This window comes from Zalophus californianus, chromosome 3 (assembly GCF_009762305.2).
Source record: "Zalophus californianus isolate mZalCal1 chromosome 3, mZalCal1.pri.v2, whole genome shotgun sequence".
In the NCBI taxonomy this organism is placed as follows: Eukaryota; Metazoa; Chordata; class Mammalia; order Carnivora; family Otariidae; genus Zalophus; species Zalophus californianus.
In genome coordinates this window covers 163572350-163644438 of record NC_045597.1, presented here as the reverse complement: position 1 = coordinate 163644438, position 72089 = coordinate 163572350, and the positions used below count along the sequence as shown (strand labels likewise).

At 38.4% G+C, this 72089-nt stretch overlaps 1 protein-coding gene across 2 annotated transcripts; it reads right to left on the bottom strand.

Moving 5' to 3' along the window:
• Nucleotides 1–36140: 36140 nt before the first annotated feature.
• ICOS (inducible T cell costimulator) lies at nucleotides 36141–59045 on the bottom strand. 2 transcript variants are annotated; one of them, XM_027588009.2, is made up of 5 exons: nucleotides 58908–59045; nucleotides 42142–42480; nucleotides 41353–41459; nucleotides 40124–40208; nucleotides 36141–38172 (listed from the first exon to the last, which is right to left on the bottom strand). In XM_027588009.2, the coding sequence occupies exons 1-5, from the start codon at nucleotides 58963–58965 to the stop codon at nucleotides 38132–38134; spliced, it is 630 nt and encodes a 209-aa protein (XP_027443810.1). In that variant the 5' UTR covers nucleotides 58966–59045; the 3' UTR covers nucleotides 36141–38131. The 2 variants fall into 2 exon arrangements, with proteins under 2 accessions (XP_027443810.1, XP_027443811.1); XM_027588010.2 differs by having other exon boundaries at nucleotides 41353–41417.
• Nucleotides 59046–72089: the final 13044 nt, after the last annotated feature.

The window sequence follows — 72089 nt, the reverse complement described above, 5'->3', positions numbered from 1 at the left end:
AAATATTGAAAGGGGTCCTCTAAGTAAAGAGAGAGCCTAAAAGCAGCATAGATCAGAAAGCAACACAGACAATATACAGTAACAGTCACCTTACAGGCAATACAATGGCACTAAATTCATATCTTTCAATAGTTACCCCGAATGTAAATGGGCTAAATGCCCCAATCAAAAGACACAGGCTATCAGATTGGATTAAGAAACAAGACCCATGGATATGCTGTCTGCAAGAGACTCATTTTAGACCCAAAGTCACCCCCAGATTGAAAGTGAGGGGGTGGAAAACCATTTCCCATGCTAATGGACACCAAAAGAAAGCTGGGGTGGCAATCCTTATATCAGACAAATTAGATTTTAAACCAAAGACTGTAATAAGAGATGAGGAAGAACAATATATCCTACTTAAAGGATCTATCCAACAAGAAGATCTAACAATTGTAAATATCTATGCCCCTAACATGGGAGCAGCTGATTATATAAGGCAATTAATAACAAAAGCAAAGAAACACATTGACAACAATACAATAATAGTGGGGGACTTTAACACCCCCCTGACTGAAATGGACAGATCATCTAAGCAAAAGATCAACAAGGAAATAAAGACTTTAAATGACACCCTGGACCAAATGGACTTCACAGACATATTCAGAACATTCCATCCCAAAGCAACGGAACACACATTCTTCTCTAGTGCCCATGGAACATTCTCCAGAATAGATCACATCCTAGGTCACAAATCAGGTCTCAACTGGTACCAAAAGATTGGGATTATTCCCTGCATATTTTCAGACCACAATGCTTTGAAACTAGAACTCAATCACAAGAGGAGAGTCGGAAAGAACTCAAATACATGGAGGCTAAAGAGCATCCTACTAAAGAATGAATGGGTCAACCAGGAAATTAAAGAAGAGTTAAAAAATTTCATGGAAACCAATGAAAATGAAAACACAACTGTTCAAAATCTTTGGGATGCAGCAAAGGCAGTCCTAAGAGGAAAGTATATAACAATACAAGCCTTTCCCAAGAAACAAGAAAGGTCTCAAATACACAACCTAACCCTACACCTAAAGGAGCTACAGAAAAAAACAGCAAAGAAAGCCTAAACCCAGCAGGAGAAGAGAAATAATAAAGATCAGAGCAGAAATCAATGAAATAGAAACCAAAAGAACAGTAGAACAGATCAACGAAACTAGGAGCTGGTTCTTTGAAAGAATTAACAAGATTGATAAACCCAGACTTATCAAAAAGAAAAGAGAAATGACCCAAATCAACAAAATCATGAATGAAAGAGGAGAGATCACAACCAACACCAAAGAAATACAAACAATTATAAGAACATATTATGAACAACTATATGCCAGCAAATTAGATAACCTGGAAGAAATGGATGCATTCCTAGAGATGTATCAACTACCAGGACTGAACCAGGAAGAAATAGAAAACCTGAACAGACCTATAACCACTAAGGAAATTGAAGCAGTCATCCAAAATCTCCCAAAAAACAAAAGCCCAGGGCCAGACGGCTTCCCGGGGGAATTCTACCAAACATTTAAAGAAGAATTAATGCCTATTCTCCTGACACTGTTCCAAAAAATAGAAATGGAAGGAAAACTTCCAAATTTGTTTTATGGAGCCACCATTACCTTGATCCCCAAACCAGACAAAGACCCCAACAAGAAGGAGAATTACAGACCGATGTCCTTGATGAACATGGATGTAAAAATTCTCACCAAAATACTAGCCAATAGGATCCAACAGTACACCAAACGGATTATTCCCCATGACCAAGTGGGATTTATCCCTGGGCTGCCAGGTTGGTTCAACATCCGCAAATCAATCAACGTGATACAATACATTAACAAAAGAAAGAACAAGAATCATATGATCCTCTCAATAGATGCAGTAAAAGCATTTGGCAAAGTATAGCATCCTTTCTTGATCCAAACTCTTCAGAGTATAGAGATAGAGGGTACATACCTCAATATCATAAAAAGCCATCTATGAAAAACCTACAGCGAATATCATTCTCAATGGGGAAAAACTGAGAGCTTTCCCCCTGAGGTCAGGAATGCGGCAGAGATGTCCACTATCACCACTGCTATTCAACATAGTATTAAAAGTCCTAGCCACAGCAATCAGACAACAAAAAAAAATCAAAGTCATCCAAATTGGCAAAGAAGTCAAACTCTCACTGTTTGCAGATGATACAATACTTTATGTGGAAAACCCAAAAGACTCCACCCCAAAACTGCCAGAACTCATACAGGAATTCAGTAAAGTGGCAGGATATAAAATCAATGCACAGAAAGCAGTGGCATTCCTATACACCAACAACAAGACAGAAGAGAGAAATTAGGGAGTTGATCCCATTTACAATTGCACTCAAAACCATAAGATACCTAGGAATAAATCTAACCAAAGAGGCAAAGGATCTGTACTCAGAAAACTATAAAATACTCATGAAAGAAATTGAGGAAGACACAAAGAAATGGAAAAACATTCCATGCTCATGAATTGGAAGAACAAATATTGTGAAGATGTCAATGCTACCTAGAGCAATCTACACATTCAATGCAATCCCCATCAAAATACCATCCACTTTTTTCAAAGAAATGGAACAAATAATCCTAAAATTTGTATGGAACCAGAAAAGACCCCGAATAGCCAGAGGAATGTTGAAAAAGAAAAGCAAAGCTGATGGCATCACAATTCCGGACTTCCAGCTCTATTACAAAGCTGTCATCATCAAGACAGTATGGTACTGGCACAAAAGCAGACACATAGATCAATGGAACAGAATAGGGAGCCCAGAAATGGACCCTCAACTCTATGGTCAACTAATCTTTGACAAAGCAGGAAAGAATGTCCAATGGAAAAAAGACAGTTTCTTCAAGAAATGGTGTTGGGAAAATTGGACAGCCACATGCAGAAGAATGAAACTGGACCATTTCCTTATACCACACACAAAAATAGACTCAAAAATAGACTCAATAGTCTTAGGTTGAAAGACCTAAATGTGAGACAGGAGTCCATCAAAATCCTAAAGATTTAAAGAACACAGGCAGCAACCTCTTCAACCTCAGCTGCAGCAACTTCTTCCTAGAAACATTGCCAAAGGCAAGGGAAACAAGGGCAAAAATGAACTATTGGGATTTCATCAAGATAAAAAGCTTTTGCACAGCAAAAGAAACAGTCCACAAAACCAAAAGACAACCGACAGAATGGGAGAAAATATTTGCAAATGACATATCACATAAAGGGCTAGTATCCAAAATCTATAAAGAACTTACAAACTCAACACCCAAAGAACAAATAATCCAATCAAGAAATAGGCAGAAGACATGAACAGACATTTTTCCAAAGAAGACATCCAAATGGCCAACAGACACATGAAAAAGTGCTCAACATCGCTCGGCATCAGGGAAATCCAAATCAAAACCTCAATGAGATACCACCTCACACCCGTCAGAATGGCTAAAATGAACAAGTCAGGAAACGACAGATGTTGGCGGGGATGCGGAGAAAGGGGAACCCTCCTACACTGTTGGTGGGAATGCAAGTTGGTGCAACCCCTCTGGAAAACAGTATGGAGGTTCCTCAAACAGTTGAAAATAGAGCTACCATACGATCCAGCAATTGCGCTACTGGGTATTTACCCCAAAGATACAAATGTAGGGATCCGAAGGGGTATGTGCACCCCGATGTTTATAGCAGCAATGTCCACAATAGCCAAACTGTGGAAAGAGCCAAGATGTCTATCAACAGATGAATGGATAAAGAAGATGTGGTATATATACACACACAATGGAATATTATGCAACCATCAAAAGGAATGAGATTTTGCCATTTGCAACGACGTGGATGGAACTGGAGGGTGTTATGCTGAGTGAAATAAGTCAATCAGAGAAAGACATGTATCATATGACCTCACTGATATGAGGAATTCTTAATCTCAGGAAACAAACTGAGGGTTGCTGGAGTGGTGGGGGTGGGAGGGATGGGGTGGCTGGGTGATAGACATTGGGTAGGGTATGTGCTATGGTGAGCGCTATGAATTGTGCAAGACTGTTGAATCACAGATCTGTACTTCTGAAACAAATAATGCAATATATGTTAAGAAAAAAGAAGAAGAAGAGGATAGCAGGAGGGGAAGAATGAAGAGGGGTACGTCGGAGGGAGAGATGAACCATGAGAGACGATGGACTCTGAAAAACAAACAGGGTTCTAGAGGGGAGGGGGGTGGGAGGATTTGTTAGCCTGGCGATGGGTATTAAAGAGGGCACGTTCTGCGTGGAGCACTGGGTGTTATGCACAAACAATGAATCAGGGAGCACTACATCACAAACTAATGATGTAATGTATGGTGATTAACATAACAATAAAAAATTTAAAGAAAATAGAGCTTGAATCTCCCCAGAATCCCACCGGAGATTAAAAGTCTCCTTCAAAAGTCAGTACTAGGACATTCTCTGGCATCTGGGTCAAGATCATCACATAAAGGGAGCCCCTGGGAGAAAATTCAGGGATTGGGACAGCAAGGAGCAGGCAAACATGGACAGTGGGATTTTATTAAAATAAAACTTCTCTATGTCTTTGCCATTTTAAAAAAAGAAATGATGTCAATAAACCAAACTTGGGCAGTTGAGACATATATCAAAACTGAAGAGAAGAGGAGGAACAGGCATGAAGGGAAAGACAAAGGCAGCTGGCCCAAAGAGGCATTGAACTAGACTCCTAAATTTTTTTTGTTTTGTTTTTATTCCTGCTAAGAATTGTCTTCTCTCCCCTCTCTAGGAAGCCAGGGAGGCACAATTTCCTGTACTACCAGAATTCGGTGCTTGTGCTCAGAAGCTGCCGCTGGCTCTGGGCCAGGGAGTCCTCAGCATGCCAAGTTCCCAGCAAGCTACATTCTCATTTCTGCACCATACAGCCATTCTCTCAGACCCTTTGTCTTGATCCCAGTATTTGGCTGCCCAGATTCTCTATCTAGGGTTTTCTTGATCCCATGTTATATGGACTCTGCCTTTTTACTTTCATTTTCAAGTTCCCCATTCTGGTTTTTGTTTGTTTACTTCCTCTAGCTTGACTTCTCAAGCTCCTTGCCTTTTTTTGTCTCACTTGCCAAAATCTGACCTCTTTACACCCTTGGGACCTGTCAGTACCCATGGATTTTTCAATGCCCTCTCCACTACTTTCCCTGCCAATTTCCCAATTTGGTTCTTCTTAGTCAATTTTCCCTTTTGCCACAGGGACCCTGCCATAATGGTGCCATGGTAGAACCTACGTAAAATAAGAGTCATCTCCGCTTCTTATGACTTTCTAGAAATTCCACTGCTACCCTATTCTGTCCTATATTAACCCATTCAACTCTGCTCTTTAGACAATCCAAGGGAATGTAGCCCCTGAAACATTTCAAACATGAATTGCCACCATGTAGCAGTCTCCTCAGCACCCAGTCTAATGACTAAATCAAACAGAAAACTGACACTGGCCTATATTTCTCTGCACCAGCTTCATGATTCTGGGAAACTGAGTTAAGTTGAATACTTTCTTCTTAAAATAAAATGGGGCCCTGTTAGAATTTAATGAGGTTAAGTAACATGCTTAGCTTAATGACTAACACACAGCAAGTGCTCATTGAGAGATTGCTACTTTTAAATATTTTGGCAGTAAAAATACATATTCACATAACTTTTATTTCATATTTTCCTGGAATTAGATTGTATGGCAACTGGCTAATAAGCCAAACAAGAAGTAGAAAATGGAGATTAGAAGTCAGCAAACTTTTGTCATGGGCCAGATAGTATCTTAGGCTGTGCAGGCAACATGCTTTCTGTCACAACTACTCAACACTGCCTTTGTAAAGTAAAATCAGCCATAGTAAATAGTAAACAGGTGTGCCTGTGTTCTAATAAACTGTTACTTATGAAAGCAGGTGACAGGGCAGTGGACCACAGTTTGCTGACCTCTGATGTACAAATAAAAGTTAGAAATGTGATTAGAGCTATGAAGTAAAGATATGGTGGTATTAGACTATTTGACAAAGAAACCTTTTGTTGTTTGCTCATATATTTGGTGGGGATTGGTTAGAAAATTTCTCTTAAAGAAATGTTCCTTGAGCTGAGATCTGAAAGATGAAATAAGTTAAGCCCTTCCAAACTTCCTCAATCTAGTTACCAGGCAGAGTATCCAATGCGTGTAAAGCCCTGTGATGGGAAGAAACATGGACTATCCAAAAGATTGAGACAAGACCGGTCTGATCAAAGCACATGTAACATTAGGGATACATGGCATAAGATGTGACTGGGGAGCCTTGATGAGGATTGTGGGTTTTAGCCTGAAAGCAAGGGCAAGCCAATGACCAGCTCTAAAAAGTGATTGAATTTGCATACTGAAAAGAAATATCCCTTCAGCTAAGGTGTCAAGAATGGAGTCAGCAGGGGTGGGGGTGGGGGGTGACATACAACATTATAATGTGAGAAATTTCCAGTTATGGCTAGATTATTCTCTTGAAACAGGGAGCATGGGTGGTTTGATGATTTGCAAGTAAGATTTGCTTTTCTGCATCATGGAAAACTCATTTGAACTCTTTCTGGTCTATGGAAAATGAAGACAAAAAATGAGTGTTTGTATTTCACCAAATGCTTTTTATCTTAATGTTTCTCTTTCAGCAGCAAAATGCAGATGAATTTGCATAAAAGTTTACTCACACACAGTTCTGGTGACCTACTGACTCAACTTGTTTTTCAGCTTGACTTATTTTCCACACATGAAACATTTTAGCTCAGATAACAGACAGGTTGTAATAAAACATCTTGTTGTTTGAACTACAAGATCGTTAATTAAAATGATTTGGAAGTAAATTAAGTATTTTCAGAGATTAAAAACTGATAATCCAGCTGTTGGCTTGGTTACCCATAAAATGAGGTTAAAAATAATAATTAAAAATAATAATTTTTTAGGCTCCTTAAATTATCCATCTTCCTTCTAACGGAACCGAAAACTTATAAGGTTTAAAACAGTAGTTCTCAACTGGGAATGTTTTGCCCTCCAGGGGCCACTTGACAATGTCTGGAAGCATTTTTGGTTGCCACAGATAGGAAGTGGGGAGGTTGCTACTGGCATCTAGTGTGGACGGGCCAGGGATGCTGTTAAACATCCCACAACACACACAACAGACCTCCACCCAGGAAAAAGCTATCCAAACCAAAATGTTAATAGTGTTCATGGGGTAGAGAAATCCTGGTCTGAAATAATGTTAATTCACAAATTTCCTTCAACTCTGCTTGTTGTGGGTAATGCTATGAAGTCCTTCTTTCTTTTCTATTTGTTGTTCTTGTCTTTCTTTCCTTTCTTACTTTTTTCTCCTCCCCTTCCTTCCTTTCCTCCTCCCCCTTCTTCCTCTTCCTCCTCTCTTTGCTGACTCACCTAGTTTCCATAATCTGAATTGAGACTCTTCAGTTTTTTTGCAGAAGCCATGAAATATCTCATGGACACAGGTCACCTCTATCCTGGTGTATGTTGAAATCTACATGACTGACTCACACAGTGACTTGTGCCCTCAGCATGTCCATCATCTCTCCTTAGGACTCCCTCATCTTCCTGCATCCTGTCCCTTCTCCTCTACCAATTAGCCTTTTAAAAACATGCAATTTAGGGGCTCCTGGGTGGCTCAGTGGGTTAAGCATCTGCCTCTTAATTTCAGCTCAGGTCATGATCTCAGGGTCATGAGATCGGGCACATGTGCTGAGTGTGGAGCCTGCTTAAGATTCTCCCTGTCCCTCTCCCTCCTCCCGTTTCTCCCACCCTCCCCCACTCTCATGTGCTCATACTCTCTCTCTCTCTCTCTCAAAAAAAAGGCAATTTAATCTTGTCAATCTCCTATTTAAAAAGAAAAAAAAACTTCAATGGCTTTCCAAGAGAAAGTTGAAAAGCTTTATTGGCCTGGGAGACCATGAACAATTTCTCTTTGCTCTACCACCTCCCACATTTTCCAATTTCATCTTGTGCCTTTCCTACTCTTCACTCTGGCCATGCTGGATTCTTAGTTTTAAGTATACCCTGCTCTGATCTGTCTCACAGGCTCTTCCCTCTGTCTGGAATACTGTTCCCTTTATTTACTTACCCATCACCTGCTTCTTCTTCAGGTCCCAACTTAATCATAATTTCTCAAGCAAGCATTTCCTGACTCCAAGACGAGGTACACAGCCTCAGAACACTTGAGAATATTTAAGTATTTATGCTTTATCTTTTGCTTAATGTTAATGTTGGCCTCCACCAGACTCTAAAGCAAACCATGAGTGGGTGTTCAAAAAGAACCTTGCATTTCAGTCTGTTCCAAAGACTTTTGATCTTTTATTTGTAACCACATGTCATGGACCTAATGCTCTAAGAAAATAGTGGAGTTCGGCAAAATTTGCAAATACTCCTGGCATCTTAACAGTAGCATCACATAATCACATCTATACATTCCAATACATAGTCCTTCTGCCTCTAATATTAGCCTGGCTAACTGTACTAGACAATTTTTATGCCCCATGTTGTGTTCTTATGGACTACTTTACTCTAGCCATGGTGGCAGCAACCAGTTGGTGTAACCTCACCTTAATTACTATTATGACTCTAGCTTTAGTCCTGGGACTGTTGTATCATGGGACACCTAGGGAAACCTGCCTGGACTCATTCATGTCCAGCTTTGAAGTTCAAGGGATTTAACATTCTGTAGGGTAACTCCTGGTTATCTTTTGATGGAGCTAGTGTTCTTCCACTGGTCCCACTGTCTTGGGCAGACTATTCTGGAAATACATTCTAAGTTGTCTTCAGAAGGACCTGGCTGGATCAAGCCTTAGCTGCCTACAGTGATGGTCAAGCCAATAATGTATCCCTGAAAGAGTTTTACCTTTTACCCTCTTTCCTCAATCCATCACTAATGCTCTCTGAGATGACTTCCAAAAGAAACTACCTGTACATAAGCCCTTGTCCTGTATTTTCATTCCATGGAGAACTCCGCCTAAGATAATGACATTGTATTTTGTGGGAGTCATGCGGAGGAAGCTATTTAATCACACAGCAAATGAATTCCACTTTGCTCCAGAAATCCTGGATCCATCTGTGATAAGCTAAATAATGGTTCCTCAAATCTATCCATGTTCTAATCTCCAGAACCGGTGAATATGTTACCTTAATATGACCAAAGGGACTTGTAGAGGTGACTAAAATAAGGATCTTAAAGTAGGGAGGTTATCTTGGATTATCCAGACGGTCACTAATGTAATCATGAGTCCTTATAAAAAAGAGACAGGAGAGCCAGAGTTGGAGAGGTCATGTGGTGTTGGAAACAGAAATTGGAGTAATGTACTTTAAAGATGGAGAAAGGTACCACAAACCAACGAATATAGGCAGGCACCAGAAGCTGGAAAGGGTAAGGAAATGGATATTCCCCTAAAGCCTACAGAAAGACGTTTGATTTTAGCCCGGTAAAACTGGCTTTAGACTTCTGACCTCCATTACTCAGAATAAATTTTTATTAAGGCACTAAGTTTGTGATAGTTTCCTTTTATTACTGTAAGAGTCTACCTCTTTGACCATAATACAATTGAGTACTTCTGTTAATAAAAATAATAGTAGCTGTTAATATTTATTAAGCCAAGTGCTTACTGTGAGTCAGATTCTGTGCTAAGCACTTATTTTCCATTCTTCCTTAACTTTTGCAACAACCTTATAAGTTTGATACCTTGACTATCTATCCATTATGGTGGATACCATCCTATGATAATCTAGATCCATCTCTTTCCTACTCTGCTCTGGAAGGTGGGTCCATATTGACTGCCTCAGTTGGCTCCCTTGATCTCTTGCTTCTAGGTAAGTTTGGCCAATTGGAGGCAACAGCAGGAGACATGGAGAGTGGGTGGGCAGTGAGGTTTCCAGCTCTTTCTCCCAGGTTATTACAGGTTGACTGCATCCCTCTCTGAAGATCACAGATCATGTCAGGTAACTTCTACATACAGCTTACTTTCAGGGACTTTGCTCCTGCTACCTTTGGTAATGTCCCATCACCTGTTGCTTTTCCTGAATCCTGCCACACTTCTGTAAATAACCTTTGATTAAACATTCCTTAAATCACCCAGTTCGTATGTTCTGATTTCTGCCAGGACCCTGCCCAATATTCTCCAATTTACAACTAAAGAAACTAAGGCTCAGAGTAGTAAAGTAGCTTATACATTTCATCCAAGTATAAAATAACCAAAGAATGAGATGATTAGCAGAGGTTCTATCTGCTTTTGCTGTGGTAGGAAGCATTGCTGATGCCCTCCCAAACTTAAAAATAAAATAAAATAGTTGTTAATGTTGGGTCTATTGATCACATGCACACTTAATCTGCCTGCATTTTTATCAGGTTATCTCCCTTAACTATTGTGCTCTCATTTTGTAGGTGTACCATTGGGTATTTTTTAATAATATATGCAAATTTTGTGAAAATTATTTTCTATCTTGTTTTGATCATCTTGACACCACATTTTCCTGTTACACAAACATTTTAGAGTGTGGTTTGTCCTCAAAGACCATGCCATTTGAGAGGAAATATGTCTGTGAGTCGTCTGTGAGTTATATGTGGCCATTTTTTGATGAAGTCTGCAATTTTAACAGCTGTGTCCTAAATTAAGAAGATGGGCATTTCTCCAGAGATGAACTAATTCATGAAGAACCCATCTTGCACATAATATAAAACTTTAATAATTCAGCCCCACTGAGGGGTTGGCCAGGCTGAAACATGTTGTTTAAAGAAATGCAGTTTGATGGCTTTGAAATACAAACAAGAATTTGAACTAGGTAAATAGAATGTGGCCAAGCACAGTTCTTAGGAAATCTGCTTCAGTGAATAGCTAAGGAAGATTTATAATTGGTGCATCAATTATTTCTATGGGAGTGGATGTTTTTATGATGCTTGAGGATACTTAAAAAGTTTGTTCTCATAAGTAATTTAAACATTCCTCTTGAAATACTGTTTGCACTATTAATTTATTTAGCAAATTAATCACAGAATCATAACATTTTAGAGCTGGAAGAGGCCTCAGAGAAGATCCAGTGCAACTTCCTTTTTGCAAACAGTTTCTTGGATCATTCTTTGCTCCATGCTCACAGTACAAGGGCCAAACCTCTACACCCCACCCCAATCCAGCTTTGACTCCTGCAACTCCTGCAACGCTGGCCCAAACCTGGGGGTCCTAAAGAACTGACTGCTTCTTGCCTGCAAAGAGAGATCAAAACATGGCATAAGTGAGGTTGCACAAATAGAGCCTTTTTCTGCTCTACTCTTTGCTACCTTTTTTGTCAGTTAGATACCTTCCCAGTCACTTCAACTATGGAAGGCTGAGAGGAGGACCAACTTCTGTGTCTTGCTTTGCTAACTTTCTTCCAATCTGTACTCCTTCTCTATCCCTCTGGAATCTCATCCTCCAAAATGGCATTTGCCAAGGTCATTAATAACAGAGCTCAAGACTCCTATGACTTGACCATTCCTTGGTAGCATTTGGAATGGTTGATGCCTCCTTTCTAGAAATTCTTTCCTTCTTCAGCTTCAATTATACTGGCTTCCTGCTGGTTCACCCCCACCACTCTGACCATTCCTTCCCAGGCCCTCTTGTTGGAGTTTTTGTTCCTCTTCTCATTCTACGGTTCTTCATGAGAAATCCCACCACTTTCTCGACTACCTGTAGGCTGTTTACTCTCACATTTAAGTCTCTGGCCCAGATCTTCGACCCAAGCACCTAATTGTCTTTTGGACACCTTCTGAAGTTCCACAAATTATCTAAACTCAACATATCTAAAACAGAGGTTTTCTTCCTCCCAAATGTATTCCATACTCAGGTTTTCTTCTCTGTGAATAACAATATCATGCACATAGGTGCCCAAGCCAGAAATACGGAAATTAATGAATCAGTCCATCAGTGTTTCCCCACTGTTCCAAGATAAAATCCTAACTTAGCATAACATGTAAGAAGGCCTGTGAGATCTGGTCACTGCTTGCTACAACAGCTTCATCTTATTTATAACTCTTTGTCAGTCCCCACATCCGCTCCAGATAGACTGTCCTTCCCATAACCCTCCAACAAATACTGACTCCTCGTCCAAGACTCAGTTCAAGCATTATCTCCTCTACAAAGGTTTTTCTCACCTATTTTTCCCTCTTCGGAAGACTCATTCATTCCCTTTGTGCTTCATCAATGACACTTAGCTATGCATAGTCCTAAAATAAGGTTCCAAACAAGGTTGTCATTAGGAATAGGAAGAAAATTCCAAGTCACAGAGAAGAAGCAATAGTGTTGAGGAGATTAAAATTGTCTCAGGATGAACTAGGTAACAGTTTTTAAAATGGGAGATATTTCAGAACTTTCCCTTCCCTGATACTTCTTTGTGAAAGACGTTTTCCTGAAAGTGAAATTGCTCTATGACTCTGTTACTTCTGTGGGTTGTTTTTTTCCTTCGGCTGGTGAATTCTGGAGGCCAATATCTTTGAGTACTGCTAATCACAACCCTGTTAGTGGGGAGCAGAGGGAGGAGGAATGTAAATTCCTGAGTGTTTATTTTCCCCCTGTCTGATGTCTTTAATCTTTTAAGACTAGACACAGAGGAAAAAAACAAGCTGGATGACAGAAAAGCCAAGAAATTGCAGGTAAAAAGAAACCTGGGGGATTTCACAGAGGCCAGTGAAGGATGGAGGCTGGTGTGGTAAGATGAGGAAAAGGATTTATCTCTGTTCATATTATCTACTTAGAGCTAGGATGGAGTTGTTTGTGACTCTGGTGCCCATGCTGTCCAGCCGAATATCCACAAATAAATAATATCTCCAAAGATTCTGCAAGTTACACCGGTCTTTGCTTTCTTTCTCTCAAATTCCCTCCAAGACCTCACACAACCATGGCTACTGAAACCAGAGTTCTGGCAACAATAACAAATAAACGTCCACATGTTAACCAGTCCCCATACCCTGCCATGTATATGTTTATGTTCTATACTTGAGTGTTTAAATATGTCACGTGTTTTTAATTAACTTGTCTGAACTCCCATGTAAGAATTTATGAAAGCAGGTCTCTTTCATCTAAAAGTACTTAATACATGGTTTCTGAGTTAGAAATATAAATGTAAGAAAATTCTGAAATCTAAACTTGAGAAGCAAAAGTCTTAACTACGATGTTTCCCAGATGAAATCTTTTATTGCTTTCTTCCACTATGTGTCAGGATGAGGGATCTATAATAAAATGAACAGAAATTGGTGGCTTTTTTGGGATTTTACTGAGGAAAAAGGACACTCTGCACATGATTATCTTTGTCTGACTGAGCTGGAAGTTTCTGAATGATTAAGAAACTAGAACTTGACTAAGTCAGAAACCATGTGATCTATAACAGAACACCTTCTAAAGAAAAACAACGTAAATTTCCAGATGAAGCAAACAGATGATTTCTGTAACTTCATAACCAGGACAAGCACTCCATTTGCCTTCAGTTCTGGGTAAAGTCCCTGAATTGAGGCCACACCAGGACAAGGGGGTAAAATGTGTTTTTAGCGACTTCTTGGAAAGAGAAAAATTCTCTATTGAAACTGAGCCCTTTGATTTATTTGAATAATCTCCATTTCAGATAGGAGAATGGAGGTGAGGGGAGTGAGTTTTGAATTGGCTGCCTTGAGAGTATAAATGGTTTTGACTTAATATATTTTTCTAATGAAAAGGAAAGGAACATAATTTTCACTAGTGGAAAGCCTGCCTATATTCCGTTGAGTCTGCCATGGGCTAGACACTGAGAGAGGTTCTTTTATAAACATTTTCACTTTTAGAAATAGTAATAATGATAGAATCCTATTGGCACAGCCACCATTGACTGAGAACTTCCATGTGTCTGTGAATCCTAAGTATTTTACATAGATCACCTCATTTTCAAAGTTTTCAAAGATTCATCCATGTTGTAGCACATGTCACTATATTATTCCTTTTTGTATTATCTTAAGATAAAACTAAATCAAACTTGTGAAAGATAACATTTGTGTCCATTGACTATCCTCTCCTATTGTAGTCTTATTAGCTCCTCTGTAGATAATTATCTCCACACTATCTCACCAGTCCCCATGTGAAGGCAGTCAATATTGTATTTTTTAAGAGGCACATAGCATTGTGTGCATTCTCCATTACCTTCTTTTTGAGTTCTTAGGCCATTTGGTTTGGGAATATACCGCTCATTTATAAATCAAAGGCAAAAGGACCCAAAGATCCCAGACCTATCCCAGCATTGGATCAGATTAGGAAAAATTAGGTTTTTAAGAGTCTGCTGGCTCTTGTGTGTTTATTACCAAGCTAATTATCTGTTTTACTGCTCCAGCATTTGAGCTTCCCATGAATTCCCTCTTTTGATTCTTTTGTGCCCATTGTTTGATCTTAATGGTACAAAAATGTAGGTGGAGTGACCAGAATGGGATTGGACACAGCATTTCTACCTAGCATTTGAATTTTTTCCCATACCTTCATTAGATGATATAATGAGAGAATCACAGCACTGGAAGGAACCTTGGTCAGCATCTTCTGTGTAAGAGGTCTACCAAGGTCACACAGCCAGTTAGTAGCAGAGCTAGAGTTAGAGCACAAGAAGAAGGGTCTTCGTCTTGGTGAACAAAAGATAACATGGATGTACTTCAAAAGATCTAACTGTGACCCTTCACTCTACCCCCTCTTAGCTGGGGACCTTGCATAAGTTACCTAACCTCCCCAAACCCTTTCCTCATAGAGGTGAACAATAAATGAGATGACATGTAAAGGACCATACATTGTATGTAGTCTTAAGTTATGGGTGAATGTCAATTGCTATCCTTTCCATGTTAGGGCTCTTTGGTTTTGGACTTTGAAAGGTAGCCTCCCAGGTAGTTAAGCAAAACCCGTAGTTTTCGATTGTCTCCTCCACTTCCAGGGCAAGGAGACTGTTTGGTCACCTGGCCACCTAGGGCAGTGTCCTTTAGTGAGCTGTAAACTGAGTGTCAGTTAACACAATGCCAGAACAGAGTAGGGAGACTATGCCTTTGACAGGCACAGGGCTTCCTTCACGTCCGGAAGATGCTTCATTCTAGTCCTTAAAGCCATTGGTCACCTCAGTCTCTGTTATGGTTATCCCACCCTAAGAAGATCTGTTCAATTCCTAGGAAGTATTTTGGATAGAAAGTAAAAGATTTTTGTTCCCACTTTACAGTTCCCAAGGGTGAGAATGAACCAAGAATGTATTCTGAGCTCCCTCTTAGGCCCTAAAAACATTATACTGTCCAATACAAACCACTACTTATAATTGAATTTTATTACTTACAGTCATAGTTTTCCCACTACAAAATATTGTCTTAGTTTTAAGTAGCATGCTTACTCCTCAAAATCTAAATGAAAACTTTCCATGCTACCCAAGTGTTCAATCTAAACAAACATAAGCTCTGTCTCGCAGCAATGCTTGTCCCAAACTTCCTCCTTTTCCATAGATTATTGGCCCAGAGTATTTTTACATTTTGTTACTTTCCCAGATAATGGATCTAACTGATTCTGAAACACATTTTCCTCATCGTATTTTCTACCTTTCACTGGCAGGCCTACTATGCTACTCCTAACTCCTTCTAAATCGCTTTAGGGCTTTTCCAGAGCCCACCCCGAAGCAATCCACCTTTTCAACACTTTTGCTTCAGCCACTTGGAGGGAAGAATAAAGGACACATTCCCTGACAACTACTCAACTTTAGGGGAGCCTACTGTATGTAAAAACTGAACAAAATTCTGTCACTTTATAAGTGACATAAAGCAAACTACTTAACATTTCTTTTTTAAGATTTTATTTGAGAGAGAAAGAGAGGAGAGAGCACAAGTGAGGGGAGGAGCAGAAGGAGAGGGAGAAGCAGACTCCCCACTGAGCAGGGAGCCCAACCTGGGGCTCGATCCCAGGACCCTGGGATCATGACCCGAGCCAAAAGCAGATGCTTAATTGACTGAGCCACCCAGGTGCCCTGCTACTTAACATTTCTAAGCTTCAGTTTCCCCATCTGAAGAAGGGAGATAGTGATAGAACCCATTACATAGGGTAGTTTTGAGTAGTAAGAGATAATGAATATAAAGGACTTAGTGTAGTATCTGGCACATACAAGTAACCAGTGTTGGCTAGTGTTGTTGTTGTCATTAGACAATAGAGAGCACAAAGATACAGAAGACATGTTCCTCACCCTCAAGGAGCTTACAAGTTACTTGGGATAACAAGACATAACTGTGTGACAAGACATCAGCATTAGAGATATCTTAATAAATTATGTGATGCTATTATTTGTCAGATGAGTGAAGGACAGAATACTGTGGGCTAGAATATAACTTGGAAAGACTTTAGGTTGATGGAGGAATAATGACCTGGACCTGGTTGGATGAAATGTTCTTAGGTGGGTAGTGAGAGAGGAAGGGCATTCTAAGTAGGGGAAACCCTAATAAGCAACATGCAGATAGGAATGTGCAAATATTTAGAAGACCATGAGTGACAGGTTCAGAGGAGAATCATGCCAATGTAAATTGGAGCCAGATTAAATTGAGTAAAACATTGAGTATAACTACACTGTGGGCATTTGAAGACACAAAGCTATGGAAGCTTAATGTGGTGGTATTTGGGTGAGTTTGGGAAGAACAGACCAAAGAAAGTGAACACATTGTTAAAATCACCTAAACTTAAGGTGAAGAACAGAGACACATAACAGGTGACCATACAGAGATGTAAAGTGAAGCTAGGTCTAAAATCCACTTAGAGTGAAGAACTGTGTTCTTACTTAGTATGCAAGGGCAGAGTGGAGTTGGGATGTCATGCAAGGAGGAGGGAGACACAGAGCACTCTAAGGTTTTAATCCCAGAAGGCAGATTTAATCCCAGATGAAGGTCATTTATTCAGTCATTTGTTCAATAATATGAATTCCCCACAGTCTGCATCAGACCCTGTGTCAGCTCATTGGGATCCAGAGATGAACACAGCAGTGCCTGCCTTCCAGGAAGTAACTGACTTGTCAGAAAGGGAAACTAGCCTGGGGAAGAAAGATGAATATTTACTCATAAGTTATAGATCTGGAAAAAAACTTAAATGTCATCTAGAGTACTCCTCACTTTGCACCACCTGAAACAAAATGTAAAGAAAACTGAAATCCAAAGAGAGTAAAATTCACACCTCCAGCTACTGTCAAAGCTAACCCAGAATTCTTTTGTTTTTTTTGAAGGGGAAGTGGTTGGTGAAAGGAAGTGGGAAGGTGGAGTGGTAATCCAGCAGTATACCTTCATGCTCATGTGATTCTGAAAGAGAGTTAGGCTTCAATTTGGACTTGAGATTGACCTGTGGAAGGGACAGACTTTGAACAAGGGAGTCTCACTGGAATTTGGGAGTAGAAGGGGTGGCACATAGGATCCTTTTGGCCAGCTCCAGTCTCCCAGAAACTTCCTCTGAACGATTTAGGCTCTGGAGAAGATAGGTGTTTGCAGACGTTGTGAGGCTTCCCTAGGGACAACCTCTGGCATTTTCACCGTAGACAGCTGTGGCTGCTGGGGGAGGGTTACAGGCCATCTGAGGAATAAAGAGCCAGTTTAGATGCACCACTGGTTGCAAAGAAGAGTTTGCTGGAAAAGAATAATGCAAATAGATGGCTGAGCCCAGAGGAATGAGAGACCTTAGTAGATTATCTGCCCCTACAATTGGGAAGAGCCAGGACTAGGGGTCTTTAGCCCTAAGCCCAGAGTTAGAAACCTCCTAGCCAGCCAGCAAGAGCACAGGCCTCTGCAAGCAGCTCTGAGGCCACTGAGAGTGTGGCTCAAATGTGAAACCAGGAAATGTGGAGTTTGGCCTTGGCCCTGCCACTCACCAGCTGAGTGTGTGGGGACCACGAGCTTCATTAACTGGGCTTCAGCTTACCTTCTGTAAAATGGCAACTTCAAAGTTGGCCCCTTCTAGTAATTCCCTAAAAGACCTTCGAACCAGAGGGAGGTCTACAAGTGCTTTGACTTGATCCCTACAGTTAGTGTTCTGGGATGCAGGCCTACAGAAGCAGGAAGGAGAGATAGGATTTCTTTCCTTTTTATGGATGAATAATATGCCAGTGTATATATGTATGTATATGTGTCATTCATCAATGGACACTTAGGATGTTTCCATGTCTTGGGTATTGTAAAGAATGCTACAACAAACACAGGGGTGCAGAAATCTTTTCAAGATGAAAATAATGTTTCCTTCAGATAAATACCCAGAAACGGAATTCCTGGATCCTAAGGTAGTTATGTTAATAGCTAAGTTAAATTTTTGAGGAACTTGCATGCTGTCTTCCATAGTAGCTGCACCAATTTATATTCCCACCAGTAGTACGCAAGAGTTCCTACTCTTTTCCCTACATACTTGCCAACACTTGTTAAAATGGCTATTATCAAAAAGACAAGAAATAACAAGTGTGAGGTGATATTTCATAATGGGTTTTTTTGTTTTTTTGTTTTTTTAAAGATTTTATTTATTTGACAGAGAGACAGTGAGAGAGGGAACACAAACAGGGGGAGTAAGAGAGGAAGAAGCAGGCTTCCTGTGGAGCAGAGAGCCCGATGTGGGGCTGGATCCCAGGACCTAGCGATCATGACCTGAGCCAAAGGCAGACGCTTAACTGACTGAGCCCCCCAGGTGCCCCTCATAACGGTTTTGATTCCCTTGTATTTCCTTGATGTTGAGTACCTTTTCATGTACATGTTGGCCATCTGTATATCTTCTTTGGAAAAATATCTGTTCAGGTCCTCCACCCATTTTAATTGGGTTTCCTTTTTCTTTTCTTTCTTTTTTCTTCTTTCCTTCCTTTTTTTGCTTCTTCCCTTCCTTCCTTCCTTCCTTCCTTCCTTCCTTCCTTCCTTCCTTCCTTCCTTCCTTCCTTCCTTCCTTCCACTATTGAGTTGTAGGAGTTCTTACTTATTTCAGGTATTAACCTCTTAATAGCTATATGATTTGCAAATATTTTCTCCCATTCTGTAGGCTGCCTTTTCATTTCGTTGATGGTTTTCTTTGCTGTATAGAAGGGTTTTAGTTTGAAGTGATACCACTTGTTTACTTTTGCTTTTTGTTGGCTTTGCTTTTGGTGTCAAATACAAAAACTCATTGTAAAGACCAATGTGAAGGAGGTTATCCCTTGTTTTCTTCAAGGAATTTTATGATTTCCAGTCTTAAATTTGAGTCTTTAACTCATTTTGGGGTGATTTTTGTGTATGGTGTATATGTGTGGCTGTCCAGTTTTTCCAGCACCATTTATTGAAAAGATCTTTCCCCATTGTGTATTCTTGGCTACTTTATCTTAAATTGACCATATATTCTGAGTTTATTTTGGGCTATCTATACTGTTACACTGATCTATGTGGCTGTTTTTATGCCAATACCATACTGTTTTGATTATTAGAGCTTTATAATATAGTTTGAAATCAGAAAGGATGGTCCTCTTGCTTTGTTGTTCTTTCTCAATATGGCTTTGGTTATTCAAGGTCTTTAGTGGTGCCACATAAATTTTAGGATTCTTCTATTTCTTTTTTAAGTTTTTACTTAAATTCCAGGTAGTTAACATATGGTATAATGTTAGTTTCAGGTGTACAGTTTACTGATTCAACACTTCATTCAACAACCAGTGCTCGTCACAAGTATACGCCTTAGTCCCCAAGGCCTATTTAACCCATCCCCCTACCCACCTCCCCTCTGGTAACCATCAGTTTGTTCTCTATAGTTAAGAGTCTGTTTCTTGGTTTTTCTCTTTTTCCCCCCATATTGTTTTTTTTTCCTTAAATTACACATATTAGTGAAATCATATGGTATTTGTCTGTCTGATTTGTTCTATTTCTATGAAAAAATGTCATTGGAATTATTAAAGGCATTGCATTGTAGATTGCTTTGAGTAGTATGGACATTTTAACAATATTCTTCCAATCCATGAGCATGGAGTATTTTTCAATTTGTGTCTTCTTCAATTTCTTTCATCAGTATCTTATAGTTTTCTGTGCACAAGTCTTTCATCTCCTTGGTTATATACATTCCTCAGCATTTTATTCTTTTTGATATGATTGTAAATGGGATTGTTTTCTTAATTTCTCTTTGTTTATTAGTGGATAGAAATGTATCACTTCCATATACTGATTTTGGATCCTCCAACTTTACTGAATTCATTTATTCTAAGACTTTTGTTGGAGTCTTTAGGATTTTCTATATACAATATCATGTCATCTGCAAATAAAGACATTTTATTTTTTCCTTTCCAATTTGGATGCCTTTTAATTCTTGCTTAATTGCTCTAGCTAGGACTTCCAGTACTGTATTAAAGAAAAGTGGTGAGAGTAGACATCCTTATCATGTTCCTGATTTACAGGAAAAGTTTTCAGCTTTTAGCCATTGATCATTTCTGTGAGCTTGTCACATGGCCTTATTATGTTGAGGTATGTTCCTTCTACACTCACTTTGTTAAGAGTTTTTATCATGAATGGATGTTGAGTCTTGTCAAATGCTTTTTCTGAATCTATTGAGATCCTATGATTTTTATTTTTCGTTTAGTTAATATAGTATATCACATTGATTTATTGGTGGATATTGAATCATCCTTGCATCCCTGGAATAAATCCTGCTTGATCATAGTGTATGACGTTTTTAATGTGTTGTTGAATATGGTTTGCTAATGTTTTTTTTTTGAGGATTTTTATATCTATATTCATCAGGGATTGGCCTATAATTTTCTCATAGTATCTTTATCTGGTCTTAGTATCAGAGTAAAGCTGGCCTCATAAAATGAATTTGGAAGTGCTCTTTCCTCTTCTATTTTCTGGAAGAGTTTGAGAAATATTAGTATTAATTCTTCTTTAAATGTTTAGTAAAATTACCAGTGAAGCCATGTGATCCTAGGCTTTTTTTTTTTTTGGTTCTGATTTAATCTTATTAGTAATCAGTGTGTTCAGATTTTCTATTTCTTCATGATTCACTCTTGGAAGATTGTATGTTTCTACAAATTTATCCATTTCTTCTAGGTTGCCAATTTTTTTGGTGTATATGTGTTTATAATAGTCTCATGATCCTCTGTATTTCTGTGATATCAGTTGCAACATGTCCTCTTTCATTTCTGATTTTCCTTATTTGAATCCTTTATTTTTTTTCTTGGTGAGTCTAGCTAAAATTTTGTCTATTTTGTTTATTTTTTAAAAATTCAGCTCTTAATTTCATTGATCTTTTCTATTGTCTTTTTAGTTTCTATTTCATTTATTTCACTCTGATCTTTGTTATTTCCTTCCTTTCACTAGCTTTGGGCTTAATTTGTCGTGTTGGGTTTTTTTTTTTTCCAGTTTTTTGAGGTGTAAAATTAGGTTGTTTGTTTGAGATCTTTCTTGTTTCCTTATGTCAGCATCTATCACTATGAAGCTCCCTCTTGAATTGCTTTTGCTATACCCCATAAGTTTTGGCATGTTGTATTTCTGTTTTCATTTGTCTCAATATATTTATTTCTCTTTTGATTTCTTCTTTGACCCATTGGTTATCCAGTAGTATATTGCTTAATCACATGTTTGTGAATTTTCTGGTTTTCTTCTTATAATTGATTTTTAATTTCATACTATTGTGGTCAGCAAAGATGCTTGATATTTTAATCTTCTTAAGGTTATTAAGACTTGTTTTGTAGCCTAACATATGATCTGTCCTGGAGAATGTTTCATGTGCATGTGAGAAGAATGTGTATTCCCCTGCTTTTGGATGGAATGTTCTGTAAATGTCTAAGTACATCTGGTCTAACATGTCCTTTAAGTCCAGTGTTTTACTCCTCCTCTAGACTGTAAGTTGTTAAGAACAAGAAATTCATCTTAATCAATTCTGTGCCTCCAGTGTCTCAAATAATATGTAGTATTTGCTAAGCACTCAATAAATGATTATTGGATAAATGAGTAAATGAATGTTTCAATGGATATCATACTCATCTTTATACCCCTCTCCCAGGACTGAATAATTTATATGTAATGTATGAAGTGATGGAGAGAAATATCCAAATACTTGGAAATGTGATCATCTTCTTTGGGGAAAATAGATTAATCTTTGGGAGTACATTAAATATCAAGAAAGAAAACTTGGAGATAAAAGAAATGGACAAAGGAGCCAGTGAAAGAGAATAGAGAAAGTGTTGGTTGGAAAGGAGTAGTAAGGAGGTAGGAAAGGCAGGGAGAGTTAATAGGTCAATGCTGTGAATATTCAAGAGACACAAGTTGTTCTCGAGTCTGATTTGTTTTCTATTCCTTGTGTCCTTCATGTAGTAGGTGCTAAATAAATGTAGTTGTGTCAGAAGTTGGGCAGAAAAACTTTAAAGCTCTAAGTCAGGAGCACAGCAGGGTGCATAACCTTCTTGTCTTCAGATTTAGTTCGAGCCTCCATGTGAACACATCTTCGTACTATTTGATATGCTTATGTTTCCATCAGCTTTAATTCATTTCTGGCCACCTGTTCCTCCCAACGCTAGAGCTCTCAGAAACAATTTTTTTAATCTGCATTTTTTATCTGCATTAACAACCCTGGTTGTTAACTCTTAGGAGAATAAGGATTCCTTTCAGATCCCAATTGATTTCTGCATCTGCCTGGGCATTCCTGACTTACTCATGCTCTAGGATGTAACCTGTTGAGTCTACCTGTGCAGTCGGGGTAGCCTCACCTCACTCTTCTAATGTTCATTTGTTCCCTATAGACTTACACAGCTCAGAAGCTCTCCTCTCTTTCCCCATTCCCAGCCGTGACCTCTTTGGCCCTAACAGAGTCAGAGATTAAAATGTTTTTTGTTTCTTACACTAAGTTTTTAAATTCACTCAAAAGGAAGACTATGCTGCTTTGTTTTTTATTCCAATGAAGCTTAAAATCACTATAAATTCTCAAAAGACTGACAGCTGGTGACAAAAGACAGTGATTACATTGAAATATTCTTTATAAAATCTCTACTATGTTTTGTGAGAAATCTCATCCAAATGTTTCTGATTTTGAAATTGCCACTTGTAATTGCTATTTAAGTCCAGGAAGCATTTTGACTATCATCTGTAACATTTTAAAAAGACTTTTTTCTTTTGAAATCACTTTTTCAAAGCTTGTATCACATATATTCTTGTTCTATAAACCTAAGAATTAGATGGTTGCTAATTCAAACATATTCTCCACGTAGGATTGCCACAAATAAAGCTGCTTATTTAATTTGCAAAGTCATTCCCTTCTATGCATTCTCATTGGGATAACCCCCTTCTTGCCATCTAACTTTTAAGGGGGGAAAACCCATAAGAGTCACAATATAAAAATACTAAAAATGGAAAAATGGGAACTTTCAGAATGAAGTAAAATCTAAACAGACTACCCTAAGCAAGTCAAAAAAGGGTAGAAGATGGAAGTAGAAAATATCTTATGATCTGGGTGATTTTCTCAGGGACTTTTAGGAGCCTTAGGACTTTCCCAGAAATAAAAAAAAAAAAAAGTAAATTGTAAGAAGCCTGACTATGCAGCTTTAAGAAGTATAAAATCTTATAAAAAATGTTTTTTAATGGGAATTCATCTTGCCAATGTAATTTATGGTACTTTTGCATACAAAGATCACCTTGGGAGTACAAGTTTGCAGCCCTGAACTAAATCAACACAGACTCTGATACCCCCTGAAATTATCACCAGGAAAGATTTTAAGAAACCTGAAATTCAAGTGCTGAGGTTGGAGCAAAATAATTCTAAATGCTAAAATAGTAAAATTGTAGAGATAGCAGAGACTTCAGAAACTATTTTGTAAATGAGAAAAATGAGCCCTCAAGTGTACTGGACTGGCAGTGAAATGACTGAATGTGTGAAGATAAGGGCACAGACAAAAGGCAACATGCTTTAGATAATAGGAAAAATTATGTGCAAAGGTTAGCACTAAAGGGGATTGGGTGTAATCCTAGGGATGCAATGGTCTCATCCTCAAAGACCCCAAGCTTCAGTCCAGGCTCACCCATGGCACACTCCTGACTTTCTCTAAGTACAGAGAAGTTGGTGACAATGAGGGTGGTAATACAAAGAAACTTGAAAATTCAAAGCCAGTGATAACTTGAGGAAGATGAAGAGATGCAAGGTGTGAAAGCCAAAAAGCTCATGATAATTATGAGAATAGAAAATTGATTAATTTTAGACAAATTATTAGTGAAAACTGCCTAACTACATTATGAATTTTCTTTCGAGCATGTAATTAAAAATGCGTCTTAATTTATTTTTAAGTGTCATTTTTTAATTCAGGTTTGCCATTTTTAAAGATTCATATGTTAATTTCATCTATAGCAACACTAAGTACCACTTCTTTAGAAAAGCAAATTATACTATAGAAAAGAATGCTTAGCAAAAACTTGTTTTGTTCTTTGTGGGGGTGGCAGAGTTTCTAGATTATAGGCACCAGAACCTAGTCTCATTATCTCTCTGAGTACTGTGTCCTACCTTTGCTATACCTCTATGTAAAAATGGCTCCCAGGTGGCCCCATAGCCAGCTGTGGTTCTAGATGCTTTTCACGAGCATAGCAGGCTCGCGTTTGAGTTAGGTGGGGCGCTTGAAATGGTAATATTCAGTGCCTCTAGGCACCAGAGTTTGCTGTTGATAAAGAAGATAATAGAAGGAGGGGAAAACCCAAATTACTTCAAATAAGCCTAAACTTCAAAAGTTTCAAAGCTCAGAGGCTGGTAATTTGAGTTAAGGATCTTTTGTGGGCTGAACTCGACTTAATTAATGCCCCACCCCTGCCTTTACCAATAATGCATTCAAAAAACAGAAATAGAAAACATCTTTTGGAAATCAGGTAAAGGAAAAACTAGGTCCATTTGGCCAAAAGAGAACTGGAGAAGAGGTTCACAAACCATCTTCAGGGATAGACCATGATATCATGAGAGGGCCAGTAGACTTGTCCTAGCAGGCATTCAGTAATATGAGCTATCTTCATTAATGGCAAGAAGAAATTAGTTTAAATTTCAAAAAATAAGAAGCACAGCCTAGTGGATAATTACTGAAAAATACCTATGTAAGAAGATCCAATCTCTGAGTACTTTAAGAATAGAGTAGAAAGCAAGAGAATTGATTGCACTTCCCTACATCATATCCTATTTGAACACATCAAAAGTAATTTCACATACAATCGCTTTTGTGATATCTCTGGGATTATTTGGAAGGAAAATTATTGTATTTGTCTCTGTGTTCCCAAATTCCTACTCATATATTTTATAGAAGGAAGAGAGAAAAACTTGCTCTAGCTACAAGTGTCTCTTGCTAAGCCTACAAGCAGCAGAGCACGGTGGAGGTGGGATGAGAAGCCTAGGAGAATAGAGGAAATGAAAAGTGAAAGTGCTCAGAATCAGGGCCATCCCAACGCAAGGGAAAACATGACTACTGAGTCTAAGCAGATATCAGGGACTCTACTTCCACCAGAGCCCAAGCTGCTCCATCAGAGGGATAAGAACTTCTGGGAACACCAATTATAAAGGAAGACAGCAGCTATCGACTCTAACTGTACCGTATTATCTGAGCCCAAGTTTACAGAATTCCCACCATCTCTCCACCCCCAAGATCATTCTTCTTTGCAAAATCCCAAGTCCAGAGAGAAAAGGTAGAGTTTTTTAGTTGATACCTTATTATATTAGGCAAAACATATTTTCTGAGCTTTTCCTCTTCCCTTGAAGCTACCAGGAATAATAAGGACATCTGATGAAAATTGTTAGCTATCAGTTCTCAAGAAGACCCCCAGAAAAACCTGCTAAGCAAAGCTAAGTTTATTAAAGTTACTGAAGTAAGGGAGGATGCCACCTTGACAGTCTCAAAATAGAAAATTGAAACAAGTTATCTATAGAGTTTTTGGGCTCAGGCTGGATGACTCTAAGGCAAGGTTTCTAAGGTGGGAAAATGGTTGAGATTGGGCTGAATTTATGATGAAAAAACTTGATTTGGTGGGTACAATGGGTCATAGATGTTAAAGCAAGTCCTGAAGTAGACTGCTGAGCTGGCATTACAGGTTGGGTTTTCTGTGAAGCAGACTTTGGGGCACAGTTTAATATCCAGGATGTTTACTAGGGAATATGCTTGAGATTGACACCTGTGCAAGAGAGGGAGTGGAAGTCAGATTGACTACAGGGGAGAAGTCAAGTTTGTGATCTCTAGTCTCAGTCAATCCCCACAGAGCGTTCTGTGTGTATAAAATGAGGCATCAGAAATGTCCTATATTGGACCCCATCAATGGACATGGGCTCCCTCTGGAAGGAAGTGATGGGCAAGGCAGCTTTCTGCACTGAGGCAATCTCTGAAGGGAATGGCAGATAAAGGCTTTCTGCCAACAGCATTCGCCAGCAGCTAGGGCAGAGGGACCCAGAGAGGGTGGTCCACAGTCTCATCATCCATGAACATATATTCCCTAAACAAGCAGCCTTGGTTATTGCTTGGTCTTAGCACTGTTTAACACTGGAGTAGGAAAATATGTCTGGTCCCATTATTTAACACAGGAATAAGGAATTTGGACAGTCCAGTTTTCAAAACTAGTTCCGCTTCTTTCCTCCTGATACGCAATTTATCTGAATCTCAGAGAAAGAAATGCCCTTCCTTTATGTCAGTTTGGTTCTCAATCCCATCTACCCTCACCCACATTTTTCCATTTATGTATCCCATGTATTATTCCCTTATTCTATGCATATTCCATTATCCCTCACCACCCATAACTTCTCTACATAAAAACTTAAAGCTTTCCTAGTTTAATTAGTCAATTTTATTTATTTGGGCTTGTAGACCTCTATATAATCACCCATCTTCCTTTCATCATCATAAAAAGGAAAAAAAGAAAAGAAAAAAGATCTTAGTGGCCTCATTTTTCCTACCAATTCTTCCTATTCTAACTTTATTGTTCTATTGAAACTGCCCTTGGGAAGTCACAGCAATCTCCCTTGATATTTTTAAGATTATCCCCTATTTGCAACCTTCCTCTTAAAACTCACTCTTCTTAAAAAAACAAAACAAAACAAAACAAAAAACCCACTCTTCTTGGTTTCTTGTATTCTGAAGGTTTTTCTTCTGCCTCTGAGGCAATTATTTATTTGTCCTGTTCATTGCCTTTCCTTCCTCCCCGTCATTTCTCTCAAAAATGAAGATGTTTCCCATTTATAGCTTTTCCACACCAGCTATACTTTCCTAGTTGTTGATGTCTACTCATAGAAACAGCACCTTTATGAGAATAATACATCCATGACTTTTTTCAATGTCCAATTACCAGCTAGAAGTTTAGAAGTGATTTGTCAGTACTTCAAACTCATCATTTCTAAAAGTAGACTCAACATCTACCCCTTCAAGACTACATGTCTCATATTTCCTATCTACATCCCTAGGTATATTCCTATTCTACACAGAATGTTCTGTATTAGGATGTCATCAGAGAAACAGAAACCGTACCAGTTATTCCAATAGAGAGAATTTAATACAAGAAATAAGTTAAACAGGGATTGGAGAATTGCAAAGAGAAAGCAAAAGGGAATTCTGGGGTAACACAGAGGTAGTAACTGCAGGAAGCCCTCGTAGTGTTGGTGGGGCAGAAGGAAGAGGTTAGGGTTGTTAGGACCTAGACTCTTGGATATGGGGAGAGAGCTCTGCGTGGCCGGGAATGATGCCTTAGGATCTCAGAAGAGGTGCCTCATGATGCCAGACTCAAACTCCTGTGGAGGCGTTGCCAGGCAGCTGGTGCTGGTATCTCTGAGACAGCTCTATTACAGTCTGGTTCCGGGAGTGTGGGAACAAACTGGAAATCAGAACCAACTGCAGCTGTCAAAGTGAAGAACCATTGTGGTGATGACCTGACAGGAAAGGGCAAGCAAACCGGGAAGGCGTGTGTCCCTTTTCCCCACACCACACCTCATAGGGAGCAGTTGGGAAAACAGAAATATGCTTTGCAGCGTCCCAGCCTCAGGATCTCAGGGCAGGGAACAGGGTGAGTTTAGAGCTTAAAGGGGATAGTTTCATAACCAGCACTGATGTTATAACCTTGTAAACCAGGGACTGGTAAACCATGGCCTATGGGCTGGATGTTTTAGAAATAAAGTTTTATTGGAATACAGTCTTGCTCATTCATTGACATATTAGCTACGCTTTCATGCTATGGTCACAGAGTTGAGTAGTTGCCATAAGACTGTCTGGTTCACAAAAGCCTAGAATATGTGTCTGGCCCTCTACAGACAAAATTTGCCAACCCCTCGCTCCAAACTTCTGAAGCTGAGCAACTCCGTTATTTTGGCAACTGCACTCCCTTCACACTCAACAGAGAATTATCTGCCAGGTTACACCTCTATAATACTACCATTCCTTCTTCCTATTTCCTCAGTCATTACATTTCCTCTTGGTCATCTCCTTTCATCTGTCTTCAGTCTGCTTACCTACAGCTACCAAATTGCTCTTGAGAAAACCCATCTCTGGCAATGTTCCTGTCCCGCTCAAATACCTTCAATGCTTCTCACATTTGCTTAAAAAAAAAAAAAATTAAACCTATTACCCGTGTTTGGGGCCAGATACACTTCCTAGTTGTTTCCCCACTGTTTTCATACAAACTCCAATCACTGACTTTTCTCTAAAAAACCCTACTCTTTACTATCTATGTGATTTTTGTACTGATGCTTCTAGTTTGAGAGATTCCAAAAGAAATAATACCTCTACTCCTCACCTGAGTTAAAAACCAATTGAGAAATAGACTCTCAACTGCAGTCAGGAAAATGGAGATCAAAATGTTAGACTTATTTTTAGGAAAGCTGCGGTGGATTGTGTGGTTAATTTACACAATAAAACCGGTGTACTGACACTTTCTACTACACTACCTCCCATTCATTACCCAATTAGACCTTAGGAAAGCCCACCCAAGGGAAAAACTTAGACCTGCAAAATAAAACACTATCTAGGATCTCTGCCTCATCCTGAGCCAGGATGGAGAGAATATAATAAAAATTAGCACCCCCAGTTCCTGGAACTTTGTAATAAATCAACTCTGTCAACTGAAGCAACATGGACTAATAGATGTCTCTTATTATCAGAAGGGGTGGAGTAAGAAATAAGATGGGTAAAAGACATGGATGTTAGCTAAAGACCCACCTATTAAAAAAAAAAAAAGATTGTGGAAGGTGGGGGCGAGGGGGTTCCTACATCACTTCCTGTTTTTTTCTTTTGTTCTTTGGGATTCACCATGAATTATAACAACCAAGAGAGTGACAATCCTCCAAAAGGGAGGAGATCAGCTGTTCATCAAGGCAATCTTGTTTCCACCTTCACGGGCTGCTTCCTCAATACCACCTACGCTCCTTTGTTACCCTCCTGTGACTACTAGTAAGAAGCATAAAAATGCTCCCAATAGTACATTCACTAGATTAACTCCAAATCCAAACTACATCCAAGGCTGAGAGTTTGCTCCCTCTTTTATTTCCCATCCCAAATTATGCCCAACTACACTGCTCAGTATAGCTCACCAGAGGTTAGGCAATATGATTAAATGGCAACACTAATCTATTCCACTAATAAATTTGCACCAACATAGAGATGCCGAAATTTGCATATAAACTCTCTCCCATTCTGAAATTCCCAGAAGAAATTGAAGTCCAAAGATTAAATTCTCTTGCAACTTAGAATTCAAATAATTTAACGTGGGAAAAAATTAACGTCCTTAATTCTTTCTTTCCAGTTCTTATTCTACTTAGGCTCAGTGAAAGGACTTAGGCTCAGATATCTGGTAGAGTCTGGATTCTTTCAACCACTGCTACCTGGGATTTTTATCACTAAAATGAGCATAATTTCTCATGTTCTCCAACATTTAAAGAACCCAAAGACATACCCAGATTATCACAGCAGGAGCGCTACACTCACGAAATTTTAAATAAGACAAACTTCAGCCCCTAGAAAGTTCATCTCAGGTGAAATTGTTTCCCAAACTCAACCTTAATCTAGATCCACATTAACGTGGACAAAGATCATGGCAGCAAATCAGTGGTACCGAGGGAAAGAGGGTCTCAATTTTAGTCTTTCCAGGATGCTAGTCAGCTGATATGTTATCTAAAATTCATAACTATGAAGTTAAACCCAACTGGGAGAAATTTCTCCTAAGAGGTTAATTTCTCCTAAGAGGTTAATATCTTATCTGAGAGAAAAATCTAAGAGCATCCAAGAGCTTTTCTCAGAGAGAGGTGTTGAAGACATCGTAGTCTTCTTAGAAAGTGTAGAAACTTACAGTGGTTATTGTACCAGTCACAAGCTCTTATTTCCACTTCCCCTTCAAGTCTTTTGTTTCTGGTGCCTGGTGCCCTACCTAGCATGGTATCTATTCAGACCATCATTTCCACACCCATTTCCGAGCAAGCATTTTCAGTCCTATGGTACAATGGCTGCTACCCCTACCTCTTGAGGTAGAATTGTTTGGGCCTATGAAATCCATTTCCTAGAAAAGATGTTACCCTACTCTCTACATTTTTTTTCTGTCTGCCAGAGTCTTAGCCTCAGTAGATCTCTAAGCTAAAGTTCCCATGAATGTTTCAGAGTATTTTCTTCCTAGGAGTCTAGTGAAAGCTGATTTCTCTGCCTGTGTCCTCAAAACAGCAGTGTCTTCCCTCAGTTTTTGGATGTTCCAGGCTTTGAATAGAATTGCATTCTCCATTTTATTCTTCAATCATGGGGAGGGGACATCTGCGGGGGAAGGGTCATTTTTCTCTTCTGTTCTGTAAATTCTTTCTGAAGGTCTCAGTTGAGATTCTAACAATTAAACCTAATGCTTAAATGGATCATTTCCTTATTTACCACAAGTAGAGCTACCATAATTTTTGGACCTGAATATAATCAGTTAACGGATATTTTGGTGGTTTTCAGTTATTATGAATAATGCTGCTATGAACATTTCATACAGGCTTTTGTGAAGATGTATATTTTCATTTCTTTGGGGAAGATTCCTAATAGTGGAATGTGGATCATATGGAAAGGGTATGCTTAACTTTGTCCAAAACTGTTTTTTAAAGTGACTTTACCATTTTGCTCTCCCACAAGCAATGAATAAGAGTTCCGGTTGCTCCATATCCATCTTGACACTTCATTTTAACCATACCAATGGGTGGGTAGTATTATCTGATTGTAGTTTTAATTTGCATTAGCCTGATAAATACGATGCCGAACATCTTTTCAATTGTGCTTAATATATATATATTCCATATATCCAAACCAGTGGCAGGCCCAGAGTCCGAAGATTAGTAGTTACATAAGTGGATTACACAGGCTGGAGTTGTGGTGTCAGAGTAAACTATAGATTCGGATGAGGTAGGGCCCTGAAACTTTAGTGACTGACAGTAAACATTTCTCTTACTCAGAATGCTTGGAGACCAAGGTTAGTGCTGGCAAGTTATCACCGGAGTGATGATGAGGTAACTGCATAACTCTCAGGTGTTATCAAAGACAGTGATCAGTAGAGATGCAAATAAACTGAAAGGCTTTAGTGGAGAATGAAAGGATAGGGTCTGAGTCCCAGAACCCAGGCATATAGCCCTCATCTTCTCTGATCCTTTCATTCAAAAACAGTTTTTGGCCAGAGCTTCTCCTATGTGGTTAGAACTTGGACGAGGAAGGGGGCACACCAGTGTCTCTTGTGTCAGGGGCAGAGTGGGGTGTTGGCAGAACACTGGCCCTGGAAAGCAGGCAGGGGGCCTTGCAGATGGGGACAAGTCTTGGTGAAGAGGAAGAAGAGTGAGAAGGAAACTGGAATTGACATATCCCGTCATAGAGGTTTTCCTCCGCTTGCTGCCCACTGATCCCTCTTCTTTAATCTCTTCAGTCTTGCCTTGGTGGGTGGTAGAAAGTGGAGATAAGAGGGGAGAATGAGTGTTTAGGGAAAGGAAACTAGGTACGGGAAGTTGGGTTAGGTGCAATAAAGCAAGTGGAAAAGAGATAAGCAATGTGTCAAAAGTAAAAGGCACAGTTTCTAGTCTGCTTCCAATACCCACTAAGAATGTAAGCATGAGAAATCATTTTACTTCTTCAGACCATCTATGAAGTTGGACTGTGGATTCTTGGAAATTCTGTGGTTAGACAGTGGGTGGAGATTCTGTGGTTGTTTCATTGAGCTTTATAAATGCTTTTCCTTGTGATCAGATTTGAAACCCCAGACCTTGCCTTCACTCGTATAAAGCTGATTACTCTAGATATTTGAAAATCTGGACAGTTGGATTTCTGTAACATGTTGCTTGAAATTCAGAATTCAACATAAAGTAATTGTTCCTTCAAGGTGAGAGAGTGGGATTAGGCAGCAAAGAAAAGAATAAAGAAGCACTTTGATTACTTTAAATCACTCCTTGGCTCCTCACATACAAATAGGATTTATTCTCAAAGCACTGTTTGCGAAAAGTTAGACTGGACCCAAGCTTCAACTGGAAGGCAGTCAATGGCTCCTCTATTTCTCATGTTCATTCACTTGGGCTGCTTTATATAAAAAGAGGAGTGCTTCCCAGAAATAGCCATTTTTCTTGACTGTTGTTATGAAATAAATTCAGATCCCACAGCATTTAATATATACCATGGGATGGAGGCAAATAGAAAATCCCCACCCTGATTTCCATTAGAGGGGAAACTCTGACCCAAAATAATTTCATTAAGTCTCACCTATTTCCCACATTAATAAAGTGAAGAGCCATTAAAAGCTAATGTCAACTCCTTTAGGACTCTGGAAGGCCCTGCCAGATAAATCAAGGAAAACAATTTTATTTCACAGTGATGGGAACCCAGTGACACAAAGGAGGGTGGGCTCTTGGCTAAGTGAGGCAACGGAATCCTTTCTTAACTTAGGTTCAGACTACACTGACTCCCAAGTATAGTTTGTTCTTCAGGGATGTGCTTACTATAATGGACCAACTAGCAAACAAACCAATGGTCTTCAGCACCTTTTGGTGGATGTAATGGAAAGGAAACTGGAATTGACAAAGTTGAGTTCACCAATGGCCACAGGACCAAAGTCCATACTGGTCTGTCCCCTCTCCATTCCAACACTTGCTCTTTTAAGAGTAATGAGCAGCAATCATCCAGTGGGCTGAAGTCTAAAACTAATCACAACTACAGGATTCAGACTTGGAACAAGGCCACTGGATAGGGAAACTTTAGACTCTTGGGGCTTTGTCAAGGAAGGGTATGGAGTTTCCAAAAAAGAATTAGAGGAGAGAATGGGGAATACTAGGTATAGAAACCTAGATTGGGAGTGGAAGGAAAGGTTCATAGAGGATTCCCCACCCCCAAAATCCCTGGTGTTTACGGGACTCTGGTTGGCTGAAAAATGGTCCATGAAAGACCAGCCCTAATCCTAGTCCTAATACCTGGAAACTGTGAAATACCTTGTATGTGGCCAAAAGGACTTTGTGGATGGGACTAGTTAAGGATCTTGAGATGGGGAATTATCCCAGATTATCTAGGTGGGACCTAATGCAACCATAAGTATCCTTATAAGAGATAAGCAGAGGGAGATGCCACAGCAGAAATGGCGAAGGCAGTGTGACTACAGAAGAGATTGGAGTGATGACAAGCCAAAGAATGCTGGCAGCCACCAGAAGATTTGGGAAAGCAAAAAAAAAAAAAAGAGAGAGAGAGAGAGAGAGAGAGATTCTCCCTTTGAGTCTTCAGAAGAAGTAGCCCTGCCAACACATTGGCTTTAGGCTGGTGAAACTGATTTTAGACTTCTGGCCTTCAGAACCATAAAAGAATAAATTTGTGTTGTTTTAAACCACCATGTTTGTGGAAATTGGTTATAGCAGTGACAGGAAACCTATACAAGTACAACGTGAATTAGAAAGAGCTATTTTGGGCGCCTGGGTGGCTCAGTTGGTTAAGCGTCTGCCTTCAGCTCAGGTCATGATCCCAGGGTCCTGGGATCGAGTCCCACATCGGGCTCCCTGCTCAGCAAAGAGCTTGCTTCTCCCTCTCCCTCTGCCTGCCTCTCTGCCTACTTGTGCTCCCGCTCTCTCTATCTCTGTCAAATAAATATAAAATCTTTAAAAAAAAAAAGAGCTATTTTATCAGGTGCTTTGAAAGGGATAATGTGAGGAGGGGATGGAAGAGATGTACTGGTGGCTTGGAGAGGACTTGAGGAGAAGAAAAGGAGGGAGGAGCTGCTTTGAGAGCTGCCTGCAGGCATATAAGAGGCACTGAGAATGAGGAAAAGTGGTTTTGTTAATGAAGCTTTGCTGTGCTTTGAGAATGAAACCCGTTCCCATTTTGGTATATTCTTAAAAGACTGAGAAGTGCTATGTTTCCAGTTAAAATTATTTCTGGTAGAGTGTTACCTCTTTCAATGTAACTCTGAGTTGGTCCAGAAGTATCTTGATTTTATTTTAGGGGTTTTAGGGGAACTTGACTGATGTTTTGGATATAAGATGGGGCATTCGGTTGTATTTCGAATTCAAGTCCCCTTCCTAGCCTAGCTCAAGAGAACATTTCATCATGACTTCCAAATTATTGGAATACTGATAGAAGAGTGCCATGTCCATTAGACAAGCCACAGTCCTTTTGAACTATGACCATTGAGCCAGAAGAAAAGAGTAGAGAGGGATCAAAGGAGAAGTCACATGTAGAATTCAGTATTTTTGTCAAACAACCATGCTTAGATGTCATTATACTCTTCATTAACATAAAGACTAAAAACTTCCTGTGAAACCAGAGATTTTTTTTTTTTTTTTTTTTTTTTTTGAGAGAGAAGCAGTGGGAGAGGGAATCTTAAGATCTTAAACAGGCTCTGCGTTCAGTGTGGAGCCTGATGCAGGACTCAATCTCATGACCCTGAGCCCAGGGCTCTTTGGAGAAATGGCAGATGCCTGCACTGGGATGGGAAAACACTAGCTGACCCGGGAGTATCTTGTTCTGCCAGAAAGCAAGGAAGTGTTGGGGATGTGGCAGAAAGAAGCCAGAGGCAGTGTCAACAGGGCTCCTGCCGGCCAGGAATGGGACAAGGTAAGCATCAGGATAAGATAATGACAGTCACAAATGTTTCACTGTTGAATAAAACAGGAAACCATACAGATAAAAATGAACGAATGAATACACTGAAAATTTGACAAGGAACAGAAGATTTAGAAGATTTAGAAGATTTCAAAGTACCTCCCCGTAAACTACTTGTAACCTATAAAGAGGAAAAGAGTATATATGACGGTGGAGGAGCTTGACAGACACCACCTTAGTCGAGTGATCGAAATGAACACTGTCAGTAATGTAACAGATCAAGATTGTGAGGCACCTGACAGGATGCTGTTAAAAAAAAAAAAAAAAAAAAAACAGCATCACTCTTGTGCTATTTTTGCCAAAGATTGATACCTGATTTTAATTATCAAGAAATCTCAGACTGGCCCAAATCGAGGGGCACTTTACAAAATGACTGCTTGCAATATTCAAAAGTCAAGGCCACACAGGTTTAGATGGAGGAACTGCCCAGACTGAAAGACACCACAAAGACATGACAACTAAATACAAGGGGAGATTCTGAACATAATTTTTGCTATAAAAGACATTAGGAGGACACCGGACAAACTTGAATAGAGCCTGAGGATGAGATGGCAGCAATATATCAGTGTTAATTTTCTGATGTTGGGGGACGCCTGGGTGTCTCAGTTGTTTAAGCGTCTGCCTTCGGCTCAGGTCATGATCTCAGGGTCCTGGGATCGAGTCCCGCATCGGGCTCCCTGCTCAGTGGGGAACCTGCTTCTCCCTCTCCCTCTGCTTGTTCTTTCTCTGTCAAATAAATAAAATCTTTAAAAAAATTTTTTTCTGATGTTGGTGGTTGTATCGTGGTTATGGAGAAAAGAGTGTTCTTGTCTATAGGAAATACACACTGTTCGGGGGTGAATAAGGCATTGGGCCAGAAACTCACCGAGGACAAGAGTCCTTCTGCTGTGCTTCCAACTTTTTTATAAGTCTGTGGTTCTTTCAATGTTTAAAAAGGAAAAAGAAAAAAATGAAGAGCGACTGTTCTGAGCAGTGTAATACCTTCAAGACAGCCAAGATTGCAAGTGCTAGCTACAACTAAAGTAACCATTTCCTTCCCCCCAAGAAAACACTGTGAGGTATTTTCAGTTGCTGAATATCAAATGTTTATTCCTTAGTTTCCTACTGCTGCTAACATCTATTTCATGAGTGGCTCCTCTTAAAACAAGTCTTTATTTCACAGAAATTGTATCTTTGAATAATCCACTTTGAAATGTCCAGTGCTGAGGATGCTGCTGCAGGGCACGGTTTAGACAACCAGGATAGGTGGACCCCACATGAAGGCTCTACCCCCGCTCTAAACCCCCACCCAGCAAGCTGCAAACCGCCCAGAGGACACCTCTGCAGAGCCAACCAGACTGTCCGAGCCAGCTAGAAACAGAACACCATACTTGATTCAAATTACAAATGCAGTACTGTACTGCACACATCCAGCATTACACACGCTTACAACAACCGAAGTGTGCATAATGACATATCTGGTCTTGCTTTTAAAGAACACTATAAGCAGGCACCTACAAATTTTAAAACTACTAAACAACCCCATTTTACCTAAAGTTAAAAATGTTGTTGCACATACATTGGCTGCTTCAGAAGCATTGGGCATGGGAACAGAAAATGGAGAAAATATTCCAGCTAAGACTAATGACATGTTATATGTATTTAGGAATCTTTCCAACCAAATTGTATTCAAAGGAAGCCTATCTTGAAGGGCCAGGGCCAGTTTCCAGGCTGAATTGTTCCTAGGAGAGGGAATCATGTTGATGTTCCTTGATACATCTGTGCTTCTTCCCAGAGCCTGGAAGTACAAATGCAGGTGGACTCACCATGGTCCCCAGGGTGACTTCTGCCTCTGGGGGTGAGAGCAGATGGTTGTCCTGGGCTCAGGGGAGTCTCTCAACCCTTGGAATTCCACCCAGGTCTGGATGGCTGTTCCAGGCTGATGGGACCATTTCAACCTGTCAAGCCCAGAGGTCAGCATGGCTGTAGTTTGGAAGCGACCTCCAGGAACTACAGCTTTTCTGCTGAATGGGTCATTGGCTCTTTCTCCAGGACAATGCTTGACAGGGAAAAATGGTTTTGGGTTTTTTTGTTTGTTTGTTTGCAATTTTAATATGATCTACAGAAATAGCCTGGCTTGTAATTAATAGCACCATGAAAACATAGATAATGGTAGAAAACAGAATCATACAATAAAGTCCCTTCTGATGCTGGGCAATTTTTTTTTTTTTTTTTTTTTTTTACACCACTGATGTGGTCGAAACAAGTCAACAAAGTAAATCATTTTAACTGAATTTGGGAAAATAAGATGTCTTTCTGGAGCAAAAATATTCTTATAGGGAGAATATAGGCAAATGATATAACATATATTTAGTTGCAGCTAAATGAATATGCATTTTATTGAGAAGTGGAGGGGAAAATGTAGATCTAGCTCCCTGCTCAGAATGTCTGTCATCAAGTGGTCATGTAGAAATATTTTAAAAAGGAAAATTGAAGGCAGATGAAGGCATCTAAACTCTTGGAGTGGGGGACTGGTGTTCAGAAGTTTGAAAAGAGTACTGTGTACTAATGTATTATAATAGTCCAGTTATATGTCAACACCTCAGAAATAGCTACAATTCTGAAGCATCTCAGTCCAGTATCTCATTAAGAAGGAATGCTCATTCCTACAGGAAGAAGAGGTAGTCTGTTAGTGAAATGTGGACAGACACTGGCCCTTGGCTGCCCATTTGCTTTGCAGATTCAGTATCCTTGGCATCTCTTAAAAATATCTGTAGATGTGTTTGTTTTACTGGCTGGTGCATTGCTAGAAGCAGGTATGAAGATCTGGAATTCCAACCCAGTGAGGTCTATTTGTTGAGCACACACAAGCTGGGCTTTCTATAAAACTAGTTGCAAGAGGGTGTCTTGATAACCCCACAGTACTGAAGCAACCTGTTAAAATCTCTTTTGACTGATAGAGTCACTGGTCCAGATTGAACAAAACACCAGCAGAAGATGTATGTACTCAAATCAAGTCTGACTCTCTGGGGTCCAGGGAACGTGGGAATCTTGCACTTCATGTCAGGGGAAAGCTGGCCAGTAGGGTTCATGCCTGGGTGCCACAGAGTTCCAAATTATGAGTCACACCTGTAACAACATGCAGCACAACATTTTTAAAAGCACTCTATTCCAATTCCCTTCAACAAGTTTGTCCCTTTCATCTGCCTCTTGTACACACGCACATGCCATCAAAACTCTTCTTTATGCTTCAAGACTCACCACCAGTTCCACATTTTCCATGAAGTTATTCCCAGCCCACTCCTGACTCCTGTAACAGACGTTAGCTGAATGCTACACTTCACTTAATTGAGTACTTTTGCCACTATCACATGATTCCACCCTCTCTACAAACACATCAGCTTTCCCAGTGACATTACAGACTGAAGACAAGGACTCTCTTGAGTCTCCCCTCCCGCTACCCAACACGAATTACTCAGCACAGTATTATGCATAAAATTATCATACAATAAATATTTGACAGAGGTGCTGAGGCATGCTCTGCTTGAAACTGTGTCTGCTTAGTGGTTTCAGAATACAGAGGAGAGACCCTACCTCCTCTCAAGAAGCTTACACTCTGGCCATGTTCAGTTATTACACGTGGTAGGTGGGGTGTGAAAATGTCCACCTCTGATTCCAGCCGCAGCTGGGTTAGACACATGCTGTCCATTCTAGCACAATAGCCCCACCATGCATTTCTCTGCTTTCTGCCTCTGGGCTTTCTCTGAAGACTTGTGAGACACTCTTCCAAGCATACAGTATTGTTCCAGGTGCATGAGGGAAAGCTCGTGAGGCCTGCCAGCAACCCCAAGCCAGTGGGGACGGGAGCCAGTGGATAGATAACCACACCTGCCACCCTTCAGAAGAATGATTCTGGGAGACCTCTGAACACTTCTCAGAAGTTCTGTGGCCTCCAGCTGAGATCTCAGTAATGCAACCTTCATTTGCTTTTCCCTCTTGCCTGTCTCACTCTCCCTGCTCCCTCACCCCTTTTTCCTGGCGTCACCTTCCAAATAAACTACTTACACCCAAGTCTCTGTCTCAGGGTCTGCTTTCAGGGATCCAAACTAAAACAGACACATTATTATAAGCACAGAGACGAAAAGTTGTTGTTGTTGTTTTCAATAGCAAAGCCATGAAACACACGTTCTTTGCTAGTGACAAAGCTATGGTAGGAAATCTCTAGGGAGCAAAAGGAATCACTGAATGCCCTGGGCATCAATTTCTCTCACCCAAAAAATGAGGAGTTAGCCTGAGGATCATTAACTCCCTTCCCATGCTTTAAGTCCATGATTACAGATGCTGTTTGCATGCCATTTATACAAGACCTTCACCACTAAATGGTGGCAAAAATTCAGGGGCTTCCGTCTTACTACATTCTTCATCTCGAAGGCATGAGCCTTACAAATTTTCCACAAGGAATGCTTCAAACTTTCTAGATGCTCCTCAGCTTAACAACCCTTGAATTGACAATATTCACTCTGAATGGAAAAAGTCAAAGTCACACCTAACTGGCCTTGTGCAGTCAGTCATCCGAGACTCTCTGACTTTGCACCTCCTTTTCATCAGAATAACACTAGCTTCCCCAACTCCTCTTTCCACTGGGGAGCACCGGCCCAGATCTCTCTTCCAAATCTCTGTCCAAAACCCTCCTCCACATGTTTGTGCATCTCCCATGCCTCGCTCAGTAATTTGCACTTCACTGATAGCCAATAAATGTTCATCAGGTGACTTAAAGAACTTCTTACCAAGGAAGACTTAGACTCATCCCAGTTTCTGGAACAGCAATTGGAAAACTGCCTCGATACAATAGTGGCTTATGAATCTTTTGCTTGTTTATTTTTAATAGTGGCTTACAGACATTGTTTGTTTCCAATGTACTGCAGAGAATATAAACTTAAAGTGAAAGTTCGGAATTTCACGGAAAAATCTAAAACTGAGCCTTAGAGACATTTGCCCTTCCTCTAAAATAAACCATGAAAATTCCAGGCTTAAGGTGAAGAACGCTCTGCTCTGCCCAAAGCCCCAGATGGAGCGGTACCTGGGAATCCAGGTTTTTTGGCTGTGTTCACTGCTGCCATGAACATGTACTCGCTGTTAGGGTCATGCACACTGGATCGATATTTCTGGAAGAAAAGTCAGAAACATGGTTTGTCATCAGCTCTTCCTTATCTCCATCCCTGGTCCTTTTTTTTTTTCTTTTTTTTTTTTTTACTGTTTTCTATTCTTGGTTGAAGTGATATGTGACAAAAGCGTTAGGATACAGCTCAGGCTCCTGACTTGCAGCTAAGTAGGAGAACAATATGAAAAGGGCTTTAAATAAAGAGGCTTCTGCCAAATTTCCTTCCCCATTTTTGTTTTTATTGTTCCTTCCTCTGTAGATTTCAATCATAGGACCTATCTCACTGTCTTCCTTCTTTCTCTTTCTTACCAAATTCCATCCTGGCACAGATATACCCACGGTCTGGCCAATGATCACACTGTGGATCTACTTGGGTATTAGCATACTTGTGTAATATGCAGAATGGTGTGAGTTCTTTCATTGAGAATCTATGTTGTGAACAACTGAAAAGAAGATCCCCCAGCACAGAAAGATTATTTTGTCACTGTCAAGTTATCTCCCTAGCTTTTCTGTGATGTTCTTTATTTTTTACATTTTTTAAATTGTTAAACTTTTAAAAATTTTTTAATTTTAAAGTTTTAAATTTTAATTTCAGTTAGCTTACATACAGTGTTATATTAATGTTCTTTAAAAACACAGTCCTAGCAACTTACCCTGGGAAGAAGCTGGCCATTTCCTTCTCAACTACTATTGACAGCTTATAAGACTTTCTCAGTGATTGTTTAATCGACAAGTTGAGGGAAACATAAAACGGATTGTTTCCTCTTGGCCCTGACTCTGGAAACTTAAAATCAAATGTGCAGCCCGCATGCAATAATTCTTAGAAATCAGAAGCGTCTATTTTTATGTTTCAATCTTCGTCCTGCCTTTTTGTGTTTTCTTGGCCCCGATTCCCTTATCTTTTTTGAATGATAACAATAACAGCTCTCTCTGTAAGCCATCAAATCCTTTTTTAGACTGAAGCAGCTGTAAAATAAATAAGCTTCTCTGCCAAGTTAGTAGTTTAATTAGTAGGCATATCTTGTGGAAAAGAAATCGTCTGTCTGTTAATCGAATTACTCTGGCTAGAGCAATATGTGTTTTGACGAGTAAATAACTACTGATATTCTTCAATAAAGCAAATGCAGGAAGAAATAGACATCGCTCACCTTTTTTGTAAGCCAACAAAGAAATACGCATCCAAAAATATAGACTCCAACAAAAGCTGCACATCCTATGGGTAACCAGAACTTCAGTTGGCAACAAGTCTGTGATTCTGGGTTCGAAAAGAGACATGTTAAGGGAAAACTGAGAGAATCAAGTCTCCTCTCTCAGTGCTGAATCACACACAGGTTCTCTTACCAAATTTAAAAAAGTGATTTAATCAAATGGAGCTTGGCTTCGTTACAATCATGGAATCCAATAAATTGTAAATAACATCATCTCTCTACTATAGCAAGAATTTAAAAGCTAAAACCTAAAAGACTCTATGCACACATATGTTTACAAATGGGGTTAATAGAAAGGACTTTTTTTTGTCCATATTTTGGTAGAAAAGTAAGTAGGAATAGTAATGGTATAAAACTATTATTTTCAATCATCTCCTTCCATTCCACAAACCAAAACCTTAAACTTTATGTGAATAGAGGCAGTGGCCATTAGGTCATGGATTTGGGTAATTAGTCTTAATTTTTTTCCTGATCTCTAATGACATATGCGTTTTAAAGACAACATGATCTATTTCTAACATAGCAGTCTACATGATCAAATTGCATATTACTGATTAATATTAATTATTATTAATAAATGATCCCTTGCATATTTTCATAATCAATGATTGTCATCAATTGCACCAAAGTGAACTCTACAAAAGATACTTATTTGCTTGTTTTCATTAGTGAGAAAAGTCATTAAAATACAAATGTACTCGAGTCTGAAAGATGAAAACAATGTCTTACCATAAACATTCAGATATTCTCTGCTAATATTCTTTTTTTGAAAAGGAGGAGGATCAAAGATTGACAGTTCGCAGGAGTAGTAGCTAGCATGAGAACTGTCCAAGTTATTCAGAAAAAAAGAGACACCCTCACTGGATAACTGAGACTGACAGAATTTTGGTTTCTTAATGGACACTGTGTTTCCACTTTCCTTTGTCTTAGTGAGATCACAGAGTACTTCCGTCCCTTTCCGCAACTCCATTTTAAATTGCCAGACAGTATCACTGAATTTGCATAAAATTTGTACACCTCCATCGTGAAACGTAAACATCTCAGACTTGGCAGAATCATTGATTTCTCCTGAATAAAAAGGAAGAAAACAGAGCAAAAGTGACATTTTATGACGATGTTACTCCAGTAATTATATTTGAACACACAAGTAATCTCTTCTTTTCATACAGTCACCTCTATTGCACCAAAATGAAAGAATTTCACAACCAAAAGAACATGATAGGGCACCTGGGTGGCTCCCCAGTTAAACATGTGCCTTTGGCGCAGGTCATGATCCCGGGGTCCTGGGATCGAGCCCCGCATCGGGCTCCCTGCTCCGCAGGAAGCCTGCTTCTCCCTCTCCCCCTCCCCCTGCTTGTGTTCCCTCTCTTGCTGTGTCTCTGTCAAATAAATAAAATCTATAACAACAAAAAAAAGAACATGACAAAAATAAAACTGTGCCCTTGAAGAAAAAGCCTACACAGAAATTTGCTTGTTGTATATGAACATATAATATGTAATATATTAAATAATATATTTACATAGTATAATCAGAGATGTCGCCTGCCCTTTCATATTGGAGACAGATGGAAAACAAATAAATACATAGTAAACCATCCTAATTAATACCAACAATGGAGTACTGTTCAAATAAAGGTGGTGGGGTTCTATTTTTGTTTATAGAATCAAATAATGCCCTTTTTATTTTAAAATTGAAATTGAAGGAGAATTAGCACTTAGTCAAACAAAGGAAGATTTGGGATGAGATCTGGGAAATAATGTAGTTTAGGAAAAAAATTAAAAAGTGAAAAATAGCTTAAACTAAAAATGAATGATTATATATAAATATATATTTACATTATACCCTCCTGCCAGAGAGTAAAACAGCAGATGAATCATTTTCAAATGATAGCAATATGTCTTTTCTGAACCTGATCCATTGAGAATTGAATCAAGGTCTGATGACAATAGTAAGGCCCCAGAATTTTGTATACTTTTTCTTTCTTCTTTTTTTTTTTCCAATAAATTTTAAGCTTACAGCAAGCCAAAGGTGTTTTTGAAAACTACATAGGGATCACATGAACAAAGAACGGAAAAGGTTTTAGCCTAGTTGCATATTCTGAGTTACTGGATTATAAGTTCAAACTGCTCTCTGTTTTCCTTTTTTCTTTTTCTTTAATATAAAAGTTTTTCACTGAAATTGTGTGGGAAAATTATTAGCATGACAGTTTTTTGCTTATGTTTTGAAATCTCCCTTTATTCCTAAAAAGAGTATATAACAAGTATAATGAATGTTTAAGGGAAAAAAAAGTTGCCCAGCCCTACGGTGAAATAAAAATGCTATTTGCATATATTTGCTCTTTACCTTCCAGATACATGCTTTATATAGCAAACATATTACTTTGTGTTCTGCTATTGTCATTTAATGGTATATCATAAATGTTCCATTTTTTACATAGTCATCACAAGTATCCTTTTTAATGATTATATATTAGGACATAATATTAATATATAATTTGTTAAAGCATTCCACTAAGGTTGAATATTATGGTTATTTTTAGCATTTTGCTTTTACGACATGTGGCCAAAATGTTTAAACATGATTATAACACTATGTGTTACCATATCACTTTCTGAAAGAACTCCCATTTGTGAGAGGACTAGCATTAGGCAGGTGGATTCATTTGCCACAACTCTGCTGGCACTAGTTGCCTTGATTTTATTTAAGATTTAGCACAGTTATTCTCCTTAATATCTATAGGCTTTAATTTATGGCTCTCAGATTACAAGGGAAATAGAGTTTCCACTTGGGGATTTGATTGTGAAAATATGTACAAGTGTTCTAGTTTTTCAGTTATGGCAGTCCAGATCCAAACAAATTCCCACACCAAAACAACCAAAAATGCTGAACAAAAGGGTCTAAAGATATTATTAAAAGGCTTAATGAGGTTTCACAAAGAGGAGAAATTGGTAGGTTAAATTTGAAGAACCAGAACCCAGAGAGATGAGCAGAGCTCAGAAGTTGCTTTTACTCTGAGAGCATTCGCTGTTCTGCCAGGTTCAAGCTTTTGTTTATATGTCTCAACTTCCAGCGTCTGCAAAGCAAGAAACCTAGAAGAGACTCTCCTCAGTAAGCTGGGATCTCAAAGGGTTTCCTTCTTGCACTACAGTTAAAGCCAGAAGAAACCAATCTCATGCAGATTATAGCTCACCTTCAAATCACTTCGATGGTCCAGAAAACCTAAAACCTAAATTTTGTTTAAGGTAATTTTGGATTATTATTACCCCTAGGCTTTTGATAGTAAAAATGCAACTATTCCAGGAAGAAAAGATTTACATCCTAGGCCTCAAATCCTATCTGCAAATAATATTTAAAAACAATGACATGCAAGGAAACAAAACAATAGAAACAACAGACTACAGAAACAACCCCCCCAAAATTATATATTTGAATTATCAGATCCCCAAAGTAAACAATTGAGCTTACTACATTTAAGGCAATAAAAGACAAACTTGTAATAATATCTGCAAAGCACAGGAAACTAAAAACAACTAATTTGAAAAAGAATCAACTAGAACTGGTAAAAAACCATAGTAACTATGATTAAAAATTCAATGGATAGGTTCAAAGCATATTAGAGCTAAAGAGAGAATTGGTGAACTAGAAAATTAGGTTGGAAAAATTATTTGAAATGCAGTCCTCATCCAGATTTAAGAATCCCAACAAATCACAAGCAAATTTTTTAATTATGCACGTCTAGACATATCATAATGAAAGTCCTAAGAGCCGCCGTAGAAAAGAGACTGATTACCTTCAAAGAAGGAACTATCAGACCATCAGGTGATGTCTCAGCATTAACAATAAAAAGTAAAAAGAAAAATAGTAAAGGTATATGTAACGAGAAACTTCAATAAGTGAAGCATGCATGTTATTCTTGCATAATGACTAAAAGAATAGAAACAATATATAACTTAAATGGACATCACAAAATGCAACCTAATGATTTGGGATAAAGGGAAGGAAGTGTTGGAATCAGGAAGGAAAACACAGGGGTGGAAAGGCTTCTAGGTGCTGACAATGTTTTATTTCTTGAGCAGTGGTGATTATGGGAGTAAGGTAGTATGCTTTATAATGATTCATTAAATTGTATATATATGTTCACTTTTCTGTGTAGATGTTTTGTTCTGGAACACAAAATTATACAGAAGGAAAAATAACACTTGTTTCATTTTAAAAATAGAGGAAACAACGTAGGCAAAAGGCAAAAAGGAAAGAACTGATAGCATGAGCATAGGTGTAGTCTACATTAGATTCAAAGGAAAGGTGTTTTTGCTTGGGGACTTTATTTATCTGAAAGTAAATTATGTTGCATGACTATCGTTCTGCTGTTTATGTCTCTATAGCCTTCTGCCAATGATAAAATCAGTGGGCTCGTTCTCAGTTTCTTTAGAAATGTTCAGAGCACATTTCCCAAGGACTTTAGAATGACAGCAAGTAAACCACAAAGAGATCTTGGAGCAAAAGTGATTGTGGCCACCATGTAAACACACAGAGATGCCCTGTCTTATGTTTCTGAAGATGTTTTGTCAGCAGCTTCCCTTCTCCGCCCCATTCCCACACTATGACCCGTAACCCAACACAAGATGAAATATAATAGTCAGCAGTGCAGAGTAGTGGAAGTACAATATGGTGATTCCCAAGGAAACGTGAGGAAAATTCTGGTCTTGCCATTAGCAAGTCCGTGACTCTGGTACCCTTCTGGACTTTGGCCTTTTCATCTGGGAAATAAAGAAGTGAGACCAAAACATAAAATTCTTTCCAACACTTACTCTCTAGGGATCCAGGATCAAAATATATCCAGAGGAGACTGCAAACAACCAAGAGAGCTATTACTTTGTTGTTGTTTCCATAATTCTCTCCGTCCCAGCATCTTACTGGGGATTCCAGGGAGTCAGGAGAAATGAAAATGAATGAGACGTTCACATTCCCTGTAAAAGTATTTAGGTAGGGCTAAGAAGACTATCTAAGTCTTTCTTGAGTGATAGCGCCAAGGACGTGTGCCATTAACATTAGAGGAGTAACTGGGGATTCCAAGTTCATTTCTGCTGGACGCTGTGACTTGTTCATTTTTTCATATTTAATCTAAAAACTTCCCCAGGTGAGGGGCACCTGGGTGGCTCAGATGGTAAAGCATCTGCCTTTGACTCAGGTCATGATCTCCAGGTCCTGGGATCGAGCCCCATGTTGGGCTCCCGGCTCAGCGGGGAGTCTGCTTCTCCCTTCCCTCTGCCTCTCCCCCTGTTCATGCTCTCTCTCTGTATTTCTCTGTCTCAAATGCATAAATAAAATCTTAAAAAAATTTTTTTTAAATAAAATAATAAAAACTTCCCAGGTGAGCTTTTTATTATGAGATGTAGTGATAAGACACCTGACTTATGTCTCTACATACCCAATGCTTAAGCTTTTCATCTGGAAAACCATTTGACAACTCTAAGTCTGCAATTTGAATGTTTTCAATTAAAGGAGCCAAGTATGATATTGAATCAATTACTTCATAATTACCTTGGAACCTGTAGAACAGATATGCTCAAATACCTAATTACAAATGCTCCTTAGCCTCTGATGACATGTGAAAAAAATAGTATCAAAGGGGATCATTTCTATACCCATGGCTAAAGCATTTAGTGGATCAGCAGACAATGTAAGGAAAACCTGAATATATTAGTTTCTTAGCAGAAACAGCTAGAATGTTTTCTCCACCCTCCCTGGATGTTCTCCCCATCTCCAAATCTAACATTCAACAGGGAGTGCTGGTATCCCTAGCACCATTTTTTTTAGCCAGTGTTTATTTTGATTGAGTATCAGATCTGTTTGGTCAGTTCTTCTGCCATACTGGAAGTTAAAAATTGTGAGTATTCCCCTCACCAATTTCTTTCTCCTTGTTCTTTTTTCCTTTCTCTCAGCTTAAATTTTTTTTTTCACATACCACCTCTTAATATAAAATCATCCTCCATGGGATGCCTGGGTGGCTCAGTGGGTTAAGCGTCTACCTTTCCACTCGAGTCATGATTCCAGGGTCCTGAGATCGAGCCCTGCATCGGGCTCCCTGCTCAGCGGGGAGCCTGCTTCTCCCTCTGCCTCTGTCATTCCCACTGCTTATGCGCGCTTGCTCTCTCTGTCAAATAAATAAAATCTTTAAAAAAATCATCCTCCAAAATATCCCTTCTCACAGTCTTTGATATGTTCCTCACCCTCCCTAACATCCTATCTCCATCTCCAGTGCCCATAAACTCTCATAGACACTGTCCATGTTTCAGAGCCCCATAAACACCTTCTCCTTCACATTTCCTGTAACATGATTCAACCTCCACCCAGTATCATTAACAATCAGACCTGGTAAACTTAGAAATTATACAGCAAGTCTAATTCTTTTGTTTAGACAACTGAAGATCCAGACAGGTTAGATTATTTGTCTGAGGTCATACAACTTCTTGGGTGCATAAAAGATTCTGGGTTCAATCTAAGGTTGAAGTGCTACTAGCAACAACCAAGGGAAGTGTAATGGAAGTAGGCAACCACATGAAGCTAGATACTTCATGATCACTACAGACTGACTCTCACAGGATCCTATTAAAATCTGTCTACAGGAAGAAGGGCTAATTTCCTGTACCTATGTTTTATGTCTGGTAGAGTCTATCCACTACACCTGCACCTAAACTTCAACTGGGCCAAACCAGCATCATCTCTCTGTAGGACTACAAGAGTCTCCTAATTTTCTGCTCTCACTCCTGCCCATTTACCATTTATTCTCCTCAGGGAAGCCAGAATCATCTTTTAACATTCACAGATAGTGTCATTGCCCTGCTTATAAAACATACATCTCGCTTAGAATAAAATCCAACTCCTTAGCCTGGTTTCCATGACCCGCATGACCTACCTACCTCTCTAACACCATTTTATACCTGTCATTCACTCTACTGCAGCCATACTTCTCTTCTTTCTATTCCTCAAACATAAGCAGCTGGTCCCCTGGGCTTTGAATTTGTTGGTTCTTCACCTGGGATGTTCTCTTAGATCTTCACATGACTGCTTCTTACTTTTTCAGCGACGATTGACCACTCAATCCAGAGTACACCCCATGTCATTTTCTATCATACTACCTGAGAGAAAGTATTTATCATTGTCTGAAATTATCCAGTTTATTTATTTACTTGTTTATTGTCTGGATACCCCACTATAACATCAGCTTTAAAATCAGGCACCTGTTGATCTTATTCATCAATCCATCCCAAGTATCTACAATAGCACCTAGTATGTAGTAAGTCATAATAAATATTTATTGGAAGGATGGACAGATGAACAAATGAATATGTAGATCTCAGTGATATTACAAATCTGGGGAGATGAATAGAATATATGATGTAAAAACCAAAAGGCACTTAGAAATGATCCAGTTAAGCCTTTCATTTTTTATTTACATTTATCACGCTAGACCGGAAGCAGAAAAATTAGTATCTTGCCCAGGATTACACAGCTCCTAACTGGGACATGATCCCATGATTAGCTATGCCATGTTGTCTTTCTTCCGGAAACAAGTACGTGCAGATGTATAATCAAGCAAAATGTATAATCAGTCAATCAATCCCCTGAAATGGAATGTCAGATTCTAATGAAAATTCTGTCTGAGCTTCAAAGAAACAGGTTCTTGATCTGTAAACATGCACTAGGTTCATAAAGACTTGTTTAGATGATTGATGATTCTCTTGACTGTTTTTTTGTCTATAGAGGAGAGGACAAGTTTAAGCCTGGCTGATAATTTAGATCCTCCAGAGTACACACTTCTTAAAATTGTCCAATGTATGACCACGATAGGGACCCCTGGACCAATAATTTTTCCAATATATCCAGATGTTTCATAACCACAGCATGTGGTTGTGATAAAATACCATGCTATATATTTTAGCATTTAATACATTATTAAAAACACAATAAAAATATGTTCTCTTGAATCCTGGTGATGGGTCTTAAAATCTGAATATTAAATATTAGTTTTTTGTTTTGGGGTTGTTTTTTTTTTTTTGCTACCATATCTATGTACTTCCCCGTTGGTACTCCTAGATTATGAGAACTCTAGAGAACAGGAACTGTCTTCTTAATCACATTGACTACCATGTCTAAAGAATACCACCTTCTCAATAGAGGTTCAAACCTGTTAACTTCTGCTAACTATGATTTCTATAACCTTACTCTTGACATCAATAGACTAATGTTTTCAAGAGCAAATTCAGAGTCTTTGCATTAGGTGATTTCTTTTAGGTTTTCAAATTGTTTAAGGGACAAGAAAATTCGTATCTCCAGGGCAAGGGCAGTATGGGGGCTGTTAAAAAAAAGAAAAAAAAACTTGGAAGAAATGATTATTCACCTGAGAATTGTACTGTGGCTCAGAAGAGTTTATTTGTAAATTGATTCTTTTAATATCTAAACTATTCCATTTCTTCAGTATAAGATGGTCTTGCTAGAATCCATCCTGTCAGGATTCTTTATAAGCAGTTGTATTATCCCCCGTTGAAAATCTTTTTGGCAAAAACATGTTAGAGAACCCACACAATTGCAGAGGCTGTGAGACTAATCAGCAATTTGACTTCACTCTCCTTAACTCTAGACTTCTAACCACAAACCTCCACAAAGATCTCAGAGTGATAGAAAGATAAGATCTCCTGAGTTCACAATTTATTGATAGTGCTTATTAAACATATTTTCTGTAATCAAACAATAAGCTTTAGCTTAGCACGGCACATGAATGTGACATAAGAGATGAAGTTCTAAAAATTGCAATGTTTATTTAAGTTTTGTTACATTTGATCTTTTACTAAGAAATTTTGGCTTTTAAGAAAACCTGCATTTACCACTTGTTTTCACCTTTCATAAAAGCATTGTCATTTCTTATAAGTCTATTGGCTAAAACTTAGATTTTTATACATGCATCTTTTCTATACTTACATTACTATTCAAAGACATCCATACTCTAGAGAAGTGATTGAAGTCAGTAGGGAGGACAGGCAAAATAAGCCCAATCTGATCTAAATTCTTTTTTTTTTTAGAATTTATTTATTTATTTATTTGAGAGCATAGAGAGAGAAAGCATGAGAGGCGGAAGGGTCAGAGGGAGAAGCAGACTTCCCACTCAGCAGGGAGTCCGATGCCAGACTTCATCCTGGAACTCTGGGATCATGACACTTCACCAACTGAGCCACCCAGGTGCCCAATCTGATCTAAATTCTTAACATTTGTAGAAAAGAAAGACAAAAAATGTGAAGAAAAGTGGGGAGAAAATAAAAAAGCCCAAAGAGCATACACACACACACTAAATGTGTGTAATTTTTACTCTCCAAGGAACTTTGTAGGGGGGAATAAAACAATCTTTGGTCCTTTAAAGTGTGCATCTTATTATATAATAAGAAAAAATGGAAGATTGATTTTCTTCTAGTAAAAACTTTCTTTGTGAAAATGGAAGAATGCCAAATAGGTTATAAAACTTTGTAGCAATATTCATGAAGTAGTTAATTTACAAACAAGTTACTTGTTAGTGAATTCATTGTCATTGATTTGAAACTGTCCTAACAGGGAAATCACAGGAGATTAAATGAACCCAAGTCTCTTCCAAGAAAGGAAGGAGAAAGAATTTTATGGGCACCCAAGAATATCCACATTATTTCCCATCCCTCAGCTGCTGTGTAAAGCCCTTTGGGCACATAGACAAGGCATTGGCTGGGTGAACTTGTTACATTTAAGGCTCCAGATCCCATTTCTACTCCAGTAACCCACACCTTCATCTCAGCCACCCCTTCCCTTGGCTCCCACCCCTTATTTCCAATTTCCTTTAACATCTCTGTCTGATTTCTTCTGATGATCAAGAGTAACATTTCCAACCTGAACTCAGTATTCACTCCCAGACTCAAACCTCATCATTTAAGGGAGCCACTAGTCTGACCCCTCTCCCTGACTCTCCTGATCCAATTGTTCACCAAATCCAGTTGACTCTAGCTCAGAGATATCTCTTGAATTCAGTTGCTTTTCTCTATTCCTATTGCCAATCCAGGACCTTTTTTTGTCTCCGCTCATCTGTGGAAGCTTCTTGACTGACCTTCTTAAGAGGATTCTCTCCCTTTCCAAGTCCATTCTCCATGCTATTCCCAAAATTGTGTTTCTAAAAAGCATGTCACTCCCCAGCTTAAAGTCTCTATTAGATTGTGGCTTATGAGGTTAAAAAAAAATCAATCGTCTTTTAGCATGACACAAACTCCTTTCACAATCTGTGGACCATATAGGTTCAAGCCATACTAAACTTTTTGGCCATTCTTCTCATATCCTTAAACTATTCCCATAAACTAGAATATCCCAGGACTTCTTTATCTTCCTAGAGACCCCCATTCATTCTTTACGAACCATTTTTAATTGGTCCCTGAGATTTCAAAGACTCTTATCTCTATGCTCTCAATAACACTTAGTTTACACCAGTATATTTATAATGTATATCAGCTTAGATCATGATTATTTTGTCTGTCTTCCTCATTGAAACATGAGCTTCACAAGGATAAGTACTGTAGTATGGTCACCTAAATCATCCCAGGATCTGGAATGTATTAGAAGCTCAATTAAATAAGTGAATGCATAGAAAAACATGGAGGCTGACCATGGTTGGCAAATGTCCCACAATGGACTGAGGAGAAAAGTGAGAAAAGCAGAGCAAGAGAATCTGTTTACTGGATATTGGAGAATACTTGTTTCCCAGTCCAAAGGCAAAGATTCAAACTGAATGATGCTCAGACAATTCTCTGAAGCCTAATAGGTCTGGAAGTTAAATAAATATTTAAGCTTTCAAAAGCTTCCAAATAATAATATAACAACAACTTGTATGCCTTGAGAGTTTCTCATGCATTGAATACTGTGTTAAATGCATTACATGAAACATACAATTTGATGTTCATAACAGCCTTTTATGTCAGATTTTCTATTTTGAGGAAACTGAGGCTTGAATAACTGCCCCAAGGTTATCAAGCAAATATGTGGTGCAACCATAATATGAACCTAGACAATCTGAGACCAGAATCCACATTCTTAAGGAGTCTTTTAGTCCAATAATCTAGTCCAACCCCCTAACTTTATAGAAGCTAAAGCACAGAAGCCAAAGAGACTTGCTGAAAAACAAGAAAAAAGAACAAAGTTCTAACATTAAATTTGACTGGGAAGTTATATTCAGGTATTTCTTTTCCTTCCAGATGTATTATGTATATTAACGTCGCAAGTACTTAAAGTACTATTTACATTGATGCCACATATATATTCTGTGATTTAAAAAGTTGTCATACACCAAAAATATATAAAATAATTTCTTAGATATGAAATTACTTTGTGCTAAACACACTCATTTCTCTAGACATACTCATTCATCAACCATTATGTGTTGAGTTGCCCTGTGTATTTGAATCTGCAACAAACTCTAGCTCCTTGCTCTGGCAAGATCTAAATTCTTAATGATTATTCTGAAACTTATCTGCCTGTAGACATGTAAAAATATGGATTCACGTATGCAAACTTTCATCATCATTAAATAAGTACAAACAGGAACTACCATGAGATTTTTGCTTTAGACCTGGATAGTACAAAATAAACAAAATTTTAATTATGCGTGCACTAGACGTTTTGTTTGTTTGGTGGTGGTGGTGCTGAATCCTAGGAAAATATAAATGTTGGCTGCAAAAAGTTTGATTTCTCAAATTTAAGACAGCTACATTTAAGTGATCTTCAATTGCTTGTTGAAGGTGCCATACCTATGTCAACATGGCTCAGACAAACAAAAGATTCTATCAGATCTAGTGGTTGACAGAACCAAAATTCTTGAGTCTGTCATCCTCCCTAAAGACAACTTGATTTTTCTTAGCTTTTCCTCAAGCCAAGTAGAAACAGGCATCAATATGTTATACATGACCCAGAGGAAGTCCACATCCCCAACAATTGACTCTCTTTAAATTTGCAAATCTTGGTCTGTTTTGATCAACCTTACATGCTAAACCAGTGGGAAAAAAATCACGTTTTGACTAACAGTTTTCATTTGTGTTATATGTTCTCTATGTACTTAAGATCCACTTTCCAAAATACGGTTTTGAATTTTCATAAGGTTTCAAATGCCGAAGGTCTTATTTCACTTAGGATGACCAAAAAGTGCCATTTGATAGACTCAATTTATTAGAATAGCAGTAGCACAGAGATGCCTTTTATGCAGTAAATGTGGCCCTTTCCTAGGGTATTGAAGGCAACAGATGATTTTTTAATTTTTTTTTAATTTATAAAGTTTAATAAATCCTTTTACACATAAAATTCATATCCTTAAGATAGGAAAGTAGCATAAGTTGTGGGTTTTGCCCAGTTTACAACTGTGACTATAGAGGCCAATTTTTTTAAGTCAAGACTATGTACTTTACAGTGAGCAAAACTAAGATGAGAATTAGGTCCTCTCTACACACCTACATTCTGTTTCTACCAAAAAATAGGAATATGCTGCTAGCAATTTAAAAACTATAATATTCCATTTCACCTGAAGGAGTTGCTAATAGCAATGGCAAGTTATGAAAGCCACTATGTTCACTAATAATGAAAAATCAAGGCACTCAAGATCTTACATGAGAATAATAGCTATCCCTAGAAAGAAGAGAAAAAGACAAAGAAAAAGATATGATCAAACAACAACTACAACTACAGGGAGAAAAATATCCCTGAAATTTAAAAAACAAAAAGCAAAACAAACAAACAAACAAAAAAAAACCCTTAAGTCTACAGATTGAAAAGTCTCACCCAGTCCCAAGCAATGCTCATGGAAATCTTCACACAGTGAGGCGTATCCTGGTGGAATTCCTGAATTCCAATATTGAAATAAATAGCTTACAAGATTCTAGAGAATTTTTTTGAGTTGCTTACAAAAGAATAAGAATCAGACTAGCAGACAACACTTCACCTGCCATCCTAAAAGCCAGCAGACAGTGTAGGGGGATCCACAGACCATTAAGAGAAAAGACTTCAGTCTAGAAATCCTATTCCCAGAAAAGATATTAGTTACCCATCAGAGGAAAAGAAAGACCTCTTTGCCCATGCTGGAATTCATAGAATCCAGGGTATCTGAAGAAAATAATGGAAGTCTTCTGAGCACCGTATCAGAACAGAGATCACAAGACAGGAGCAGAAGGCGAGTGATGCTGTCACTGAATCAGTGAAGGAAGCATCAAGAAGGGATTCTTAAAACAGAAGAGAAATACTGTAAGAGGAAACTAGCAATGATCTGCAATTATTATTTCAACAAAGCCCAAGATTGGGGCGGGGGTGCACTAACAGGACAGCATGAGAGTGGGATGGAAGAACCTTCAGGTCAATGGGACTGTGGGGTCTGCACATCAGGCAAGGCCATGGTCATTATTTATTTTAAGCCAATAATAAATAAATAGACATTCAAGATTCTCTGAACATAATGACTTACTCAGTTAAGAACTGTAGACAACCTTCCAAATTATAGAGGCAAAGAGGGAAATTAAAAGAACCAGACAAAAAAAGAAGATACAATAGCAAAGGAAAATAAATAGAAATAAGCATAACAATGAAGAGATAGAATCAAGTACAGGCTTATCACACTGAATGGGAATGGCCTGAATTCATCTATGGGGGCAGGGGGGTTAACAATTTGGATTTTTAAAAATCCAACAAAAATACTTGAAGGATTTTATAAGAGGAAAAACAACTATAAACAAAATGTCCATTAACAAGGTGCTAAATAAATTATAATTAAACAATATAATGGAATACAATTAGTTATTAAAAATAAAAGGTAGCTCTATATGTATGGTTGTGGAAAAATCTCCAAGATACATAGTTAAAACTTTTTTAAAAAAGCAAAGTGCAGAAAATAATGTATATGTTGTTAGCTATCCAAAAAGTTTGATTATAATCATATCAGATTATATAGACAGAATATTTCTGGAAAGACACAGCAAGAAACAGGTAACAACAATGGTCTTTCAGAGAGAAACGGGAAGTCAAGGGTGCAAAAGAGGCTTACTTTTCACTATATACTCCTTTGTACTTATTAAATTTTACACCATATACCTGTATCTCCTATTCAAAAATAGAAAAATAAATACAAAAAGTTTTTAAATTTAAAAAAAAATACTTGAAGGGAGTTGTGGGAGGAGCTGAAGGTCGGCTTAGATCAGCCAACTTCTCTCTGAGCTCTGGGGAGGAGCTGATCTGCAGACACCAGAGGGTTGTTTTTCCTCAGGTGACGGAATTCTGGAATCATGGATTGGATGGCTTGGAAACAAAAGCAAGGTTGAAAATGAACCTGAGGGTTATTCTCCCAGCTTTCTCCCAGAACATATCATGAGACGTGCACGTTTATTAACCACCATCTGACTTCCGTCATTCCCACTTATTCGCAGCCTCCACACTGCTTTCAGAGTGGGTCTTTCTAATATCAGAATTCATAAGGTCATCTGTATGTTTCTCATTGCCCAGAGGTGTAGAAAGAGGGTCTTCTAAACAGAGGTAGAGGTTCACATTTTTTCCAGATCCTTTTACAAAGAGGAGCTTCCTATTGTTCCAGAATCATTAAAAGAAGATGGCTTTTGGGCGCCTGGGTGGCTCAGATGGTTAAGCGTCTGCCTTCGGCTCAGGTCATGATCCCAGGGTCCTGGGATCGGGTCCCGTGTCAGGCTCCCTGCTCCTCGGGAGCCTGCTTCTCCCTCTGCCTCTCTCTCTCTCTCTCTCTCTCCCTCTGTCTCTCATGAATAAATAAATAAAATCTTTAAAAAAAAAAAGAAGATGGCTTTGTTAAATTTTACACTAAGAACAATAGTTAAGAAATCACCAAGATTTCCAGCCTATTAACTCACTAACCAAATGCAACACTGATGAGCATTTCTCCCCTTTAAGATTATGTTATAGATGGTTAAGCGTCTGCCTTCGGCTCAGGTTGTGGTCTCAGGGTCCTGGGATCGAGTCCTGCATCGGGCTCCCTGCTCTTTGGGAGCCTGCTTCTCCCTCTCTCTCTCTCTCTGTCTCTCATGAATAAATAAATAAAAAATCTTTAAAAAAAAAAGATTATATTATATCCCTTGCTACTTCAACGCAATGTGGAAAGTGTGAATATTGGAGTCAGATATATTTGTGTTCTAATCTTGGTTCTGCCATGAATTACTATGTAACAAATCACTTAGCCTTCCTGGTCTGAGATTGTTCAAACATCCACTGAAGGTAAGAATACTTAACCTTTTGGTGGGATGAGAAAACCTATTTCATTGCGAGGATTAAAAATATGCCAAAGGAAAAGACCTGCAAGTGCTTGGTGTAGGCTCTGAAAAATGAATAGGTGCTAGATAAATGTATCGTGATGGTATTTTGAACATGGAGACGGTTAGCGATTTACGATCTCCATTTAGTCACTCATGCCTCAAACAAAAAAAAGGCTTGTCACGTGGCAGTTTTCTGTGTGGTGAGAGTGAACGTTGGTTTTATTCCATTAGAGCCGAAGATGAATATCATTCTAGAAGCACAATTTCTTCATCAGCTTAGTCTAGTAACTCAAAATAATTCTACCTAGGTTGGATCTATCCTTCCATAGAAAAAACACAATTGTTAATTCAAATCTCAAGCTGATAATAAGCACACTATCAACAACCATAAGTACCCAAATGGGTTTAGCATATTGGGATAACTTTTAGCAGTACAAAGCCCTCAATGACTTGTCCCAATGTTCTTGGAAAAAAAATCCAAAATCCTTTACATGGCCCATATAGTCTGAATGGTATCTAGCCTCTGTTTTTCTTTCCAGCATCATCTTGTACCATTCCAAACCCTTCTCTTTCTGTGCTCAGGCGCATCCATCTTCTTCCAGTCCCCTGACCTTACTTCATTTACTCCTGCCACAGGTCCTTTGCACTTCCTCTTCTCCTGGTGCAGCGTGTTCTTCTCCCCCTCATACCATCCTCCCCATTTACTCCTACTTATCCTTCAAATCTTAATTCAACTGCCATTGCCACAGAAAAGACTTTGATGAACACCACTCCCCAGCCCCACCCACATACGCACCCAGGCTAAAGAGGCTTCTTTGTTACATTCTGAGTTCTGCCTGTAATTATCAATTCATGGGATTATTTGATTAATGTCTCTCTCTCCCAGCCATTCAGTTAGCTTCCTGAGAGCAGGGACTGATGTGGTTTTGTTCATCATTGTACACACTGCAGCTTTCACTGTACCTCCTGTATGGCAAGTGCTTGGTGCTGTGTGAATGAACGGCTAAGTGAATGAATGAATAAATGAATATCAATCCCAAAGCTATTCATTGTTATTCATGCTGCGAAAAGATTTCACTGGGTTGTAGACAAGGTATAAACAAGCAAGTACCCCCAAACTGACTTTGGAACTTGTAAGCAGACTCTAATTGTTCATTCTTCATTCCTCTTTACTTAAGAGCATTTGAATCACCTTGAACTACCCCAAGATGAAACATTTGACCAATCTGCTTTTGCATTTTAATTCTTTGGAGAGAAAAGTAAAATCTATTTCTTTGTATCACTGCAAAATTTATGTCTAGATAAGATTATACCTACTAGATTTCTGTTTTCACTTTTAGTGTTAATAGAAATTTCCAACTTAATACAATTTCACTTTGCTTTTGCCAGCCTCAAGAACATGGCTCAGAGTGAAAGATAGAAGTAATACAGAAGTGTACCAAGTAAGAAGCAGCAGAAACACGTTTTTTAGTTGAGTTGTAGGTCGCATTATTTAAATCGTTTAAATAGTCTGATATATACCATCTAAGAGAGAGAATTGAGGACTTCAGAATGGTGGTTTGCTTTGCTTTCATGTCTCCGGGGGCAAGGGAGACTTTTTACAGCATCCGCTATTCCCTGGCCTTTTAGAGGGACCCTGACACTTTGTGTCAGAAAAAACTCAGGGGCAGCCTGGACATTTCTGACAACAGATCACCCAGATAAGATTAAAATCAAAATCCTTTTTTTCAAAGCCCTTCCATTTTATTTTCTCCTTCAAAAAGAATTCCCAGCCCAGATGCCAGAATTATTTTACTTTCATTCAGTTGACACAAGTCATTTTGCCTTTCATCTTTCTCTGAGAACAGTAAGCCACTCTTCTACTTTCTCCACCAACAGGTAACTCCACGCAGGTAATTTAAAATTTTAATGGTCTGAGGAGACAATTTTTTCTTCATCTTGAAAAACACAGTATCAAAGGAAGCAGTACCAATTCAACACCATCAGCTGCAACATGGAGTCATACACCCTAAGCCAAGTGCTCAAGCTCTTCTGCAATTGTTCCTCCTTTCAAAACCAACCAACCAACCAACCAACAAACAAACAGCCCTTCTATTGGGTGTCTGATCTTTCTACCTTTGATTTTTCTTAACGTTCACTTGAATGATAACTTAATAAGAAATAATCACTAGGCCACTTACCTGTTAGGGCTTCAACTTGAAAGCAGAAGAGAAGGAAATACCAGAGGTTTGATTTCATGTTTGCCAGAAACAGATGCAACCCTCTCCAGTGTCCAAAGCTGATAGTGAATTCATGTTCTCAACTGTTTTCTATTTGCTGGAAAGGAAGTGGGTTTTGTGAGGGTTTATGTAGTGTCACACTTACCATCAAGGCAGGGAGGTGTCTCTCAATTGATGTCAGTGGCTATATGTGAGGCATTACTGTTTACTGTTTATGGGGGTTCAGCTTAATCAATTGAATTGCTGATAATTTTGAAAACAGAGGGAAACTTTACCCTCATTCTGGTTCCAATAAAATGAGAGAAAGAGACAATGCCTATTTTCAGAATCACCCTACTCCCCTGAATCAATAGTTCCTGGGGATAACAGGATCTAACAACAGCCAAACGATAAATAATAGGTTTTTTGATACCATTCTATCTTCTGCTATTTGCTCCAGAGATAGAAAACCTTAGAAACAGGACAAGAAACAAAGGGAATTATTACAGAAATGGAAATGAAGATATATCTGGAAGAAGAGTCACTTAGGAATTGGAGAAATATTGACATCACATCCACTGTAGATTGTATTTCTCCAAATGATAGGGTCTATTTTAATCCAACTTAAACTCTGTCCTGCATATTACAGCAGAGTCTGTAGAAACCATGAATTGTGTACCTATAGCCTCAGATGAAAGCAAGAAAGTTGAAAAGCCAACCCATGGCCTCTCCATCTCTGCAGGGAGCTAGAACATACAATAACAACAGTAATAATAATATAAATAGGTAGATTTGTATGTACGTAAGTGTTTATATGGAGTATTCATCTTAATGTAAAACATGCATAAAATTAAATGTAAAATAATATATACCTAACATGTATAAAATAGAATATAATATAGCTAATACTATATTAATCCGGATTATTTTTGTATGTGTATTTATATTATGTTTTATACATGTATTAATTCATTGAATTCTCCTAACCATTCTATGAGATGGGGACGACTAATCTCCCATTGTACGGATGAGAAAAACTGAGGCACAGAGTTGTAAAGTACCGGCACAAATCAAACAGCAAGTGGCAATGCTCAGATTTGGACAGTCTGGCTCCAGAGTCCTCACTCCTAACCAAAGCAGGTACAGCTACTCAAGCCAACCATCCAGAGGTCCGAACCAGCTTCCAAGATGCTGGATCCAGGTTGCATTTCTGGGAAATAACAGGGCAAGACCAACTGTCAGCCTGCAGAGGAGACATCCAGGTGAGAAGCTGAAATCCAGAGGTCAGGGCAACCAAGGTTTCAGTTCAATATCTGGGCTCTGAAGCGGACTCCAAGTTTGGGGCTCTAGGAGAGCAATTAGGGATCCTGGACCAGAGCCAAGGGGTTCCACAGGTAAGGTAGGAGGCTGATCCTGCAGTGATTCCACTATGTCTCTGATGTTTCCCCAGGGACCTTTTTTTAGGGCTCCTGGGCCTCAGTAATGAGTGTGAGAGAAACTATTTGAGGTGTTAAGCTAGCCTGAGCAGGAAATACTGGGCCACCAAGACCCCTGAGCACCTGTTACCCTGATATCCCTCCTTTCCCTTCTAGCATGTTCCTTGACAGCATCAAGAGGCAATGCCTCCAGACCCGCGGTCATTGTACTAAAGTCCTTTTCCAGCAAAAAGGAGGCAATGGAGAATAATTGACTTTTTCTAACCTTGCTGTGGCCTAGCTCTGGAACTAAGTCTGGAAAACTCTTACTTTGTCTGATAAAAGCTACCACAAATTCTGGAGCTCAGCTGTGGTTCTGCAGAGGACAGTAGGGCAGGAATCTAATAATGAACATTTATGGGGTGCATACCACGTGCCATACACTGTGTTGCACGTGGATGATCTTGTTTCGTGCTCACAGCTACTCTGTGACAGAGATCTCATTATCATTCCCATTTCACAGTGAGAAAACTGAGAGTTAAAGAGATTAAGTAATTAGTCCAAACTCACACAGCCAATAAGTAATGGAATCAGGTCAAACCCAGATGATGAAACCAGATTCCATGGGGTGCCTGGGTGGCTCAGTCCATTAAGCAGCCAACTCTGGATTTCAGCTCAGGTCATGATCTCAGGGTCCTGAGGTAGAGCCCTGCACTGGGCTCCCTGCTCTCTCCCTCTCTGCCCCTCCCCTTCCTCATTCTCTCATGATCTCAGGGTCCTGGGATAGAGCCCTACACTGGGCTCCCTGCTCTCTCCCTCTCTGCCCCTCCCCTTGCTCACTCTCTTTCTCTCTCTAAAATAAATAAATCTTTAAAATAAAAAAGAAAAGAAAAGAAAATGAATTCCACACTCTTAATTACCACACTACACTCACATGCTTGTCTTCATTTATCTGGCCAGAAATTACTGGTAACATGATTTGGGGACCTCATATTTTGGTGGAAGAAGGATGTACTTAGGTCCTAGATGAAGTTCTAAAATATTCTAACGCGGGGCGCCTGGGTGGCTCAGATGGTTAAGCATCTGCCTTCAGCTCAGGTCATGATCCCGGGGTCCTGGAATCGAGCCCCACGTCTGGCTCCTGGCTCAGCGGGGAGCCTGCTTCTCCCTCTCCCTCTCCCCCTGTTCATGCACTCTCTCTCTCTCTCTGTATCTCTGTGTCTCAAATGAATAAATAAATAAATAAATAAATAAATAAATAAATAAATAAAATATTCTAATGCAAAAGAGTTTTCCTAATAAAATTTGGGTGCAATGTTTCTGTCTCAAGGGGAGAAAACACACATTATGGTATGGCTCGGCTTTAGTTCTACTGGATATGTATATTCTTATTTGTTCTGAATCTGTTTGCTTTTTCCCAACCAACAGGATTTTCTGTTTGGAAGCCACTTGGTGATAACTGATATTAAAGGGGAGCAGGACTTGCTTTGATGCAAATGTGCCTATGTCAAAGAGCGCTGTGAGCGATCCTGTCTGGGCCGCCTCTTCTCAAAAATCTCAGTTAAGAATACAATTACTTGTGGTTTTAAATATTCAAAACTACTTTTCATGTGCTTGGAAAATAAACTGGGCAACAATTTCCGTTCACCTCACAGGAAGCACTTTTTGTTTGCCCTTTTTTTTTTTTCATTTTTTCATTCCATGACTTAAGAGGGTTTTGATTTGTGTGTGCAGATGCCTGGGGTGAGGGTGGGGAATGGAAAGTCTGTTACCTTAAAAATGGAATGTTTATTATCCCTTGCCTTGTGGGCACCAGCCTTGGTGGTGCTATGTGCTTGCTTTTTTGAAGTTCCCCCGTGAACAGCTTTCTTTTGAACTTGAAACTTACTGAAAGCAACATTTGCATGTGTAGAGGAGCCCACACACCAGAGCCACTGAGCTCAAACAATGGGGTTTTTAAAAAGTACCTGCAAAGTTATCTGTGCTTCACCTAAACTTGGTTTGCCATTCTCAGGTAGAAAAGCATTGAAAAAGAAGTGTTCTCCCTAATCAAGATGGTTCCTCCTCGCCCTCCCCCCCTCCCCCCCTCCCCCCCTCCCCCCTCCCCCCCTCCTCCCCCTCCTCCCCCTCCTCCCCCCTCCCCCTCCTCCCCCTCCTCCCCCCTCCCCCTCCTCCCCCCCCTCCCCCTCCTCCCCCCCTCCCCCCCTCCCCCTCCTCGCTTTTCTCTATTGTTGAGTGGCACCACCATCCAGCCAAGAACCTGTGTGTCAGCCCCCTCTGCTCCTTGGGAATTCACCAGTAAGCCCTACTGTTCTACTTCCTGGCTGTCAGCCATCTTGTTTTTCTTCTTTTCTTGCCAACGTCACTGCTTTAGATCAGGCCTCCAGCATCTCTCTCCTGATGTCTCTGTCCCCACGTTTGCCCACGTTTCAATCTGTCTCCACACTACAACAAGAACAAGTAATCTTTGTAAAATGTGAATCTAATTCATCTTGCTTCCCTGCTTAGCACCCTCCGCTGGCTTCCTGTAAGTCTTAGATAAGGCTCAAACTCCTTACAAGACGTTTTACAATAGGGCCCCAATTTAGCCTCATCTCTTGCCACATTTTCTTTCTTCCCTCTGCATTGAATGCTTCAGCCATATTGAATGATGTGGGGTTCTTCAAATTCCCCAAGCTATTCTTCCTCCAAATGCCAGGGGCCCTCTTCTTGCCCCTACTCTCCCTTCTCACTACCCAGCCTCCCTTCGCCAGCAGAAACCCTACCATTCTTCAGGCCTTTGCTTACACACCCATCAATTCATCAAAGAAGACTTTCCTGATCCATTCACTACCAACCACTTCCATAACAAGAGTCCAAAGAAAATGCCTTCTCTGCAATGCTGAACACAGTGCTCAACACAGTGCCTGGGGAATAGTAGATGCTCCATCACTATTTGTTGAATGAATGAGTGTTTGAAGAATCCTTGATTTTTTGACGGAACCGTATTACCTCAGGAACAATCACCAATTAACACTGTGCTCTTTGAATCATAATTTGAGGGTAGAAAATTATCAAAATATTTGTATTTCACATTGAAATTAATTCAGTAAAGGTAATAATCATTCTGATTTATCTCTTATCCAACCATTTGTCCGTCTCTAAACATCAAACAAAAGGACATTCCATTTTAACAGCCAAATAATTTCTCAATTGAAAGTTATTAATTCACGAAGCCTGGGAAACTAATTGCACATTTCCATGAACAGTGAAAACAGTCAGTGTAGGATGTGACTATAAAGTGAATTATTAATATTTTTAGCAAAAATACCCTAACTTAGTCACTTTGGCAAACAAGGCCTTCATTCTGATGATGGTGCCATTGCTCAAAACATCATAAAGCACCTCCCTGGATCTCATTCCCTTCAGCCCCTCCAGGGTTCAGTCCCATCCTTTGCCCCTAGACCAACTTCCTATAGCTCTTTCCCTTTCATTTAAAAACATGCTAGGATGTCTCCAGTCATTAACACATAGAAACACATTTCCTTAGACCCTGCAACCCCTGCCATCTGTTGTTCTCTCTCCTTTCTTAGGAAGGAGATGTCCACACTCAGTCTCTACCCTTCACTACTTCCTAGATATTCTTAAATGCACCATAGATTGATTTTTGTCTCTATCATTCCATTGAAACTCCTTTCCCTAAGGCCACCCATGAGCTCCACGATGCCAACTCCAACCAACACCCTCTATCCTTCCCATCCTTGACCTGTCTGAATCATTCGATGCTATACTACTTTATGTTGATATTATATATACTTTATCTTGAAACAGTACCACCCATTCCTGACTGAATTATCAGAACCAAGAACCATTATACTCTTTTAGGCTACTTTGCATATGTTTAATCTGATCTCTTCTGTGTTGAATAAAGTCTAACTCTCAGAAGGACACCTTTAGCCTCCTGATTTCAAACATTTCATCGAAGCCCCTTCTTAGGCCCCATATATGGTCAGAATCATTGCTGTCTTCTTTTTAACATCTCTCAGACCCCTTCCAGCTTGGGCTTCATTGCTAGTTCTTCGCATGTCTCTGCCCTCCTAAATGTTGACATTGATATTCCCCAAAATTGAAGCTTCAATCCTCTGCTTTCCTCCTTCTATATACTCTACCTCAGTGATCAAGCAGATAATGCCCTGTCAATTAAAAAATTACATGGGTTGAAATACCTGCCACATGTCTCTTCTGTGACTCTTAACCTGATTCTGAAAGCTATCAAAACAAATGTTTGAACCATAATAGCATTGCTGAAATGAGTACATAATCTTTCCCAAAAGACTGAAACTCAAAAGACTCACAAGCTCATATGCATACAGGGGCAGGCAGATGGAACAAATGAATGAAGTGGACCTGGTATAAGGCAGCAGGGAGTGGTGGAAACTGGGGCAGGAGAAGCAGCTCAATTAGATCCAGCTATACACTGCTGCAATGGAATACAAGTCCAATGTAGCCATATCTGCTGAATTTTTCCAAATAGATTGGAAAGTCTTGTTTTGGTGGGAAATATTCCAATTTAAAAATTTTGCAACTTATTTTAAAAATCTAAAATATAATGTGAGCCAGCACTATAGGAGGCAGGCAAAACATTCCAAGATCCAGTTTGGCCCATGGACTATCAATTTTTAACCTCCGCTTTAAAAGATAATTCATTTGGCAATACATACAAATACACATATAAAGTCAGAAGACTCTTGTTCTAGGCCTTGCTTCATCATTTACCAGCTGGATGGCCCTGAGCAAGATACCTAACTTCTCTGAACAGAAGTTTACTTTCTTTAACCTCCAGGGTTTCTTGTGAGGACCAAAAGCTAATGGACATGAAAGCTCTTAAGAACTATTACATGCTACCAAAAAATTATAATGTTTAAATTTCATGACTTTTTCCATAAATTTCTGATATTTTAAAAATACTTTATTATATTTTGACACAGCACCAAGATTGGTGACTCTCTTTTTCTGAAAACATGACATATCATTGACCTTTTTTGGGTGGCTCCTCAGAGTAAGATTTTTATAACTTCTTCCCAGTAACTAATGTATTTTTAAGATGTAGAATAACTTCAAGCTTATGAAATTCATTCCATTTTAAAACTGTTTCTCTTTCTTTCTTTCTTTCTTTCTTTCTTTCTTTCTTTCTTTCTTTCTTTCTTTCTTTGCAAGCACCCTAAGGGCAAAGGTAGCTAGAACACAACACTAGAATTTGGTAGAAATTATGGAGGTTAGGTCAAATTACATTACATTTCTTGGGTTGTGCTTTGTGTGAACGGATGACACCTACTGGCATAAACTGAAAATCTGCTTTTTTCTTTTTAAGAAGAAAAATGAATGTTCATCTTTTAAGCCAAAATAAAGAAAAGAAAAAAACACATCTAGCAGAGTCCCACACTGTCAAAGTGTAATTGCTAGAGGTACAAGTCAAAAATTCCACAGAACCATGAGAAAATGTTCATGATACAATTAGTAGAAAAGGCAAGTTCTAAGTATTACATATATATGAGGTTAATGTTTAAATTTTTATATAAAAATTTATAAATAAAAAATATAAAGTATATATTAAAAATTCAAAGGATAGGCACCAAAAATTAATTTGCTTGTATAACAAAAGTTTGTTTTTCCTTTCTGTTTTTCTGCATTTTTGAAATCTTTTGCTGTGACCATGTATCATTCTCATAACAGGAACAAATAAACACTGTGTGTGTGTGGTTAATACTTTTTTTTCTTTAGTAAAAGTCATATGAAATTATTTTATACATGAGGAAGCAAAATACCTAAAGGACAAAGGACAAAAGTGATCAAATAGCTTAATAACGAGCTTTACATTCTGGCCAGGCAAAGCCTCTGATTTGTTTCTTTTTTTAAGAAATATCCATTGTTACCTAATTGTTTTTCCAAATGAACCTAATAATCATTGCCAAATGTTTACAAGTTCTTTCTGTCCAACATCCTCACACCTCAAATCCCACTGGGATTTTCAGTCAATATAGTATTGAGTGCCCAGACCTCTATGTTACTACTTCGAATCCCAGGAGCATCCTACAGCCTAGTAATTCATAGCTTTCATTAACCATTTTATTTTAAAAGTCCAATGAAAGTTTAACACATATAAAATTAATCTCATATTTTTAATCAATGTCTATCTTTATTTCCTAAGCACTATTTCATGTCCTGAGGAGACATTAGTGGCTACAGGAAATTGGCATGTAACAAGAGTTTTCCCCAGTCTTGAGTGCTGAACCACTTGAGAAGAGAAGGCCAAGGATCTTGCAAAGGCTAGTGGTGTTCACCAGGAGATTAAATGGGTGATGATAACTAAAGCAAATGAGTAGCTATTTTAGATTCATGGTAGGTCAAGAAAAATCAGAGATGGCTGAAAAGTTTGATGAAGAAGATAGAGCAAAATGTCTTGATGATTAAGCTAAATAAAAGATGATAAAAGACAGAAAATGTATTAATTCACATTTGTATGGCATGGTGGAGGTTACATGACATCTACACATACACTGTAAGTTAAAAACCAATGATTTGCACAAAACAGTTATTATCATTCCCATCTAATAGGAATAGAAACCTGAGTCTCAAAAGTTGAATATTTTGCCCAAATTAGCTAGGTCAGAGTCAAAATCAGAACTCCTATATGCTTGCTTCAGATTAGCGTTCTTGTAAGTGTCTAGAAAGAAAGAGAGAAACATTCTGGGCTTATAGAAGATTATCTTGGAGGCTTTGTTCTATGTCAGTCTCTGATAGTTTACAGTTTCCTATGCCTAAAGAATGCAATTAGGAATCATCTTGGACCTAGCCTCTCCTCATGTAACCATTGATCATTCTCTAGATTATAGATGTATTAAAATGTCCAGACCTCTTTGATGTCAGCTTTTCATAAGTCATTTGATATCAAAATAGAAACAAAGATTTGGTGGGTGCAGTTATAAAGTTATGAAAACTAATGTCTCCCCAAAAAAGAAAATTAATGTCCCACTTTATTATCAAAACTTCAACCATAAGAGACTCTTAACTCTAGAGAAAAAACTGAGGGTTCCTGGAGGAGAGGTGGTGGGGGATGGGGTAATTGGGTGATGGGCATTAAGGAGGGCACTTGATATAATGAGCATTGGGTGTTGTATGTAAATGATGAATCACTAAATTCTACCACTGAAACTAATAATACACTATATGTTAACTAATTTGAATTTAAATTAAAAAAAAATACTTCCATCCTAAATCTTAGAATTATTTGTAACCATTATAGCAGGTTTATTATCAAGAAACTGTGAGCCCAACCTGGACTCTTGAGCAGTTTCCTCAAATGGCATATTGAATCATATCCCCAAGGAACAGGGTTGAGGACTATGAGGAAATTGTCAAGGATACAAAAGTTTACCCAGAAGAATAAATATTTTTTTTATAGTAGGCCTGCCATACATATATTAAAATATATAAAGTTATAACAATTAGATCATTTTATACTGACACAAAGATAGAAAATTCAGTGGAAAAGTATATCCAGAACTAGGCACTTGTATTTATAAAAATTTAATGTTTGATAAAATTATTACACTGGGTAGTGTTCAGTTGCAGATAACACAAACCATTCTCTCTAGATTAACCAGAAAATGATTTATTATCAGATATTACAAAATCTTTGGAAGGGTTGGAGAAGTACACTCTGGGCTTAGCTTCCAAAAATAATTCCCCGACCCTACACTTACAGGGTTCCTATGATGATCATAAAAGCTGCCATGGACACTGTTGGAGGCTGTCATGTCAGGAATCTACGACTATAAGACTATCCTGCCTCTGTCATAATTTGCACTAGCAGAATAGAGGTCTTTCACTTTTCTTCCATTAATGTGACTCCCAAAAGCAAGAGCCATGTTGGCACATCTGATTGGCTGAACCAAAATCACATCTGAACCTTAGCTATAAGAAAGCCCAGAAAAGGTAGTTTTCCTATTTCCCACCTCTGCAGTATAAGCAAGCTCACTTGGAGGCTGGAATGGAACTTGAGCAAGCCAATTTTTAGTATCTACCAAAAACAGCATTTCACATTGGCTAGAAGGAAAGAGTTATTTAATAAATAATGACAAAATATTTGGATAGCTGGTTGGAGAAAAATCTGTTTAGATCTCTAGTTTACCATACACCAAATAAAATGCATATGAATTAAAAAGTTATAAAATTCACATTAGAAAATAAAAGAATACGAAGAAGTATATTCTAAGTATAAAAGCAACAAAAGAAATCTCCTAGAGAAACATTAATAGATTGGATCCAAAAAGAATTCTGCACATAAAAATTAAGGATTATAATTCAAACAGATTACAAACAGTATTTATAAGAAAGAAGCAAAGGATTGATATTTTTCATATGTAAATCCTACAAAAGTTGACAGGAAAACATTAAGACCCCACAGAGAAGTTAGGCAAAGCGCTTGAATATAAATTTGACAGGAAAATATAAAAAGATGTGTCTATATATGATAAATAATAACAAAAATGTAGTCAAAATATTATCAAAGAAAAAAGACAAAGTTGTTTTATATTGATTAAAAAGTACAATTCATGATGAAGCTTTAGTAATCATAAATCTTAGTATTTATATAATGTATCACTGAAATATAGAAATAAAAACTGCCAGAAATATATAGAAAATTGACAGAAACAACAATGAAGAGAGATTATTTTTAGTCTTTGAGAGTTCAAGTAAGCAAAAAGTTCAAAGATAGAATTAGAATAATAAATTATAAAGGTTGATTTTATTAGATACATATTAAACTTTTAGTCTATTAGAGAATATATCTGCTCTTCCAACACATCTGGAATATTTATAAAAAATGATTATGTACTGACTCGAAGAAACCCTCAATATAATTCAAAGGCAGAAGATATACCCTTCCTTTGATCACTATGAAATTAAAAACTAGTAAGAAAAGTTTAAATGTTAAAATGATGTCTATTTGAAAATTTCAAAAGTCATTCTCTACAATGACTCTTCGGTCAAAGAGCAAATAATAAATTGCAATTATAGACTATTTGGGAAAAATGACAATAAAACACAACTTACCAAAACATATTAGATGTGGCCAAAGCTATAATTGGCAAAAAATGTATTCATATAACTTTAGCTTTTTTATTATTAAATAAGAATAAAATAATACTAATGAGCTAATCACTTAGATCAAGAGATACAAAAATAAAAACTAAGCCTTTAAAAAGCAGAGACATAGAATTAATATATATTTACAAACAGAAAAAATACTAAATTTGGAAACGTATTATACATAATAAAAGTTATGTTTTTATTTTAAAAATCATTAACTTGAACAAGACTATCTTTGTATGAGGGAAAAAAATATACATGCACAATGTTAAAAGAAAATACAGTTACTGATGAGATTTTTTTTTTAATTTTAAAGAAAATACAACATCCAGTACCATGTACCTTTTTAAAATATGGTTGCAATGGCCAATTTTCTGGGGCATAGAAAATGGAAACAAATAAAAAACTGAATAGGCTAATAACCTTGGAAGAACATAAAAATGAAACCAAGAAACTAGTCGAAACAAAAGAGCTGAACCCAGACTATTCTATAAGTGAGTGCTTCAATTATTTTCAAAAAGTAGATAATTCCCATGCTATTTAAACTATTCCAGACCACTAGAAGTAAAGATTAAAACTTTAGTTTATTTTCTGAAAATGAGATAATGCTAAAAAATAAAGTTAACTCATAGAAGATCCACAGACCAATCTCATTTATGAATATAGATACAAACATTCTAAATTAAATACTAAAAAATCTAATTTGTTGGCCTACTTTTTTTTTAAGATTTATTCATTTATTTGAGAGGGAGAGAGCAAGCATGACAGAGGGAGAGAGAGAGAATCTCAGACTCCCTGCTGAGAACAGAGCCCGACAGGGAGATTGATCCCAGGACCCCAAGATCATGACCTGACCTGAAATCAAGAGTCACTTAACCAACTGAGCCACCCAGGTGTCCCTAATTCAGTGGCTTATTAAGGGAATAATGTACCAAATAGTATTTACTCCCAAAATGCAAGAATTGCTTAATATTAAGAAATCTATGTCTCATAAACTTAAAGGGGAAAAATATACAGTCATCTCTGTGGATGCTGAAAAGACCTTCAATAAGTTCAGCATCTGTGCATGGTTTTTAAAAAGAAAAATCTACTAATGTATCAGAACTAGGATACTTCTTAACCTGATGAAAAGTTTATACCTCCTATCACTAGACACTATCATGCTTAATTATGAAGGGATTCTCTAGGGTTTGGAGGAAGGTACTACCCCCACTGTTTTTCAATATTCAGAAAGATATTTAAAAGAAATAGTGATATACATTTTTTTTTTAAAAGAGAGGAGAAACAGTTATCAGATATTTGTTCTGATGTATTTGATTATCAAGAAAATCCAAGAGAGGGGCATCTGGGTGGCTCAGTCGTTAAGCGTCTGCCTTCGGCTCAGGTCAATGATCCCAGCAGGATCCTGGGATTGAGCCCCGCATTGGGCTCCCTGCTCCGTGGGAAGCCTGCCTCTCCCTCTCCCACTCCCCCTGCTTGTGTTCTCTCTCTTGCTTGCTGTGTCTCTCTCTGTCAAATAAATAAATAAAATCTTAAAAAAAAAATAAGTTTAGTAAGGGAGCCAAGAGCAAAATAAATACAAGAAAAGCCAGTAGTTTCTTATATGTGAGGGAAAAAAAATAATGGTTAGAAAACTATAAAGGGAAAATAACAATAAGTATACACAGCCTATATCAAGAAAGCTATGAAACTTACCAAGGGACATAACAAAAGATGTGAATAAATAGAAAGGCATACAATATTTCTGAATGGGAAGACTCCATCTGATGAAAATATCAGTTTCTTCAAATTTATAATGTTTTTCCAGCAAAATACCAACTGGATTTTTGATCTTTGAAAATTTTTACCAAATGATTCTAGAATTCTTTTGAAAAAAATAAAGTTGAAAATAACCAAAATAATTAATGGACTAGAATGTGAAGTATCAAAGTGGTTGAGCCCCAAGAATGGGTGCAAGAATTAGCTAAACTGAATACAAAGTCCAGAAGCAAATCCACACAACATAGGAATTTGACAAAATGATAGATACATAAATTTCAAGGCAGTGGAAGAAATATGCATTTTTCATTAAATAAAGTTAGGAATAATTAGCCAACTATTTTTAAAAATTAAGTTAGAATAGGGCTCTGACCTCACATAAAATGGCAAAATAAATTCCAGATTCAAAATTAAATTTTAAAAAAAATCATAAAAAAGTTCGGAGAAAATTTAGATGAGAAAAGTATATCTTAACTGCTTAGAAGGATAAAGTCCTCCATAATTATTTCTCAGACATTCTCCTCATCTCTATTATGTTTTTTAAATCAACAATCATGTGTTAGAAAAAAATAGTAAAGATATTTTTGGAAAAATACATAGATGACTATGTGCCTGATCTCAGAGTGAAGAAAGTATTTTAAACCTAAAAACAAAAGGAAAATAAGACATAAAGGAAAAACTTTAATAAATCTAGTTCATAAAAACTCACAAATGTTCATGCATCAAAATCTAAAGTTAGGGAGCCTGGGTGGCTCAGTCGGTTAAGCGTCACCTTCAGCTCAGGTCATGATCTCGGGGTCCTGGGATTGAGCCCCACATTGGGCTCTGTACTCAGCACAAAGTCTGCCTGAGGATTTTC

Bases quoted from the DNA above. Each gene is read 5' to 3' on its own strand.
- ICOS (XM_027588009.2), bottom strand. From the start codon at position 58,965: ATGAAATCAAACCTCTGGTATTTCCTTCTCTTCTGCTTTCAAGTTGAA. The intron at 41,460-42,141 runs GTAAGACATTGT...TTTCGAACCCAG, and splicing joins AGAATATCTGAATGTTTATG to AATCACAGACTTGTTGCCAA. The intron at 40,209-41,352 runs GTGAGCGATGTC...CTTTTCTTCCAG, and splicing joins TTTGTTGGCTTACAAAAAAG to AAATATCGATCCAGTGTGCA.